The sequence below is a fragment of the Rutidosis leptorrhynchoides genome, chromosome 1 (assembly GCF_046630445.1).
Source record: "Rutidosis leptorrhynchoides isolate AG116_Rl617_1_P2 chromosome 1, CSIRO_AGI_Rlap_v1, whole genome shotgun sequence".
In the NCBI taxonomy this organism is placed as follows: Eukaryota; Viridiplantae; Streptophyta; class Magnoliopsida; order Asterales; family Asteraceae; genus Rutidosis; species Rutidosis leptorrhynchoides.
This window is the reverse complement of record NC_092333.1, coordinates 108,991,059-109,063,147: the sequence shown is the minus strand read 5'-3', so window position 1 is coordinate 109,063,147 and position 72,089 is coordinate 108,991,059. Positions and strand designations below refer to the sequence as shown.

General features: G+C 32.3%; 1 protein-coding gene across 1 annotated transcript; it reads right to left on the bottom strand.

Annotated features, from left to right (window-relative positions):
* Positions 1–28,912: 28,912 nt before the first annotated feature.
* LOC139888147 (uncharacterized mitochondrial protein AtMg00810-like) lies at positions 28,913–29,522 on the bottom strand. Its single transcript, XM_071871180.1, has 2 exons — positions 29,435–29,522; positions 28,913–29,178 (listed from the first exon to the last, which is right to left on the bottom strand). Exons 1-2 carry the CDS (start codon positions 29,520–29,522, stop codon positions 28,913–28,915), a joined length of 354 nt encoding a protein of 117 aa, XP_071727281.1.
* Positions 29,523–72,089: the final 42,567 nt, after the last annotated feature.

Sequence of the window (72,089 nt, the reverse complement as noted above, 5' to 3'; positions counted from 1 at the left end):
AAGTGTCTTCAGGAATTTCGAAGGGTTTGAACACAGATTGTAATTGTTAATATACATATAATGTTCTAACACAATTTTGAAGTCAAAGTATAGCTTGTGAAAGATGTAAGAATCTAAGAGTGATGATTTTGGTCATATCTCGAGTTGAATTCTGAGATTTCAAAATCAGAATATGTAATTAAATTTTGAATGAGTATGGTTGTTTTGATTTTTATAAAAGAATGTATATTGTTGTGAAAGTAGGGAGTATAATGGATGATTTGCTGAATCAGATTCAAAGAATGTAATATATTAATTGTGAATTTATATATCTCTCGGGTATTACCTACCTGTTAAAAAAAATTTCACAATTAATATTTTGTATAAAAGAATTTTATTACAGTCTTTATGAAAATATATATATGTATATTTTCTTCAGATGTAACATAGATTTGATGAGTTAATGTTAAATTAAACTCATTTGATTTATGGTTGAAACTAGAATTGAATAATCCCTAAAGGCTTTAAAAATTACATAACTTTTACGGAGTATTTCTTTAATGACATTGAAATTATGAATCAATACTTCGTTATTTGTTGATGTATGATGTTCGGTTCGTGGAATTCTTGTGAATTTTGGAAAGTACGAATGATGTTATTTGAAAAGTTTCGAGTACATCGATGATGAAAGTGTAAAATCAAACATATATTTGAATAATACACTTGATTTATTATGAGATGGAATTTATTGAATTAAAACAGAGATTGTAGTTAACGATGGTTAAGTTGTTAAGGAAGGATGTACATCTTAGCATATTAGTAATATGAATTTAATCGAGTAGTATCTACCCTTATTTAATTCATACATAATAGCTTAGTACGAAAGATTTATTTTTATCTCAAAATTTATATATATATATATATATATATATATATATATATATATATATATATATATATATATATATATATATATATATATATATATATATATATATATATATATATATATATATATATATATATATATAATATACATATAATTCCTTCAGAGGGAATAAGTTAATACTTCATAACTCGTTGATACAATATACGCGTTATTGATTCGTAATGATGTCCACGGTGATTCTTGAACTGACGGAGTTTGTGATGTTATAGGTGCTGCTGATTCTGTTGACACTGACGGCACTGACTGTGATGGTGATGCTACGTTACTGTTGATGTTGTTGGTAAAACAAGTCTAGCTTATAAATCACGCATCATTCTTGTCAGGGTTTCTACTCTTCCTTCTATCATTTCGATTCACTCATCTGATTTATGGTTAGGGTTAGAATAGATAATCTCTAAGACTTTAGAGATTACATAATCGCCACGGAGTGTTTCTCCAATGAAGTTATGAATCAACACTTCATCGTTTATTGTTGTTGGTATTCCTTGGTATCTACAGGGCGTATGACATTGGTGCTCGTGGGACAGATTGTAAAGTTGAGGTTTACGACGCGGTTGTGGTTGGGGGTGGTAATGGTACTGTTGGCGTTGATGATGGTAGTACTGGTTATGCTGTTGGTGCTGCTGCTGGTGTTTGTAACCTTTGCACCATATTCTCCAAAGCCACTACCCGAGCGCGAAGCTCGTTGACTTCTTCTATTACACCGGGGTGATTGTCGGTTCGGACGAGCGGATAAATAAAATCTAGAATTTGATGTAGTATATAATCGTGACGAGATACTCTGGAAATGAGAGAGAAAATGGTGTTTCGGACAGGTTCGCCGGTAAGTGCTTCAAGTTCTTCGCCAAGTGGGCAATGTAGTGGATGGAAAGGATCGCCTTCTTCTTGTCTCCAATGATTGAGGAGGCAACGAACCCATTCCCAATTCATCCAAAATAGATGATTGCTGATTGGTTGATCCATTCCAGTCACACTGCTTTCGGAGCTTGAGTAGGATTCCATATCGGAATTCGAGGGACTTGAACTAATGACGAATTCCATTTCGTTCGATTGAATAAAGGATTTTTTGATATGAAATAATTTTCCGGCTATTGGGTGGTATTCTAATTACATAGAATATCTATATATATAGCGCAAAAGATTTCGTAGATTACGGAGGAATTTACGGGATATGTCAGGCAAAGTTTACAGTAACAGATAAGCTAAGATATGAACTTTGTCTATATACTATTCATGTAATCAATGCAGTAAGGCGTGTCTAGACTAAGAATGATAAGCAGGCAATTTCCGACAAAAATGATAAGCAAAATTTTTGACAATGCAGACACGGTCGAAGTTCAGACTCACTAATGCATCCTAACGACTATCAATTAGACACACTAATGCAGACCTGGTTCGCTAAGACCACCGCTCTGATATCAACTGAATGGACCCGTTCATATACATTATAAACGATTCACAATAGTTGATTACATCGCGAGATATTTGACCTCTATATGATACATTTTAAAAACATTGCATTCGTTTTTAAAAGACAAACTTTATTCACATCTAAAGTTGACGGCATGCATACCATTTCATAATACATCCAACTATAATTGACTTAATAATAATCTTGATGAAATCAATGACTCGAATGAAACGTCTTTCGAAATATGCCATGAATGACTCCAAGTAATATCCTTAAAATGAGCTAATGCACAGCGGAAGATTTCTTTCAAACCTGAGAATAAACATGCTTTCAAGTGTCAACCAAAAGGTTGGTGAGTTCATTAGTTTATCAAATCATTCATTTCTATTATTTTAATAAACCACAAGATTTTTATTAAACATAATTCCAATAGCAGAATCCTCTCGTCTGCATAAAGGTAAAATCATTTCCAATAATATAATAGACCACAAGATTTTCATTTTTCATAAACATAATCCTCAAGCAGAATCCTCTCGTCTGCATTAAGGTAAAATCATTCATATGGTGAACACCTGGTAACCGACATTAACAAGATGCATATAGAATATCCCCAAAACCGAATCCTCTCGTCTGTATAACAGAATCCTCTCGTCTGTATAAAATTCAAAGTACTAAAGCATCCGTACCTCGGATGGGGTTTGTTAGGCCCATAGATCTATCTTTAGGATTCGCGTCAATTCGGGGTACTGTTCCCTAATTCTTAGGTTACCAAGCTAAAAAGGGGCATATTCGATTTAGATAATCCAACCATAGAATGTAGTTTTAAGTACTTATATCTATTTCATAAAACATTCATAAAAACAGCACATGTATTCTCAGTCCCAAAAATATATATAAAAAGGGATTAATGAAACTCACATTACTGTATTTTGTAGTAAAAATATATATGACGTCATTGAACAAGTGCTATGTTGGCCTTGGATTCACGAACCTATATTAATTATATATATTTATATGTTTGAACAATATCTGTCTAACAATTTAGGTCAAGTCGTAGTGTATCACAATCCTAATACTCGAGACTAAATATGCAAAAGTCAACAAAAGTCATATTGACCAAAATGTCTTCCAAAATTTATACATGATTACTATATAATTTAAATATAGTCGTTTTATTTATTTAAATATTTTTAATAGATTTTATTAAAGTAAATAATATAGTTCTTTTATTAATAAATAAAATTTTATATTAAAATTTATATAATAAAAATATACTTTTATATATCTTAAGTAATAAAATTTATAAAGTTCATTTAATATCATAAAAATAATATAATAGGTATTATTAATGTAATTATATTATACGTAGTAAAATATCTTTGTATCACATATTTATTTGTTAAAATAATTAATATTGATAATAATAATAATAAGTAAAAGTTGTATTATTTTGTAATAATTAATATTATTCAACTAATAAAAATAACAATAATTATATTTTCTAAAAATGATAAAATGATAATTTTTATTAACAATAGTACTAAAATGATAATAATAATGATGTTTCATATTAACAATGATATTTTTATTAAAAATAATAATTTTAGTAAAAATGATAGTTTTAACATTAATAATACTTTTAATAATAATAATAGTAAAATAATGAAAACGATATTTTTCCTTTAAATCAATATCTTACAATATCTTAATTTCATCATGATACTCATACTCATTATTTCCTAATCGCTTCATTTAATAGCTTTTAGTCGTCTTTTATATCGCGTTCATAATCCTATATATACTCGAGCACTAGTCAGGGATACACTAATAATATATAAAAGTTAAGTTATGAGTGCTCACGTATCAATATTGAGATTCAATATTGCAGGAAAAGTATGTAGACGCAACGGAGATGATAAACACTAGTTTGACTCACGAGCAATACTCCCGAACCATACCCATAACCTCCATAGCTATAACCCATAATTTCCTTAGCTCTATCCCGCTCGAAAAACAATTTCAAAATCACTCGGACAGCACTCCGTCGTAATATTTTATGTATACTAATAATATCTTGAAATAATACGGAGTAAATACATATATGTAAATCGATTGAGAGAGTTTAGAGAAAAATATTTTCAAGTTTCTATGAAATAATAAAACCTATTGAATTCTATTTATAATAGATTTTTGAATTATTAAAGTGAATTATTAAAGTATGAATTATTAAAGTGAATTATTAAAGTATGAATTATTAAAGTGAATTATTAAAGTATAAATAATTAAAGTGAATTATTAAAGTTAAAGTAAAGTAAAAATAAAGTAAAGGTAAAGTTTAAGTATAGTAAAAGTATAAAACTATGTACATATAATACGCGTATAAATATATATAATATTAATTTAAATCGTTATATATATTTAATAAAATAAAATATAAATATCGTTATGATTATCATACTGGTTAAGTAATGAGTTTTCAAAAGTGGATCTAGATAATTATAAAAGTTATATACGTTTTAATAATAAAGTTCTTTTTAAACTGAAAACGTTTTTGTACGTTTGAAACTAAATCAAATAAATATGATAATTTTGTTTTCTAAAACTAAATATATTTAAGAATCATTTTGTTTAAAGGTTAAAATAATAGAAATCGTCATATCATAAAACGTTTTAGAAAAGTAGAATCATATATATTCATAATAGGTTTCAAGTTTTTAAATTACAGTCTGTTGGTGAAGCATGCGATAAAGTTCAAAGGTTAAATAAACGTATGAAATCATCTTAATGAAAAATGTCGAGTTACTTAACTTGTCGTTATCCAACATCTAAGTTATTTACACTCCACGTTCTTACTTATAAATCACTTTACCATTTTTCGAATGTTGTCAAAAAGAATAGATTTCTTAAATCACAGTGGACCTCATAACATAGACCCGTAATTATAGCACAATGTATCTGATAAATCAATCATTTGATATTATCTTTTAATTCCATCGATAAACATATTGAAAAAAATACGTTCATGTAAAGTATTATACGTTTAATACTTTATTAATATTCTCAAGTTATAATATATATATATATATATATATATATATATATATATATATATACATATATATACATATTTATTTATATATAACGGTTCGTGAATCGTCGGAATTTGGTCGAGGTTATAATGAATGTATGAACACAATTTAAAATTCTTGAGATTTAACTTAACAAACTTTGCTTATCGTGTCGGAATAATATAAAGATAAAGTTTAAATTTAGTTGGAAATTTCCGGGTTGTCACACTATATACTCACTTTCACAGATTTTCACTTCGTCAGGAAATAAGACTTGGCCACGGGTCGATTCACGAACCTATAACATATATATATATATATATATATATATATATATATATATATATATATATATATATATATATATATATATAAAAGTATGATCGAAATATATTCACATCATATTTGTATTTACGTGTTGACGATTTAAGTTATTAAGTTAGTATTCCAACGTTAGCAGTCCACAATTAGTAGTCCACAATTAGTAGTACATAGTATACACGTATTGTATAAGACTCAATCATGACCCACAATACCGCTATTGTAGTTACACGTATTGTGTATATGGGTCTTTTGATTTATCTGACGTATTGTGTAACCATGACATGTTAGAATACATATATAATACAAGAAAAGTTAGTTAGGATATGGTTAGTATAGATTTTATAAAAACAATCCCGAATTCATTTTAGTCATTTTTAAACAATATTGTTTTGCTCTATCTTTTTCGTTATAAATCCATTTTGAGTGAATCAAATTGATATGGTTTCATAATGAACAGTAGTATTTAGAAATAAACTGAAAAAGTAGTGGTTTATAGTCAGAGTTACAGGTTACAAGTCATATTTGAAAAAGGTAGTCATTTCAGTCGAAAGAACGACATCTTGATGACCATTTTGAAAAACATACTTCCACTTTAAGTTTAACCATGATTTTTGGATATAGTTTCATGTTCATAAGAAATATCATTTTCTCAGAAGAACAAATTTTAAATCAAAGTTTATCATAGTTTTTAATTATCCAACCCAAAACAGCCCCCCAGTTTTACTACGACGGCGTATGTTCGGTTTTACGGTGTTCTTCGTGTTAAAAGGTTTTAAATCATTAAGTTAGCATATCATATAGATATATAACATGTGTTTAGTTTATTTTAAAAGTTAAGTTAGAAGGAATAACTTTGTTTGCGAACAAGTTTAGAATTAACTAAACTATGTTCTAGTGATTACAAGTTTAAATCTTCGAATAAGATAGTTATATATATGAATCGAATGATGTTATGAACATCATTACTACCTCAAGTATAGTAGGTAAAACTACTAGAAATGATGAGAAAATAACCTGAGCTTCAAAGGATCTTTGATGGCTTGGAAGTTCTTGAAGCAGAATCATGACACGAAAACAAGTTCAAGTAAGATCACTACTTGATTTAAGATAGTTATGTTTATAGGAATTAAACCAAATCTTGGATATTATTATTACCTTGATTAAAGATGAAAATTTACTGAGATTAGATGGAAGTTCTTGATCTTTGATGAGTTGTTGGATTGGATTAAAAAGATTGGAAGTAATCTTGCAACATCTTGATTCTAGGTTGTTTTTATGATGATTAAATCTTGTAATTGAAGCTAAATAATGGGGAAAATGATTGGAGATGATCAAGTATGAAGTTAGGAGTATTTTGAGAGAGAATTGGGAGTATAAGTATGAGAAAATGGAATGAAGAAATGGTGTGCATGCATAAAAACGTTTTTAGTTTATAAAGAAAGAAAAGATTCCTAATTTTGTTTTCTTGCTAAATAATTCATGCTAATTGACAAATGGTTGGTTCCACATGTTCCTTAATCATTTAAGGCTGCTAAGGAGCAGATTTTTATTAGTATATACCAATAGTAAATACATCTAGAAGTTGGGTATAATACGAGTGCAAATACCGAGCGAATACGAGTAGAATTGTTGATGAAAATGAATGAGAATGGAATTGTAACCATTTTTGTTAACTATGAGTGTTTTGATATATGTCTTGAACTCCTTCAAATGTGTATTAATACATCTTAATACACTATATATATACATTTTAACTGAGTCGTTAAATCATCGTTAGTCGTTACATCTAAGTGTTGTTTCGAAACCTTTAAGTTAACGACCTTGTTAAATGTAATTAATCCCATTGTTACTATATCTAATGATATGTTAAATTGTTATATTATCATGATAACATAGTGTGTTAATATATCTTAATACGATATATAAATATTAAGACGTTATTACAACGATAATCGTTACGTATATATATCGTTTCAAAATCCTTAAGTTAGTAGTCTCATTTTATGTATATAGTTCATGGTTAATATACTTAATGAGATACTTAATTATCATTTCATCATGTTAAATATATATATATATATATATATATATATATATATATATATATATATATATATATATATATATATATATATATATATATATATATATATATATATATATATATAAGTTCATATAAATATTATCATGTCATTTACAAATTATAACGTTCGTGAATCATCGGACAAATTGGGTTGTCACACGTTTACATAAAATTGGTTCCAATTAATCAAGTCTTAACAAGTATGATTTCTTAATATGTTGGAAACATTTAATCATGTAAATATTAATATCGTTCAATATATAACCATGGAAAAAATTCGGGTCATGACAGTACCTACCCGTTAAAGAAATTTCGTCCCAAAATTTGAAGTAGAACCTATCCAATGGGCGGTGTTTGTAAACAGATGTGGATTCTTCTGTTTCATATGGTCCTCTCTTTCCCAAGTGAACTCGGGACCTCTTCGATCATTCCAACGAACCCTAACTATAGGTATGTTGCTTTACTTGAGCCATTTGACTTCACGATCCATGATTTCGACGGGCTCTTCTATAAAATGCAGTTTCTCGTCGATTTAGATTTCTTCAAGAGGAACAGTGAGGTCTTCTTTTGCAAGGCATTTCCTTAGGTTCGAGACATGAAAGGTATTGTGTACTCCAGCAAGTTGTTGTGGTAGCTTAAGTCGATAAGCCACCGATCCAATACGTTCGATGATCTTGAATGGTCCTACGTATCTTGGGTTCAATTTACCCCTCTTACCAAAGCGTATCACACCTTTCCATGGTGACACCTTTAACATAACCATGTCATTAACCTGAAATTCTAACGGCTTCCTTCGAACATCAGCATAGCTCTTTTGACGACTTTGGGCGGTCTTCAATCTCTCCTTGATTTGCACAATCTTTTCAGTAGTCTCATGTATGATCTTGGGACTAGTCAGTTGTCTGTCACCTACTTCGTTCTAATAGATAGGGGATCTACACTTTCTTCCATAAAGTGCTTCGAATGGTGCAGCATTAATACTCGTATGATAACTGATGTGTTCTAGAGGGTGTGTATGAAACGGCTATCAGTTTTATATTTATTTACTACAGGAAATCACCTAAATTAAACTAAAACACAAAAGGCAAGTATACCTATCGTGTAATAATATAGCTAAGGTAAAGTCCGGGAGGTCGATCCGTGGACACTATTATCGGGTGTCTTACTAGGTCAAATTAGTTAAATAATTAGTTAAACTAGATTTAGTAATATATAGTAATTATAGGTAACTTTAGGGGAATTTACCGTTTAATGACCGGTTTGTCGATTTTATATTTTTAAGCGTAAAGATAAATGACAATAATTAAAGTGTGTAAAATAAATAAATGACGATAAATAAAATAACAATAAATAAAATTGCGATAGAATATGAAATAAAAGGATTATGCTTATTTAAACTTCTGTAATCATGATGTTTGACGTTTTGATTTTAATTTATTATTACCATGGGTTAATTGTCCTTTGTCCTGGATTATTCGATAAGTCTATCTGGTTTTTGTCCATAACAGTCCATCGGCCATAATTATAAAGTGTGAGTATCCTCGTCAAATTACCCTTATACCCGAAGTCAAATATTCCAACTGATTAAGGATTTAAACTGTGATGCAGTTATCACTTCTGTCAACAATTACACCAGTTATCACTGTATGTAATCCACCCCTGTTTTAATTAGTTTATGAATATTAATTCATCCACTTGATCAGAATGAATAATCCATTACCCAACCCAATTGATTAATTAAATGATTATAACAAATTCCATATGAACGTCACTAAATAGGACAACCATAATCATTATTAATTATTAGGTTAATTAATTTGAAGATAGGTTCGACAGACTCCAATGAGTTGTCACTCAATTAGACAATACCACCCATCTATTAATAGTCAATAGTCTAATTTCCACAAGTGTCGGTCTTTTGTCCAAACCCCAATTGTGGTACAAAATCCAATAACCCCATCTTAATATTTAGTCCAAAATCACGATTACTTCAGCTCAAATAAGCATAATAATAACTTAGTTACGATACATTAATTTAAAAAGGAAGAACATAGCTTACAGTGGTGATTAATTGCGTAGCGTTACACGGACAGAGTTTCGACTTTAAAACCCGTAAAACATTTCTTACAATAACCCAATTATTATTAATCTTAAATTAAACTTAATATTATAAATATAAATATAAATTACATAAGAAAGAAAGAAAGAAAGAGTATGAAGAGGTGAAGGTGTATCTATTGGTGCCTCCGTGAATTCCATTTTATAGGCAAAATGAATTACTGTAGCAAGGTAGAAAGTTAGCTGGAAAGGTAGCTAACGACAATTCAATTCACTGAATTGAATTATTGATTGAAATATTTTCACTTATGATCCTTTAACTATGCTTAATTAACAACTTTTTATTATTTATTATTATTATTATTATTATGAATTATTTAAATATTATATTATATTCTTGAGCATAGTTAACTTGTAATTTTAGCTCCGTTACGTCGCGCGTTGATAGTTGATTCATGTCCCGATTCCATATTTTCGAACGTCCTTGCGTACAATTTAATATCTTGTATTTTGCGTTTTGCGGCTCGTACTCTTGTAATTTTGAGACGTTTCTCATCAATAAATTGAACCACTTGAATTATATCTTGTACATTTGAGCTTTTTGGTCATTTGCGTCTTCAAATCGTCGTTTTCTTCTTTTGTCTTCGCACTTATTTATTTAAACGAATATTACATAAAAATAGAACAATTGTAACTAAAAGCTTTACATATTGGAAGGATATTGTGCCTAAATATATGTTCATTTGGAGCACTATCAATAACTGTTGTTATACGAGAATTCTGCCAATGGTAAATATTTATCCCAGCCATTTCCGAAATCGATCACACATGCTCTAAGCATGTCTTCAAGAGTCTGAATGGTCCTTTCACTTTGCCCATCAGTCTGAGGATGATATGCAGTGCTCTAGAGCTTCATGTAGTGATTACCAAAACCTTGACGTAAACCGACTGTCGCGATCGGATATAATAGAGATAGGTACTCCATGTCTAGAAACAACTTCCTTCATGTATAATCGTACCAATTTCTCCATCTTATCCATTTCCTTCATAGGTAGGAAATGTGCAGATTTGGTGAGACGATCGACAATTACCCAAATGGTGTCATAACCCCATGCAGTCTTTGCTAGCTTCTTGATGAAATCCATGGTGATACATTCCCATTTCCATTCTGAGATTTCTAGTTGTTAAAGCAGACCTGATAGTTTCTGATGTTCCGCCTTGACTTTAGAGCAAGTCAAACATTCTCCAATGTATGTTGCAATATCAGCCTTCAAATTCGGCCACCAAAAGTGTGCTTTTAGATCTTGATACATCTTTCCAGCTCCTGGATGTATCGAGTATCTTGTCTTATGTGCCTCATCCAAAACCAATTTTCTTAACCCTTTAAGCTTCGGTACCCAAATGCGTCCAGCGAAGTATCGGGTTCCGTCTTCACGTGTAACAAGCTGTTTATCTAACCCTTTAAGCATCTCATTTCTAAAGTTTTCTTCAGAAAGAGCTCCTTGTTGAGCCTCCTTAATTTGGGTAGTGAGGTTTGTACGAATCTTCATATTCATTGCTCGTACTCGAATCGGCTCTCTTTCCTTCCTGCTTAAAGCATCTGCTACTACATTTGCCTTCCCAGGATGATAGCGAATTTCACAATCATAGTCATTTATCAGCTCGACCCACCTACGTTGCCTCATGTTCAGTTGTTTTTGGTTGAAGATATGTTGAAGGCTTTTATGATCGGTATACACAGTACATTTAACCCCGTACAAGTAGTGTCTCCAAATCTTTAATGCAAACACCAATGCTCCTAATTCTAGATCATGAGTTGTATAATTTTGTTCATGAATCTTCAGTTGTCAGGATGCATATGCAATAACCTTCTTTCGTTGCATGAGGACACAACCAAAACCTTGTCGCGAAGTGTCACAATAAATTACAAAATCATCGTTTCCTTCAGGTAATGATAGAATAGGCGATGTAGTCAACTTCTTCTTCAATAATTTAAATGCAGCTTCCTGCTCAGAAGTCCATTCGTACTTCTTCTCTTTGTGTGTTAATGCTGTCAATGGTTTGGCTATCCGGGAAAAATCTTGAATAAACCTTCTGTAACATGAGATTTCACTAATCATCACAGATTCTTGGAATGAATCGTCCAGTTTAGGGGTACGCAAAGATTGCAATTTTCTCAGTAAACATAAACGTTTGAAAGGGATTCTAAGAGTATGGAGCAAGAAAAAATTCAGTGAGATTGATAAAGATATAGAGGTCTATAGAGCTGCGGCTCTGGAACTGAACTAACGGCCGAAACCGGGCTATTAAGACCAAACAAATTAGATCAGTGGAAAGAAAATAGGAAAAAATGGATCAAAAAAGAAAACGTGAAAAAGAGCATGTTGAGACAAAAATCCCAAATCCGTTGGGTCATAGACGGTGATGAAAACACAAAATTCTTCCACAGTATCATCTGCAACAATTATAACAAAAACAACATACGGGGCCTCATAATCAATGGTAGTTGGAATGAAAACCCGCACGTTATTAAAGAAGAGGCAGTTAACCACTTTCGTTCCTTGTTTGAAGAAAAAGACAACCTACAACCCTCCCTGGAAGACTTGCAGTATCCTTCCATCACTAATTTAGAAGCTGCTGCTTTAGAGTGTGTATTTACTGAAACTGAAATCTTAGATGCGGTCAATGATTGTTGAAGTTCAAAAGCGTCCGGTCCAGACGGGTAGAACTTGAGGTTTTACAAGAAATTATGGAACATTGTAAAGAGAGATCTCATCGAAGCAATTCATTGGTTTTGGGAAAAAGGGGAAATATCAAAAGGGTGCAATGCTTCGTTTGTTACTCTTATTCCTAAAAAGTCGGAGGGATTTGGTGAATTTCGTCCAATTAGCTTATTCGGGAGTTACTATAAAATTGTTTCTAAAATATTCTCAAATTGACTTAGAAAAGGCATTCCTTCACTTGTTGGACCCGAGCAAAGTGCCTTCATAAAAGGGTGTTATATTCTTGATGGAAGAACGAAACCATTGACTTCCTAAAGGCCAACAGAAAGAAAGGCGTCGTATTCAAAGTTGACTTTGATAAGGCGTTTGATAGCATTAATTGGAGTTTTTTATTAGATGTCATGAAATGTATGGGGTTCGGATGGATTTTGAGTTGTCTTTCTTCGGCCTCAATTTCCATACTTATTAATGGATCTCCAACTAGAGAATTTTCACTTGAATGAGGGGTACGTCAAGGGGATCCATTATCACCTTTTTTATTTATCTTAGCGGCCAAGGGCTTGAACATTCTTACAAAAGTGGCCATAGAAAAAGGTTTGTTTTAAGGCATTGAAGTCGGGCAAGATAAAGTTTTAGTTTCTCATTTACAATACGCGGATGATACCATTTTTTCAGTGAATGAAGTAGATCAAATGTTACTAGTCTTGGGAATTTGCCTCGGGTCTTAAAGTTAACTTTCGAAAGAGTAGTGTTTTTGGCGTTGGTGTGGATGGTAGTAAGGTTAACATTGTTGTGAATTATTTAGGTTGTCAAGTAGGCAACTTCCCGTGCACTTATCTAGGTTTACCAATCGGCTCAAAAATGAACAAGCTTAATGATTGGCGTATGATTATTGACAAATTCAACAACCATCTCTCGGGTTGGAAAATGAGAAAGTTGTCTTTTGGTGGGAGAATTGTCCTCATTAAATCGGTCCTCAATAGTCTCCATTTTACTATTTTTTGCTCTTTTGCGCTTTATCGTGTGTGTTAAAAATCCTTGAGAGTGTGAGGAGATCATTCTTTTGGGGTGGCACGGGGTCAAATAACAAAATCTCTTGGGTAAAGTGGGAAAACGTAATTAATACTTGTGGGAATGGGGGGTTAAACATTGGCTCTTTACGTGCGAAAAACCTAGCCTTATTGGGAAATGGTGGTAAAGATTTAAAATTGAAACATCTTCCCATTGGGTTAAGGTAATTCGAAGCATATATGGTAACTATGGTGGTTTTATGTTGGGAGACGAGTTTACTCATCAATCAACATTAGGCACTTGGCGGAACATTGTCATGAGAGGTACAACTTTAGAAGAAATTCAAGTACCATTAATTAACTCTTTCGTGAAGATTATTGGGGATGGTGGATTAATTTTATTCTGGAATGAACAAAGGCGGGACGAGGGCAAACTAAGTGATTTATTTCCAAGAATTTTTAGGTTAGATTTCAACAAGGATGCTACTTTCAAAGATCGTGTTTCAAAAAATGACTCGGGACTGAATTTTACATGGGAGTGGTTAAAAACCGAAAAAAGTTTCCCACATTGGGAGACAAAATAGAAGACTGCGGCCAATGATCAATTGTGCGGAACGATGGGTGAGCTGCAACAATTGAAATCGATGCTGAAAACAGTCTCCTTGAGCTGCAACAATTGAAATCGATGCTGAAAACGGTCTCCTTTGTTAGCAGATCAGTCGACAATAGGCGATGGAATCTAAATCCTTCAGGCGAGTTCGAAGTCAAAATTCTAATGTCTGCAATCGAAGAAAGGCTACTTGGTAATGGTATTTTGCACATCCCCACTATTATAAATAATCTTGTCCCTAAAAAAGTTGAAATTTTATGTGGAGGGCTTCAAAAAACGGTTGCCGGTTCGGGTTGAACTCGATAAAAGGTGTGACGACCCGGAAATTTCTGACCAAATTTAAACTTAATCTTTGTATGATTAATGTTTTCGACACGATAAGCAAAGTCTGTAAAACTGAATCTCAAAATTTTTGAACTACTTTCATATATTCAAATACCCTTCAGTTGTTCTCGACGATTCGCGAACAATTATATGTAAATAGATACATATATATACTATTACTTGAAAGCGTAACAAGGTATTAATTATATGATACTGTGCATTAAACTTATTGGTTTAAATATCTATTTGAATATTTATGATAGGTTGGAATATTAATTGCATGAATAACTTGCGACGTGTATTTAAAACGTGTTTATCGAATATATATTAACTTGGTTATAAAACGTTTGATAATACTATTATTATTGTAAATAACGAAAAGATGATTTATAGAAGTAAATGACCAAAACCCTCAAATGTATAAGTTATATTTCAAGTGATATAGTTTATGGATAATTTAAGTCTATATTTTGACAAAGGTACGAGTCACGAAACGTAAAGTACTAGTTTTCTAAGCGTACGAAAATGTGTTCGAGAAACCAGAACCGGGACATAAGTCAGATGTCAACGTACAAGTTATTGGAACTAAATTTACAAGTCATCTATGTACGTAAATATAATATAATATATATTTAATTATATAGATTAAATATATAAATATTTAATAAATATATAAAACTGTCGGTAGCATAAAACAAAACATGATGAGCTGGTACCTGCTGCCCATGCGATCGCATGGGAGAAGCACTAGGGAGCCATGCGATCGCATGGTGACCCTGGCCAGAAACTATCTATAAAAGCTCGATCGTTCTTCTCGAATCATTCACATATTTCATCTATCTCTCTCTTACTTACATATATATATTTATATTATTATTATTATTATTATTATTAATTATTAGGAGTATTAGTATTACTATTATTAGTATTTTTATACATAAAATACTACAACGAGGTTCTGCTCGCATGCTTACAAAACGGGTTTTTAAACGAATTAGAGCTAAGGAAACTATGGGCTATAGCTATGATGGTTTTGGGTATTGCTTGGGGGTTATGACCATGAGTCAAAGGTCAAACCTAGTGTTTATCATCTCCGTTGCGTCTACGTACTTTCCTGCAATATTGAATCACAATATTGATACGTGAGCATTCATATCTTATATTTTATATATTAATAGTGTATACATGTCTAGTGCTCGAATATATATATTTATGCATGCTTGTATGCTTTAATTTTGTCGTTAGATAGTTTATGATGAATCATGAATTTGATACATATGCTACTGATAAAAAGTATATGATATGCATGTTTTTGGAAAGCTGGCGAAAAATTATTAACTTTTCATTTAGAAATCGTGTGATTTCGATGAAAGGATTAAAAGATATGGTCAACTGAATTAAGTTTGACGATAATTGAAATTGTAAATTTAAACAACTTGTCTATGAGATTGATAAATTGGATTTTTAGATATTACTAGCCGAGTAAATGAATCCTTATATAAAGCACGTCTCGTTGAACAATTGTCAAAATTGACTTTTTGAAATGACTTTTGATAACTTTTGTATGTCGATCTCGAGCATTAGGATTGTGATACACTATGACTTGACCTAGCTTGTTAGACATTTATTGACCAACATATGTTCTCTAGGTTGAGATCTACGGTTATTTGGTATTCCGAGTTTCGGTCACATTTCGGTGAATGACCTTATGTACTGCTAAGGTGAGTTTTATTTGCTCCCTTTTTAATTGCTTTTGCAATATATATTTTTGGGATGAGAATACATGCACTTTATTTTAAACGCAATGGATACAAGTACATACTAAATTCTACACCGAGTTTGAACCGAAAATCCCTTAGCTTTGGTAACTAGCAACTGCCGGTTATAAGAACTGGTGGGCGCGAGTAGTTATATATGGATCCATAGGGCTTGACATCCCCGTCTATTCCAGGTATAGAAACCCTAGCCTGAACTATAAAACAGACGTATGCTATTTGAGTTTAGTACACGTTAGATTGCATGTATTGTACATGTTGGTTGCATGTATGTTAAAACAGGGGTACTTATTATAACGTTAAAGTTTAGTTACCAGGGTGCTCAATCTTGTAGAATATTTTGATAAACGTTTCTGGATGAAACAACTGAAATCTTGTGATCCACCTTTATATACAGATTATGCGATACATTAAAACTATGAACTCACCAACCTTTGTGTTGACACTTGTAAGCATGTTTATTCTCAGGTTCCTAGAAGTCTTCTACTGTTTGCTTATATGTTATACAAGCTATGTGCATGGAGTCATACATGCTTTATTCGAGAAAACGTTGCATTCACAAAACCATCACCATGTATCTTATTTTGACTGCATTGTCAACGGAAGTTTTATTGTAAACCATTATTTACGATGATTTTCTATATGTAGAAATCAATAGATGTCGAAAACCTTGGATTTAAATATTCATTTATGGTATACCTTTTCAAAAGAATGCAATGGTTATAAAACGTATCATATAGAGGTCAAATACCTCGCAATGAAATCGATGAATGACGTATTCGTCCATATGGATTTGGAGCGATCGTTACAGTTGGTATCAGAGCATTGGTCTTAGCGAACCAGGTCTTGCATTAGTGTGTCGAACTGATAGTTGTTAGGATACATTAGTAAGTCTGGACTTCGACCGTGTCTGCATGTCAAAAGTTTTTCTTATCATTTCTTGTCGGAAATTACCTGCTTATCATTCTTAGTCTAGAGACGTTTTACTGCATTGACTGCATAAATATTGTATAGACAAAATTTATATCTTAGCATATCTGTTACTGTAAACTTTGCCTGTCAGCTTTCAAAAGTTCCTCCGTAATTTGCGGATCCCTTGTACTATATATAGGTATTCTATGTAATTAGAATATCATCCGATATCCAAAAATCATTTCATATCTAAAATCCTTTATCTAACCGTGTATCATGAATTCCGCATCTAGTTCGAATTCCTCAGATTCCGACAGCTATTCCGATATGGAATTCTACATAAGCTCCGAAAGCAGCATAACCGGAATGGATCAACCAATTAGCCATCATCTATTCTGGATGAATTGGGGATGGGTTCGTAATCTACTTAATCATTGGAGACAAGAAGAAGGTGATCCCTTCCATCCACCACATTCCCCTCTTGGCGAAGAACCCGAAGCACTTATCGGCGAACCAGTCCGAAACACCATTTTCACCCTCATTTCCAGAATAGCTCGCAACGATTACATAATATCTACTATTCTGAATCTTATTCATCCCCTTATCCGAACCGCCAATCATCCCGGTGTAATTGAAGAAGTCAACGAGCTTCGCGCTCGAGTAGTGACTTTGGAAAACATGATGCGCAACTTGCAGGCATCACAGGCACCACCAGCATCAGCGGCAACAGTACCACCAACAACAACACCAACGGTACCATTACCACCACCAACAATAGCATCCACATCACACGCCTTAACATCACGATCTGTACCTCAAACATCAACATCATATGCACCATAGGTACCAAGGAGTACCAGCAACAACAAACGATGAAGTATGGATTCATAACTTCATCGGAGAAATATTCTACGGCGATTATGTAATCTCCAAAATCTTAGAGATTATTTATCCCAGTTCTAACCGTAAATCAGATAGAGTAGAGATGGTAGAGGAGAGAATAGAAACCCTGACAGGAATGGTGCGTGATTTACAAGCTAGACTTGTTATACAAGCACCACCAGTAGTTACCGTCAACATCACCAGCAACATCTGCAGCACCACGAGCTCCATAACCACCGGCGATATCGAAACCACAATCACCAAAGGGAATATTGTAATAATGAGTTATGAAATAATAACTCATTCTTTTCGAAGAATTTATATGTATATATAAATTTTGAAACCATAATATATCTTTCCGTACTAAGCTATTACGTGTGAATATTTAACTGGTAGGTACTACTCGGTTAATTCATACTACTAAAATGCTATGATGTACATCCTTCGTTAACAACTTAACCATCGTTAACTACAATCTCTGTTTCAACTCAATGAATTCCATTTCCTAATAAACTAAGTGTATTATTCAATTACATAATTGATTTTACATTTTCATTTTCAATGTACTCAAAACTTTCCAGAAAACATCATCTGTGTCTTGTAAGGTTCAAAAAAATTCCACGAGCACCAACATCCTTCACCGAGAAATATCAATAAGAATAAATAATGAAGTATCGATTTAATTAGTGAAATACTCCGCGAAGATTATGTAATCTCTAAAGTTTTAGAGATTATTCATTTCTAATTCAAGCCAAAAATCAAATGAGCTTAATATGATATTAACTCATTAAATCTGTATTACATCTGAAGAAATATACATACATATATTTTCATAAAGACTGTAATGAAAATTCTTTTGTACAAAATATTACTTGTGAAATCTTTAACGGGTAGGTAATACTCGTGAAATATATAAGTTCACAATTAATATGTTACACTGTACATTCTTCAAATTTGATTCAAAAACTATTAACAATGCTCACAACGATATACAATCGTTTTCATACAAATTCAATTACATATTCTGATATTGACGGATCAGAATCCAAGTCATAACTCTGAACTGGTGACATCATTCTTAGATCTCTACATCTTTCAAAGCTATACTTTGACTTCAAAACTCTGCAAGATCCTTTAGCATTGTTATTACCGAAAATAATCTTGCAATCCCTTTTTAAAGTATCTAGTTTTACCACACTTTCAACCAGTCAACTTCGACTTTTCAGATTAGCCTTATTATAACCTTGACATATACGTTCTTGTTACCGGGGAACCTTTTATGTTCCACCACATTAACAGTAAACGTGCCAGCAATTTCATTAATCTTTGACTTAAGTCTCTCCGAAAAATCACTATACTTATTCATTGAAACCCTATCATGTACTCATCCACATCTTGTAACAATAATTGCCATACCAACTACCGGGAATTAGCAATCAGTATTTCAAATTTCGCAGCAATTCTACGCCAACAGTTATATATATATATATATATATATACATATAATATCTATCTTCTAGACTTACATACTTCGAATGTGAAGTTTCTGAAAAACACCCCAAACTGCGAAACTAGTTCTCCGAATTTTGGAAAATGTTGATAAAGCAGCAAAAACTGTAAACGACTTTAATAGTCGAAAGTTTGATAATAAAGAGTAGTGTGTTGAAAAAGCTCAGAAAATAAGAAAATTTAGAACTGGAAAACAGATTGAGCAAATCATGAAGAAAGCTGTGGACAAATCACAAAGACTAAACCTCCCTTCAAAGAATCCAAATGATTCAGTGTCTGCTGAAGTCATTAACGAATACCTTGCTCCTGACTCTAAACCTTTACGAACAAATCTTCTTCATCATCCTTCGATATTAGAAATTCTAAGATATCATCATATCTTTCATTATAAATATCTTTGATATTTCTGAAGATATTTTTATAACTATTATTATCCGAATTTTTTTTTCCGCGCTATCTGTGTTACATCATAAAAGAAACTGTTTTAGTTTCTAAACTTCTGAAACCGTCGAGTTTAAATTATGAATGTATTATGGAGAAGTGTTGGGAACTGAAGCATGAGTTAGTATAATATAATGACACTTGATCAATGTGATTATATTACAGTAAATCATGCTGAGTTTCTAATGGAACGTGATAAAGGTTCACAGATCATACCCTCATCATGAACCATATTGCATAACTCTTTCATTCTATTTGACCTCTAAACATAACAAGAAATTATTTTTCTTGATGATTCGGTCTTTTCCGTAATTTTCTGGTAATTTAACAAGTCAGATCATGCCATTACCATTTCTTTCTTAGAACATTAGTTATGTTCATCCGAAACTTCATACCTACGAATTCAGGACTGTAGTGACCCGAACTTTTCCATGTTTATATATATTAATTGAGATTGATATTTACATGACTAAATGTTTCCAATGTGTTAAGCAATCAAACTTGTTAAGACTTGATTAAATGAAATAAGTTTCATATAGACAATTGATCACCCAAGTTGACCGGCGATTCACGAACGTTACAAATTTGTAAAAACTACATGTTGTGGTATATATAGACATATATATATATATATATATATATATATATGGTTGAAATGAGATTATGATGAGTAAGTATCTCAGTAAGTATATTAACAATGTGTGATATACATAAGAAATGAGATTACTAAGTTAAGAAACTCGAAATGATATATATAACGATTATCGTTATGATAACGTCTACTAAATACATATGTATCATATTAAGATATTGATACACTATATTAAACATGATAAAATGATATTTAAATATATCATTAAGTGTGTTAACAATGAACTACATATGTAAAAACAAGACTACTAACTCAAGAATTACGAAACGAGACTTATATGTAACGATTATCGTTGTAACGATATTTTAATGTATATATCATATTAAGAGATATTCATACATCATAATATCATGATAACATAATAATTTAACATCTCATTTAATATAATAAACATTGGGTTAACAACATTAATTGAGATCGTTAACTTAAAGGTTTCAAAACAACACTTACATGCAACGACTAACGAAGACTTAACGACTCCATTAGAATGTATATACATGTTGTGTCTTGATATGTATTCTTACACTTTTGAAAGACTTCAAGACACATATCAAAGTACTTCTACTTAACAAAAATTCTTACAATTACATCCTCGTTCAGTTTCATCAACAATTCTACTCGTATGCACCCGTATTCGTACTCGTACAATACACAGCTTTTAGATGTATGTACTATTGGTATATACACTACAATGATCATCTCTTAGCAGCCCATGTGAGTCACCTAACACATGTGGGAACCATCATTTGGCAACTAGCATGAAATATCTCATAAAATTACAAAAATATTAGTAATCATTCATGACTTATTTACATGAAAACAAAATTACATATCCTTTATATCTAATCCATATACCAACGACCAAAAACACCTACAAACACTTTCATTCTTCAATTTTCTTCATCTAATTGTTCTCTCTCAAGTTCCATCTTCAAGTTCTAAGTGTTCTTCATAAATTTCATAAGTATAGTTTCATAAAAATCAAGAATACTTCCAAGTTTGCAAGTCTACTTCCAAGCTTTCTAATCCATTCCAAGTAATCATCTAAGATCAAGTAACCTTTGTTATTTATAGTAGGTTATCTTTCTAATTCAAGGTAATATTCATATTCAAACTTTTATTCAATTTCTACAACTATAACAATCTTATTTCAAGTGAAAATCTTACTTGAACTGTTTTCGTGTCATGATTCTGCTTCAAGAACTTTCAAGCCATCCAAGGATCCTTTGAAGCTAGATCTATTTTTCTCATTTCCAGTAGTTTTATCCAGAAAACTTGAGGTAGTAATGATGTTCATAACATCATTCGGTTCATACATATAAAGCTATCTTATTCGAAGGTTTAAACTTGTAATCACTAGAACATAGTTTAGTTAATTCTAAACTTGTTCGCAAACAAAATTTAATCCTTCTAACTTGACTTTTAAAATCAACTAAACACATGTTCTATATCTATATGATATGCTAACTTAAAGATTTAAAACCTGGAAACACGATGAACACCATAAAATCGGATATACGCCGTCGTAGTGAAACCGGGGGCTGTTTTGGTTTGGATAATTAAAAACTATGATAAACTTTGATTTAAAAGTTGTTCTTCTAGGAAAATAATTTTTCATATGAGCATGAAACTATATCCAAAAATCTTGGTTAAACTCAAAGTGAAAGTATGTTTTTCAAAATGGTCATCAAGATGTCGTTCTTTCGACGGAAATGACTACCTCTTTAGTAATTGACATGTAACTTAAATTTCATACTATAAACCTATACTTTTTATGTTTGGATTCTTAAATTAGAGTTCAATATGAAACCATAGCAATTTGATTCACTTAAAACGGATTTAAAATGAAGAAGTTATGGGTAAAACAAGATTGAATATTTTTGATCTTTTTAGCTACGGGAAATGTTTAACAAATCTATACAAGTCATATACTAGCTAACTTATATTGTATTATACATGTATTCTAATATATTATGTAATCTTGGGATACCATAGACACGTATGCAAATGTTTTGACATATCATATTGACCCATGTATATATATTATTTGGAACAACCATAGACACTCTATATGCAGTAATGTTGGAGTTAGCTATACAGGGTTGAGGTTGATTCCAAAAATATATATACTTTGAGTTGTGATCTATCCTGAGACGTGTATACACTGGGTCATGGATTGATTCAAGATAATATATATCGATTTATTTCTGTACATCTAACTGTGGACAACTAGTTGTAGGTTATTAACGAGGACAGCTGACTTAATACACTCAAATCTTTAAAACATAATAAAAATGGTTGTAATTATATGTTGATCATACTTTGATATATATGTACATATTTGTATAGGTTCGTGAATCAATCCGTGGCCAAGTCTTATTTCCGAGGAAGGAAATATCTGTGAAAGTGAGTTATAGTCCCACTTTTAAAATCTAATATTTTTGGGATGACAATACATGCAGGTTTTATAAATGATTTACAAAATAGACACAAGTACGTGAAACTACATTCTATGGTTGAATTATCAAAATCGAATATGCCCTTTTTTATTAAGTCTGGTAATCTAAGAATTAGGGAACAGACACCCTAATTGACGCGAATCCTAAAGATAGATCTATTGGGCCTAACAAACTCCATCCAAAGTACCGGATGCTTTAGTACTTCGAAATTTATATCATATCCGAAGGGTGTCCCGGAATGATGGGGATATTCTCATATATGCATCTTGTTAATGTTGGTTACCAGGTGTTCACCATATGAATGATTTTTTATCTCTATGTATGGGATGCGTATTGAAAAATGAAATCTTGTGGTCTATTGTTACGATTTGATATATATAGGTTAAACCTATAACTCACCAACATTTTTGTTGACGTTTAAAGCATGTTTATTCTCAGGTGAATACTAAGAGCTTCCGCTGTTGCATACTAAAATAAGGACAAGATTTGGAGTCCATGTTTGTATGATATTGTGTAAAAACTGCATTCAAGAAACATATGTCGATGTAATATATTTCTATTGTAAACCATTATGTAATGGTCATGTGTAAACAGTATATTTCAGATTATCATTATTTGATAATCTACGTAATGCTTTTGAAACCTTTATTGATAAAATAAAGGTTATGGTTGTTTTAAAAATGAATGCAGTCTTTGAAAAACGTCTCATATAGAGGTCAAAACCTCGCAACGAAATCAATTAATATGGAACGTTTATAATCAATATGAACGGGACATTTCATGGACCATTATCCGCTTGACTTAAGATCGGGAAGAGAAAACAATAACACAAAGCTTCGAAATATAAATAGGAGTATAAATCATAGCAAATAGAAGAGATCATTAACCGTAGATGTCAATAATTATGGAAAGACAAATGCAAGGAAGGATTATGAAAACCACTACCCCAAGAGCGAAGTAGAAGTAAACAGATTCCTCCGGTGGGAGTTGGAATAGAAGGATGATTGTAGTGATAGTCAGAATGAGTTCAAGGATCAGAACTGGATGAAGTATTTTCACAATCTTTTGGAAGTATGAAATGAGAAAGAAGATATAGGAGTGGTGAAAATAATGAAACGGAAGTGGTCAATTTATAGCAAAATATCGGACACAGCAGTCGAGGCAAATTACGCATTTAAGCAAAGAAAATCCTAATTTCCGCAATTTACAAAGAATCAAATCTTATTGAGATTATGAAATTTTCTATTCCTTAGATTCCGAAAATCAATCGTTAATACGTCAAAGGTTAATACGAATCTCTATTCCTTCATTTCACTCTTTTACGATAACTTCTCTCATACGCTTCGAGTAATTGGATTGTTTTATCCATATTATTCAATGGTGAGAAAACTCTATTTATCGACTCATATACGTCATGAAAACATTTTTATTGTTAGCCATGACGACCTCACTCAAATTTCGGGACGAAATTTCTTTAACGGGTAGGTACTGTGACGACCCGGAAATTTCAGACCAAATTTAAACTTAATCTTTGTATGATTAACATTTCCAACACGATAAGCAAAGTCTGTAAAACTGAATCTCAAAATTTTTGAACTACTTTCATATATTCAAATACCCTTCGGTTGTTCTCGACGATTCGCGAACAATTATATGTAAATAGATACATATATACTATAACTTGAAAGCGTAACAAGGTATTAATTATATGATACTGTGCATTAAACTTATTAGTTTAAATATCTATTTGAATATTTATGATAGGTTGGAATATTAATTGCATGAATAACTTGCGACGTGTATTTAAAACGTGTTTATCGAATATATATTAAATTGGTTATAAAACGTTTGATAATACTATTATTATTGTAAATAACGAGAAGATGATTTATAGAAGTAAATGACCAAAACACTCAAATGTATAAGTTATATTTCGAGTGATATAGTTTATGGATAATTTAAGTCTATATTCTGAGTCGCGAAACGTAAAGTACTAGTTTTCTAACCGTACAAAAATGCGTTCGAGAAACCGGAACCGGGACATAAGTCGGGTGTCAACGTACAAGTTTTTGGAACTAAATTTACAAGTCATCTATGTACGTAAATATAATATAATATATATTTAATTATATAGATTAAATATATAAATATTTAATAAATATATAAAACTCTCGGCAGCGTAAAACAAAACATGATGAGCTGGTACCTGCTGCCCATGTGATCGCATGGGAGAAGAACTAGGGAGCCATGCGATTGCATGGTGACCCTGGCCAGAAACTATCTATAAAAGCTCGATCGTTCTGCTCGAATCATTCACATATTTCATCTATCTCTCTCGTACTTACATATATATATATATATATATTATTAATTATTAGGAGTATTAGTATTACTATTATTAGTATTTTTATACATAAAATACTACGATGAGGTTTTGCTCGCATGCTTACAAAATGGGTTTTTAAACGAATTAGAGCTAAGGAAACTATGGGATATAGCTATCAAGGTTTTGGGTATTGCTTGAGGGTTATGACCATGAGTCAAAGGTCAAACCTAGTGTTTATTATCTCCGTTGCGTCTACGTACTTTCCTGCAATATTGAATCACAATATTGATACGTGAGCATTCATATCTTATCTTTTATATATTAATAGTGTATACATGTCTAGTGCTCGAGTATATATGTTTATGCATGTTTGTATGCTTTAATTTTGTCATTAGATAGTTTATGATGAATCATGAATTTGATACATATGCTACTGATAAAAAGTATATGATATGCATGTTTTTGGAAAGCTGGCGAAAAATTATTAACTTTTCATTTTGAAATTGCGTGATTTCGATGAACGGATTAAAAGATATGGTCAACTGAATTATGTTTGACGATAATTGAAATTGTAAATTTAAACAACTTGTCTATGAGATTGATAAATTGGATTTTTAGATATTACCAGCCGAGTAAATGAATCCTTATATAAAGCACGTCTCGTTGAACAATTGTCAAAATTGACTTTTTGAAATGACTTTTGATAACTTTTGTATGTCGATCTCGAGCATTAGGATTGTGATACACTATGACTTGACCTAGCTTGTTAGACATTTATTGACCAACATATGTTCTCTAGGTTGAGATCTACGGTTATTTGGTATTCCGAGTTTCGGTCACATTTCGGTGAATGACCTTATGTGCTGCTAAGGTGAGTTTTATTTGCTCCCTTTTTAATTGCTTTTGCGATATATATTTTTGGGCTGAGAATACATGCACTTTATTTTAAACGTAATGGATACAAGTACATACTAAATTCTACACCGAGTTTGAACCGAAAATCCCTTAGCTTTGGTAACTAGTAACTGTCGGTTATAAGAACTGGTGGGCGCGAGTAGTTATATATGGATCCATAGGGCTTGACATCCCCGTCTGTTCCAGGTATAGAAACCCTAGCCTGAACTATAAAACAGACGTATGCTATTTGAGTTTAGTACACGTTGGATTGCGTGTATTGTACATGTTGGTTGCATGTATGTTAAAACAGGGGTACTTATTATAACGTTAAAGTTTAGTTACCAGGGTGCTCAATCTTGTAGAATATTTTGATAAACATTTCTGGATGAAACAACTGAAATCTTGTGATCCACCTTTATATACAGATTATGCGATACATTAAAACTATGAACTCACCAACCTTTGTGTTGACACTTGTAAGCATGTTTATTCTCAGGTTCCTAGAAGTCTTCCGTTGTTTGCTTATATGTTATACAAGCTATGTGCATGGAGTCATACATGCTTTATTCGATAAAACGTTGCATTCACAAAACCATCACCATGTATCTTATTCTGACTGCATTGTCAACGGAAGTATTATTGTAAACCATTATTTACGGTGATTGTCTATATGTAGAAATCATCAGATGTCGAAAACCTTGGATTTAAATATTCATTTATGGTATACCTTTTCAAAAGAATGCAATGTTTATAAAACGTATCATATAGAGGTCAAATATCTCGCAATGAAATTGATGAATGACGTATTCGTCCATATAGATTTGGAGCTATCGTTACAAAAGGGTATCGATCTAGATAGTATTCGTTGCCCCTTATGCGACGACGATTAAGAATCGGTTGACCATATGCTCATCTTTTGTAAGCATGCCCTTGAAATATGGGAAATATTGTTTAGATGGTGGGGCTTAGGTAATTTCTCAAGTTATAGAGTATCCGAAATTGTAAATGAATATAGCAACGTTTCATCAATAAGTCGTGGTAGTAAAGTGTGGCAAGCCACAAAATGGGTTTGCGCGTATCTCATATGGAAGAATAGGAACAACAAAATAAACTAAGGAAAAATTTGGAACGGATCAGTCGCGTTAAATGAGATCCAAGTTATGTCATTCGGGTGGATCTCTAATAGATCGAAAGGAAAGAAGTTAGATTGGCTCACATGGTTATCTAATCCGGGATGCTATTTAAATAGTTCATGATCTTGTACATAGTTAGTGTGTAGGATTTGAGTTGCTTACCTTGCAACTAGTCGCGAGTCTTTGTAATTGTAATTGTATTGGTTTGTTCAAGACATAATGTCTTAGAACTACTTGTTGTAATCTTTTGTGGTGATATAAAATTTGGTTTGCCTTTCAAAAAAAAAAATCATATCGTACATTAGTCATTTAAGTTTATCACGCGAGCATCCGTGCGTGCACACTCTCACACTCGTATATAACATTAATAGAATAGTCATAGGAATGTATAATGAGCAAGTGGAATTTCAGCTCACAAGTTGCAGCGAGAAGTATTTGAGATATATTTAACAGTAAACAGAATTCAACTTAATTTCATTGATTAAAACAGAATTCGTTACAAGAATGATCAATTACAGGCTATTTATACAACATTGCCTGATCTAACTAATAAATAACAAACTTTGACTATTTGCAGAGTTGAATAACATTGACCCTATACATTCACTTATAATCAGCTATATACAGTGACTGGAATAAGATGGCTTCTGCATTTGTTGGCTTGAGCGGAGATTATTAAGCTGATTGAGTTGATCTTAGTTATATCTTTATTACTCCCCCTGCAAGTTGGCAATGTGTATGGATTACATATGCCAAACTTGTCAATGCAATGGTGAAATGGTTATTTGCTTAATGATTTTGTGAGCACATCTGCAACTTGAGGGGGAGAAGTGATGGTTAGTGTTTGTATCTAACCTGCCTTGATTATATCCCTTACAAAATGACAGTCAATCTCAATGTGTTTGGTCCTAGCATGTTGAACCGGGTTGGATGCTAAAGCAATTATAGATTCAGTATCACACAGTATAGGTATTGGAAGTGGTACTTTGATTTGGAAATCATTAATTAAGCTTTGTAGCCATGTGATCTCACACGTACAATCTGCAGTACCCTGTATTCAGCTTTTATAAAAGATCTTGAGACTACACTTTGTTTCTTAGATTTCTAAGAGATAAGACATGAACCTAAGAACACACAGTAGCCAGTGATAAACCTCCTTGTGATAGTACAGTTACCCCAATCACTATCACAATACGCTTTTAGTAGAAGATTGGTGTTATGGAAAGTGAAGACCCTGAGCTGGACATAATTTGATGTATCTTAGGACTTTGAAGAGTCCCTGTAAGTGTCCAGTTCTTGGTTATTGACTGAATTGACTTAGTATTTATGTTACAAAGGAGATATCCGGTCTAGTAATTGTGATGTATATAAGCTTGCTTACTAATGTTTAGTACATTGTTGGATCATCTAGGATTTGTCCTGCTTCATCTATCAGTTTAGTGTTGGGATCAATAGGAACATCTGATGGCTTTTCATCTAGAATACTTTCTATGTGTAACAACTCAAGGGCATATTTCCTTTGTGTTATTGTGAAACCATCTTTTTTTCTGAGAAATTTTATGCCTAAGTAATAGTTTACTTGATCCAAATCCTTAATACTGAATTTGTCATGTAGTTGACTCTTCACATTTGCCATTAGGGTGGTGTTATTTCCTGTTAACAATAAGTCATCAACATAGATGACTAAAGCTATAAAGTTGTTGTCTTTCTTGTATGTTAGAAAGAGATGTGTCTTCATAACTCTGTTTAAAACTGATATCCAAAATAAAGGCAGTGAGTTATGTAAACCATTATCTATTTGCTTGTTTTAACCCATAGAGGGACTTGGTGAGCTTGCAAACTGAGTTAGGTGGCATTTGTTTGTTGTATCATTTTGGAATAGACATATAAACTTCTTCATGAAGATCGCCATGTAGGAATTCATTGTTCACATCCAGTTGTTCAACTGGCCAATTGTGATGAATTGCTATAGCTAATAAAGTTCTGACATTGACCATTTTAGCCACATGAGCAAAAGTTTCCTTATAGTATTTGCCTTCTTTCTGTGTGTATCTTTTTGCTACCAACCTTGCTTTGTACCTTTACAGTTCATCTGCCTTAAGTTTAATTTTATAAACCCACTTGCATCCCACAATGTTTTTGTTTGGTGGTAGGGTTGTGATAACCCATGTGTTGTTAGCTTAAAGTGCTTGCAGCACCTTGTTCATTGCCTCTATCCATTTATCATTTTTGGATGCTTGATTGTATGTGTGTGGTTCCACCAGAGTTTGATTGATATAATTAGGTATCTAGTGGTGGATGAAGTAATGTTGTGATAATTGATGTATTTAGAGTGATGAAATTTGGAAATGGAGTTTATGTTGGGATTGGGAACAGAATGATGATAATCTTTGAATTTGTTAAGAATGACAGAGATTCTGCTTGATGGTCTTCTGGTGGAAGTGACGGGAACTTGAGATATTTCTGTGGTGGTAGTATTTAAGCTAGATGGAGCTGTGTCTGAGTGAGTGAGATTGGGTTGATTTAAGTTTGTTGAATTTTATTGAACTGTATCGGATGGATCGGGATTGGATTGGGTTATGTTGTGTTTGATGGTGTTTGTTGATCATTGATACGAGAGGTTGTGGGTGAGGAGGTGGTGTCAGCTGGAGTAGATAAGGGAGTGGAATAATTGATTTCAATGTGAATGGAGGATGAGGGTGAAGGTGTCAAATTGGGTAGTGGGTTAGTGGGTGAAAGTGAGCTTGATTTGAATGGGTAAACTATTTCACTAAAGGTTACATGTCTGCTAGTGAATACTTTCTGTGTTTACAGGTCATATAGTAGGTAACCCTTTTGTGTGGTGGGATATCCTAGAAGAACGGATTGAATAGATCTTGAAGCAAATTTGTCACTTGAGTTGATATGAGCATTTGCTAGGCAACCAATGATCCTTAGATGACTGAGATTTGAGGGTTTTGATAGATCATTATATATGGACTGAGTTTATGTATTGGTTTTGATGGTAATCTATTTATGATGTATGTAGCAGCTAAGATACAATGACCCCAAAAATGAATAAGGATACGAGTGGAAGCGAATAAATCTTGTCATTTGAAGTAGTGGCTTTTGTTTTCTTTCTATTCTTGAATTTTGTTGAGGGGTATAAGGACATGTTATTTGGCGAATAATGCCATGTGATTGAAAGAATTCATTGAGTAATTTAGAAATTCAGATCCATTATTTGGCCTAATTGTTTTGATTATTTTATTGAAATGATTTTGAATGTAAGACTGGAAGGATTTAATTTGTGATGTAGCATGGTGTTTGGATGGTAGAAAATAGGTCCAGATAGCCCTGGAGTGTCATCCACTATGGTTAAAAAGTACTTGCAATCATTAATGGTTTTATGTCTGTATGGTCCCCACATGTCCATGTGAACAAGAGAGAAAAGAACATTTACATAAGAAGCACTATCATCAAATGGTAATTTTTGATGTTTAGCTAATTGACATACAACACAATCACAAGAATTATGGGTACACTTTATTACATATGAAAGGAAATCAATTTGTCTTAAAACAAGAAAGGAAGAATGGCCAAGTCTGTAGTGCCACAGAAGAGCTTCATTGGTGGCTTGACATTGAGTAGAGATGAGTTAATTTGTGAGGTAAGAGGTGTTGGTTTGGTCTTGTTAGATAAGATATAGGCCATTAAAGAGGGTACCATGTGCAATCCACTTTTGTTGAGCCTGAAAATAGTATGATAGAGGTATGAATAGAACAAATAATTCAAGATGTTTAACTATTTTGCTAACAGACAAGAGGTTGTAAGAGAAATTTGGAACGTAAAGCATATCATGAAGTGTGATAATAGAGTTGATTTTGACTGATCCATATTTGGTGACTGTTGTGTTATGACCATTAGGTAGAGTTACATGGATAGGTGTGGTGTAGGAGTGTACATTGTGTGACGACCCGCAAATTTCCGACCAAATTTAAACTTAATCTTTATATAATCCCGACACGATAAGCAAAGACCATAATGTTGAGTCTCGAAAATTTTTTGAACTATCTTCATGAAACCATTTGACCTCTGACTATTCCCGACGATTCACGAACAAATGTTTGTAAATAAATATGTGAATAAATATATAAAGGTAAATATAAAAAATAAGTATATATATTAATTTGAATTAAAAATATGAAGTAATATACAGAATAATTAAATTGCTATTAAAATATATATATATATATATATATATATATATATATATATATATATATATATATATATATATATATATGGTTTCTATATTCTAATTAATAATATATGTATACTACAATATATATAAAATATATAGGTATTAAATAATCAATATGTATTATTATACATATTAGATGATATTAAATATTACATACTTAATAATATGTAATATAAATATATTAAATTTACTTACAAGATAAAATATAATTACAACACAACAACAATAACAACAATAACAACAAAACTCAATACCACATAAGTGGTGTATGGGGGAGGTGAGATGTAGACAATCCTTCCCCTATCCGAGAATAAAGACAAGTCATTTTTTCACCCAGAGTGAAACACTCTCAAAAGTAGAGAAAGTCATAAAAATATAATTGTCATATTAATATTATTAGTACTTTCATAAAAATAAAGATTTATATTAATATCAGTATTAATAGTAATATTCATATTAGTATATAGATATGAAATTTGATACATTTTAATTGTTATAATTATTACTAATATTAGTGTTACTAATAATAATATAATTATTATTATACTTAGTGGTAAATTACAATTGTTGTCATTTTTAGTTATTATTATTATTAATATTATCATATTATTATCAATATTCTTTAAAATTATTATTTTTACCTTTACCAATATTATTATTATTATTATTATTATTATCATTATTAACTTTATTATTAATGATTATCAATATAGATTATATTAATATCAGTATTATTATTTTTAGTACTATTAATAAGATTAAAAGTATTATTATTAATATAATTATATTTATTAATAATTAATATTTATAAAATCATATACGAATCCAAATCTGTTTCAGGTCACGATCAAGCTCTATTTCATTTTTGTTTTTTGTCTATAATCTGGTTACATATGGAATTTAATCACCATTACAAACAAGAATTAGTTAGCCATCGATCTCACCTTTTATTTTTTTTTTTATTTTGTTTTCTGTTTAAAAATTATTGTCGACCAAATTGCTATATAAAACTATCAATTCCAGTTGTAAAGGATGTCATTTAATCGTACATTACCAACTATCACTCACAAAAAAAACCTTTCACAGCCCTTAATAAATCGAATTAATCAGAAAAAGTGATGAACAACAGGTACTGCCCTGTTCTTGGGTTGATTTTTCAAAAAGCTCGATTTCTTAATAAATTTTAAAATCTATTAAAACAGTTTTGTTAGGAATTACATATTGAAACTATCTGCAAAGTTTTATCTTTCAATTCTTCTTAATGAATTCTAATTTTGGAGTCAAAGATAATTAAAAAAAAGTCAACTAAAGTGTTCATCACAAAATCCGTAATTTCTTTTAATGTTTTTGGTTAAATTAATGACTCCTAAAGTTTCTAGGAGTAATTTAGGACATATTTCATTAAGGATTCATAGTCTAAAACAATCTTAAATTTAGAATTTGATTTAGAGTTCATAGTTTTTCATGATCGTGATGAACATTAGATTAAATTCAAATCGAATTTCAAAATCTAATATTGTAGTTAGATTAGTAATCCTATAGTCAAACTATCTGCAATATTTCAATATCCAATTCTTCATATCAAGTTAAAATTTTAGAGTCAAACTTTTATTTCAAAAGTCAAATAAATTGTTCTTGGCAAAAATTCGAACTTATTTTGATGTTTTAAATAAATTTGATGATTGGGAAAGTTTCCAGGAAGAATTTACAACTTATTTCATTTAGAAGCCGTGACCTAAAACATCCCAGAAATTGAATTTGATATTTGAGTTTATTTTCGAGTTTTCTTACTGTTTTAAATTTTTTTCTGATTATTAGTACCTGTTAGTTAAAATAAATGATTACCAAAAGTTAAGGGTTGTTTTATAATCCTAAAACTAGTTTAAGTAACTCGTTGATGGCAAGGTTTGATCGCTGGTCAAATTGAAACAATGAAGGAGATGATAGAAAACAGAAATAAGTTAAATACAAATGGGTTGTGAAATATAACAGAAAAACTGTTACGGATGGATGGTTAAGGGATGTTGCGAGGGTGCGAGAGGTCTCGGGTTCAAGTTTCGTCTGGGGCAATTCTTTTTAGAAAAGATTCAAAAAGGGTATACACTTTTAATTTAATTTCTATATTTATTATTATTATTAATATTATTATTATTATTATTATTATTATAATATAATTGTTATTGTTATTGCTATCATTAGTTATTATTGATATAATTGTTATTATTACTAATATTATTATCATTACTTAGTATTATTGTTATTATTATTACTAATATTAATATAGGTATTATTATTATTATAATTATGATTATTATTATTATTATTATTATTATTATTATCATTATTATGAATATAATACGAATTATCATTATAAATATTATTATTAGTATCATTTTATAAATTTTAAGTATTATTATATAAATATATTTAATATATATATAACATAACAAAATTAATATTTAGCTAAAATATATATTAAAAAAATGAATACATGGAACATATATATTATTAACATAAGAATGATATAATTAATGAATTATATATATATATATATATATATATATATATATATATATATATATATATATATATATATATATATATATATATATATATATATATATATATATATATATATATATATATATATATATATATATATATATATATATATATTTGTTCAATTACAATTATGTGTGTTGACATATACACAAATGATATAAGTTCGTGAATCCGAGGCCAACCCTGCATTGTTCAGTTCCGTCGTATGCATATTTTTACTACAAAATATTGTATCGTGAGTTTCATTTGCTCCCTTTTTAAATGCTTTTGCAATATATATTTTTGGGACTGAGAATACATGCGCTGCTTTTATAACTGTTTTACGAAAAAGACACAAGTAATCGAAACTACATTCTATGGCTGAATCATTATACCGGATATCACCATTTTAGCTTGGTAGCCTAAGAATTGGGGAACAGACCCCCTAATTGACGCGAATCCTAAAGATAGATCTATCGGGCCTAACAAACCCCATCCAGGTTATGGATGCTTTAGTACTTCAATTTTATATACAGATGAGTGTACCTGTATATTTGGGGATATTCAAGATGCATTTGTTAATGTCGGTTACCAGGTGTTCACCATATGAATGAATTTTAATTCGCAGGTTATGCGTACTATTTTATTACACAGGTTATGTGTAATATAAAAATGAAATCTTGTGATCTATTAAAATTATGGAAATAAATGATTATGATAAACTAATGAACTCACCAACCTTTTAGTTGACACTTGATAGCATGTTTATTCTCAGGTATTAAAGAAATCTTTCGCTGTGGATTTGCTCATTTTAGAGATATTACTTGGAGTCATTCATGGCATATTTTAAAAGACGTTGCATTCGAGTCGTTGAGTTCATCAAGAATATTATTAGGTCATTTATAGTTGGATATATTATGAAATGGTATGCATGCCGTCAAATTTCGACGTGATGAAAGTTTGTCTTTTAAAAGCGAATGCAATGTTTGTAAAATGTATCATTTAGAGGTCAAATACCTCGCAATGAAATCAACTATCGTGAATCATTTATAATCGGTATGAACGGGTCCTTTCATTTGGTATCAGAGCGGTGGTCTTAGCGAACCAGGTCTTTCATTAGTGTGTCTAACTGATAGTTGCTAAGATGCATTAGTGAGTCTGGACTTCGACCGTGTCTGCATGTCAAAAGTTTTGCTTATCATTTTTTGTCAAAAATTACCTGCTTACATTCTTAGCCTAGACACGTCTTACTGCATTCATTGCATAGATAGTGTATAGATAAATTCGCATCCTTGCGCATCTGTTACTATAAACTTTGTCTGACAGCTTCCGAAGATTCCTCCGTGACTTAGGGGATTTTGGTAATTGCATATACATATGTAAGTTATGTATTGAAGCATACCAAACTAAATCCTATAATCTATTTTCATCGAAAACCCTTTATCTAACCGTATAAGACGGAATTTGCAACTAGTTCAAATTCCTCGAATTCCGACAGCTATTCCGATATGGATTTCCACTCGAACTCCGAAAGCAGTGTAACCGGAATGGATCAACCAATTAGCCATCATCAATTCTGGATGAATTGGGGATGGGTTCGTAGTCGAATTAATCAATGGAGACGAGAAGAAGGCGATCCTTTCCACCAATTGAATTCACCTCTTGGTGAAAAACCTGAAGCACTTACCGGTGAACCTGTCCAAAACACCATATTCACCCTCATTTCCTGAATATCTCACCACGATTATATATTATCTTAAATTCTGAATCTTATTCATCCGCTCGTCCGAACCGACAATCATCCCGAAGTAAAAAAAGAAGTCAACGAACTTCGTGCTCGAGTAATAGCTTTGGAGAATATGGTGCAAAACTTACCAGCTTCAGCAACATCACCGACATCAACAGCACCACCAGCAACAGCACCCGTACCATCAACAACACACGCCTCAACATCACAATCTGTACCGCGAGCATAATCATCGTTCTACGAATCGTTCTACATCAATTATCTTCGTTCTACATCAATTATCTTCGTTCTACATGACGATTATATAATTTCTAATGTTTTAGAGATTATGTGTTCTAGTTCTAATGATAAATCAAATGAGATTAATATCATATTGACTCATTAAATCCATGATTACATCTGAAGAAAATATATATGTATATGTGTTTTCATAAAGATTGTAACTAAAAATTCTCTGGTGCAAACTGTTAACGGTGAAAATATTTTAATGGGTAGGTAATACCCGAGAAATATTTAGATTTCACATTAATAAGTTACACTGTACACTCTTCGAATCTGATTCAACAGCCATTTACTATCCTACTTACATCCACAAATATACGAATCCGTTCACCGCAGAATAACCATTTTCATTCAATTTCATATTTGGATTTTGACCTATCAGAATCCAACAAGTGGCATAATGAAGAAAACATTGGACAAAAAATAAAAATTTGTTAGAAACAAACAAATTAACTATGAGAAATTTTGTTAAGAATCCACGCTAACAAAATCCTAACTAACTGTTCCTAGCTAACTGTTAATTCCTTGTTACATTTTATTTATCGCAATTTATTTATCGCAATTTTATTTATCGTCATTTAATTTCTGTTATTTATTTTACGCACTTTATTTATCGTCATTTAAATACTGTTATTTACGCATTTTAAATATCGGGACACGTATACAAGGTTTTGACATATCATATCGAAGCATCTATATATATTATTTAGAATAACCATAGACACTCTATATGCGGTAATGTTCGAGTTAGTGATAATGCTAAAAACGAACACATATTTCATAGCATTATCCTTCAAGAAAGACAAGCTTTTAGTTGCAATTGTTATATTTACAAGTGATATTCGTTTAAATAATAAAAGGTGAAGACAAAAGACAGATTCGACGATTTGAAGACGCAAATGACCAAAAAGCTAAAAAGTACAAAGTACAATCCAAGTGGTTTAAATTTATTGCTGAGAAACGTCTAAAAGTTACAAGAGTACGAGCCGCAAAATGCAAAGTACAAGATATTAAATAGTACGAAAGGACGTTCGAAAATCCGAAACCGGGACATGAACCAACTATCAACGCGCGACGCAACGGGCCTAAAATTACAAGTCAACGATGCACAAGAATATAATATAATATATGTATATAATTATATAAAATTATATATATTATATTATATAATATTTAAATATGAGCAGCCCACGTTTTGGAATCATATGTGACCAGTATAAGGCGGCCATGCGATCGCATGGCCAGGAAGGCCAAAATCCATGCGATCGCATGGTGTACTGTAGCAGCCCAAGTCCTATAAATTGGAACATTTTCTGCCGAGTAATACACACCATATCATATATCTTACTCTTTCTCTCTCTCAATATATTTATATTTATAATTTTAATTTTAATTTTAAGTTAATAATAATAAGGTTATCTTGGCGAATGTTTTAAGTTTGTAAGTCGAAATTATGTCCATGTAACACTACGTGATTAATAATCATTGTAAGTTATGTTCAACCTTTTTAAATTAATGTCTCGCATCTAAGTTATTATTATGCTTATTTAAATTGAAGTAATCGTGATGTTGGGCTAAATATTAAAGACGGGGTTATTGGGCTTTGTACCATAATTGGGGTTTGGACAAAAGATCGACACTTGTGGAAATTAGACTATGGGCTATTAATGGGCTTTATATTAACTAAAGGATACCTCGTTAATTTAATATAAAGGTTACAATTTGACGTATCTATATATAACCACATACACTTAATCGGGTACGGTGGGCGGGATATTTATAAATACGAATTATTGTTCATTTGACCGGACACGGAGATGGATTAATAGTCAATGGACTCATTAAAATAGGGGTGGATTACATTCAAGGGTAATTGGTGTAATTGTTAACAAAGTATTAAAACCTTGGATTACACGCGGTCGATAACCTGGTGTAATCATTAAACAAAGTATTAAGACCTTGTTACAGTTCGAATCCCCAATTAGTTGGAATATTTGACTTCGGGTATAAGGTTAATTTAACGAAGACTCTCGCACTTTATAATTATGACCGATGGACTATTATGGACAAAACCAGATGGACATATCGAATAATCCAGGACAAAGGACAATTAACCCATGGTAATAAATTAAAATCAACACGTCAAACATCATGATTACGTAAGTTTAAATAAGCATAATTCCTTTATTTTATATCTCATCGTACTTTTAATTATCGCAATTTTATTTATCGTCATTTTATTTATCGCACTTTTATTTATCGTCATTTACTTTACGCTTTAAATTAAGTTGTAATTATATTTAATATTTTACATTAGGTTTTAATTGTGACTTAAGACATAAAATCGACAAACCGGTCACTAAACGGTAAAAACCCCCCTTTTATAATAATAATAATATTACTTATATATATATTGATACAAATATAGTTTAAAACAAATATAGCGTTAAACTCAGCTAGCTCCATGCGGAACGAACTGGACTTACTAAAAACTACACTACTTTACGATTAGGTACACTGCCTATAGTGTTGTAGCAAGGTTTAGGTATATCCACTCTATAAATAAATAAATAACTTGTATAAAATTGTATCGTATTTAATAGTATTTCGCAATAAAAATATAACTTTTTCGTATACACCTCGTATACACCTCGCTAATGAATATGAACTAATAACAGAAGAACTTCAAATGTTAAAAGAGGAAGACAGATATTGATACAAATCATCGATAGAAGAACCAACGATATTAGAGTTAAAGCCACTTCCAAACCCTTTGGAATACGCTTATTTACATGGTGAATCTGAATTACCTGTAATAATATCGTCTTCTCTTACGGAAAATGAAAATTCTCAACTCATTTCTATGCTAAAAGCTCATAAACCAGCTATTGCATGGAAGATTCATGTCATTAAAGGAATAAGTCCTTCGTATTGCACACACAAAATCCTTATGGAAGAAGGTCATAAATGTAGCAACCCCGACAAATCGTCAAATGACGGCGTCAGCTACCTACGGTCCCATTACATGGTTATAAGTATTTATAACAAAGTTTGACTGAAAATATGTCGCATTCATTTCATAAAAGGATGTTTCAACGTTTACAAAGTAATTCCCAAGACAAGTACACAACAAAGTTATAGTTCATATGAAAACACGTGCGACATAGTTTAAAGAAGCCAAAAAGATGCTCCACGTATGCAATTATACTCGACATCCAAAGCAAGTATCAAAAAGTATGAGCGGAAGCATGTATCACCTAAGTTCAAGGACCTGAGAAAAACATAGAGAATCTGTCAACGAAAACGTTGGTGAAATCATAGGTTTAAGTAAGTAAGTGAGCAAAAGTAAGTAAGTCGAACCACAAGGTTTGCAAAGTTGAAATAATAGTAAATCATTCTAAAAGTTAATATTCACGAGCACCCAATTATCAAAGCTTAACATTCCATCCATTGTATACCCCATCCATAGTGCTAGAACAAACACTGATTCTCGAAAATATATTTCATCCGTAAACGGTAGCGAACCGTCAAAGATGAGGGTTGTCAACCCATATGGCCATATAACATAAGTTCTCGCTTACACCCGTCAAGTGTAACTAATGATAATCGAATTGAGGCTTTTTGTTCTAAACTCGTATGTAGAATGTTTGTTTTCCCGTTCTTGTGTTCACTTAGTTCAAAAGAATCGTTTATGTTTTCTCATCCCAAATATAAGTTCAAAAAGAGTAAAAGTGGGACTATGATCTCACCTTTGATTGCAAGAGTGAAATAGTACTTCAACAAGTAAACGTGCAAAGAACAATGCTAGTCTCGACCTAAACAATTAGGTTGTATCAATAACGATAGTCACGAAGGGTCAAAGATGTTCAATTAGTCCTATGGCTCAATACGACTCGATTAATATAGCATGTGAAGCAAATTGTCAAGTTTCATGCAAGATACAAGTATAAAAGCATGTTAGGAAGATTGCATAATTAATTGGTTAAGTTTGACAAAAAGTCAAACTTGGTCGGGTCAAAGTCAACGAAAAAGTCAACATGTTCGGGTCGGGTCCCGGACAAATTTTCCATGCTAATTATTCATATACAAGTATATTAAAACAAGTTTCATGTGAATCGGAGGTCGGTAGCTAGTCAAACATTTCACGTTAAAAGGGACATGGAGGTCAGAATCTGTCCAGGCCATTTGGCGCGCCGCGCGGGGTAGGGTGCGCGCCGCGCGACCTGTAGTTCAGCTATTTTTCTGTCTTTCAAACTATGCACGAGCCAAAACCAATTCTAACACAACTCTTGACCCGCAAACACTTATAACGCCTATCATACATTGTTGGAAAGGTATTTTGACGAGGAATGCAACTAAACACATATCATCAATCAAACTTCCACTTATAACAACCAAAAACCACAATTAATGTTCCCCATTCAATGCATACAAGTCATAAATGCAATTTAATGATTTGGCAACCAAATTACACGAACGATATGCCGTAGCGAAGGTAATTAAGCATACAACACAACCTAACACTTACAATCAACATTTTCAAGCATTTAAAGCATCAAAAATCCATTCCTAGTTCATGAAACCCTAACCAAAAGTCACCAAATTTCATAATCAAGTTTAAGAGGTTTCTTTGATAAATCTTTACATCCAAATGAAGCTAGTAACACTAGGAACAAGATTAAAACATGAACTCTTAACATCAAACAACATATAACCACTTAAAATTCAAGATTAAGCATGTGAACTTTCAATGTGAACTAGTTACATTAAAATAGCAAGAACAAGCATACAAAACACATAATCAAACTAGACTTGAGCCATAGACACTAATTAACAACCTTTTAATTCAAAAATCTCAAGAACACATAAAATTAGTGGTTTTAGAAAGTTACCCAAATTTGATGAGGTCGGTATGGAATCGAAGAGGAGATCACGAGGAGTTCAAATATGTAATTTGTTTGGCAAGATGACCGCTAGCTCGATTTTGGATGATGAATCTTTGTATGGAAGTTGAGAGAAAAGTTGAAGTAGTAAGAGTGAAAGAGATGAGATTGAATGGATGAGGATGAGGGTTGACTCTTTGACCTAGTCAAAAGTTTCAACCCTTGGCAAGTTTGGTCCCTTAACTTTAAGACGGGTGTGGGAATTACCTAAACAAGATAATTCAAACACGTATCAACGAGACGTGTTATAAACATATAACGGAACATAAATAGTTAAACGGAAAAGTTGACGGAAAAAGGCGGGATGTTACAATAAAACATATGTGCAACGCCAACGAAGACTAAATCCTAATATGCAAGATGTTGTTAAGAAATAAATTATTAAACTGCTAGATGCAGGTTTAATTTATCCAATCTCTAATAGTCTATGGGTAAGCCCAGTTCAATGCGTGCCTAAGAAGGGTGGCATGACTGTCATCACAAATAAAAAAGATAAGCTTATTCCTACTAGGACTGTAACAGGATGGGTTGTTTGTATTGATTATAGAAAATTAAATGACACCACCAGAAAAGATCACTTACCCTTAACTTTCATTGATCAAATGTTGGAAAGATTAGCCGAAAATAGTTACTATTGTTTTCTTGACGGTTTCTACGGATACTTTCAAATTCCAATCGCACTCGAGGACCAAGAGAAACCCACATTCACGTGCCCTTATGGTACTTTTGCTTACAAACGCATGCCATTCGGACTTTGCAACGCCCTGCATCCTTTCAAAGGTGCATGATGGCGATTTTTCACGACATGATAGAAGAATGGATGGAAGTTTTCATGGATGACTTTTTAGTCTTCAGTGATACTTTTGAATCATGTCTAGTTAATCTTGAATGAATGCTTATTAGATGCGAGCAATCAAATCTAGTTCTTAATTGGGAGAAATGTCATTTCATGGTTAGAGAAGGCATCGTTCTTCGTCATAAAATTTCAAAGGAAGGAATTGAAGTGGATAGAGCTAAAGTAGATGTAATTGCTAAACTTCCACATCCTACCAATGTTAGAGGAGTTAGGAGTTTTCTAGGGCATGCCAGTTTTTACCGACATTTCATAAAAGATTTTTCTAAAATTGCCACTCCTATGAATAAACTCCTAGAAAAGGATGCTCCATTCATCTTTTCGGATGAATGCATCAAATCTTTTAATATTCTTAAAGAAAAACTCACTAATGCGCCGATCATGATAACTCCAAATTGGAATCTACCATTTGAACTCATGTGCGATGCAAGTGATTTTGCAATGGGAGCCGTTTTAGGACAAAGGATTGAAAAACAATTTCAACCTATCTATTACGCTAGTAAGACGTTACAAGGAGCACAAACGAATTACACAACTACTGAAAAAGAACTTCTTGCTATTGTCTTTGTTTTGACAAATTTCATTCATATCTCGTTCTAGTAAAAACGGTGGTCTATACCGACCATTCTGCTCTTAGATACCTATTTTCAAAACAAGATGCTAAACCACATTTAATCCGTTGGATCTTACTCTTACAAGAATTAGATATTGAAATCCGAGACAAAAAGGGAGCAAAAAATCTCGCCGTTGATCATCTTTCTCGTCTTGAAAATCCTGAATTAGAAGTTCTAAATGAATCAGCCATACAAGACAACTTTCCTGATGAATATCTATTGAAGATCGATTATAATAAAATTCCATGGTTTGCAGACTATGTAATCTATTTAGTATGTGGATTCCTTGAAAAAGGGTTGTCATACCAAAAACGAAAGAAATTCTTTAGTGATATAAAACACTATTTTTGGGAAGATCCACATTTATTTAAAAGTTGTCCCAATGGAATAATACGCCGATGCGTATTCGGAGATGAAGCTAGTCAAATCTTAAACCATTGTCACACAGGACCAACAGGAGGGCATTATGGGCTTCAACTCACAGCAAGAAAAGTCTATGACGCTGGATTTTATTGGCCTACAATTTTCAAAGATGCACACCTTCTTTGTAAATCCTGTGATGCATGTCAAAGGGCCGGAAAAATAAGTCAACGTGAAGAAATGCCACAAAATGTCATTCAAGTATGTGAAGTATTTGACGTTTGGGGTATTGACTTTATGGGTCCATTTCCAAAATCTCATAATAATCTCTACATTCTCGTTGCCATTGATTATGTATCTAAATGGGTGGAAGCACAAGCTCTCCCAACTAACGATGCACGAGTTGTAGTCAACTTCTTAAAACGTCTTTTTGCTAGGTTCGGAACATCGAAAGCTTTAATAAGTGATCGGGGTACTCATTTTTGTAATAATCAACTTGAGAAAGTTCTCAAAAGATATGGAGTAACTCATAAAATCTCAACCGCTTATCATCCACAAACAAGTGGACAAGTTGAAAATACCAACCGAGCATTAAAACGTATTCTAAAAAAAACCGTAGGATCAAATTCGAAGGAATGGTCCATGAAATTGGAGGATGAACTCTGGGCTTTTAGAACAGCCTACAAAACTCCAATTGGCACCACACCTTTTAAACTCGTTTACGGAAAAGCATGTCACCTTCAAGTAGAAATTGAGCACAAAGCATTTTGGGCTTTGAAGACATGTTATCTTGATTTACATGAAGCTGGACGTTTACGATTAAGTCAACTAAACAAATTAGACGAATTAAGACATGAAGCATATGAAAATTCGTTAATCTATAAAGAAAGAACGAAGAAATGAGGTGATAAAAGAATCAGAAGTTCAAAAGAATTTAAAGAAGGAGACAGAGTTCTTCTTTTCAATTCACGATTCAAGCTATTTCCTGGAAAATTGAAATCAAGATGGTCTGGACCATTCATAGTCAAAAGAGTTTTCCTATATAGAACAATAGAGTTGATAAATTCAAATGGGATTGAATTTAAAGTTAATGGTCACAGAGTTAAACATTACACACATGGTCCAATGGAAGTTGACAATGAAGTCAATCATAATTTCACCACCCAAGAAAACCCTCAGAATGAAAACATAAATATGTCATCAACAATATATGAAAAACCAAAATTGGAAGACGGGGAAGCTTCAAATTGGAGTGATGAAGAAGAATTCCTATACAAACCTCCCATTCCAAGAAACGAAGAAAAATGTGAACAAGAAGTTCAAGTAGAAGTGAAAGAACCAAGAAAAGATCACCCGGAAAAGGTTAACAAACCAACTCTACTTACTAAAGTAGGAGACCCAGGTGAATTTATCATTTCTTACTTACTATGTATAATGGACTCGCAGATTTAGGAGCAAGTGCAAACGTTATACCTCTTTCCTTATACAAAAGATTTGGTGTGGGTAAATTAAGACCAACCAGAATAGGTGTTCAATTATTTGATCAAACCATTAAACACCCGGTTGGAATAGCTGATGTTATGCGAGGTGTATATAAAATAGCTTTTAAATTTTAGAAAGAAATACTATTAAATACGATACAATTTTATACAAGATATTTATTTATTTATAGAATGGATATACTTAAACCTTGCTACAACACTTATAGGCAGTGTACCTAATCGTACAGTAGTGTAGTTTTTAGTAAGTCCGGTTCGTTCCACAGGGAAAATCTTTAAACAAAGCTTAACGCTATATTAGTTTACTTTTATAAAAATACAAATATATATATAAGTAATATTATTATTATAAAGGGGGGTTTTTACCGTTTAATGACCGGTTTGACGATTTTAAAACTTTAGTCGCAGTTAAAACCAAATGTAAAATAATAAATAAATACAAGACTTAATTTAAAGCGTAAAGTAAATAACGATAATGAAATTGCGAATAATAAAAGTGCGATAAAATAAACTTGCGATAATTAAAAAGTACGATAATTAAAAGTGCAATTAAATACAATAACAATAAAAATGCGATAATTAGAAGTGCAATTAAATATAAAATAAAGGAAATTAAATATGAAATAAAAGAATTATGCTTATTTAAACTTCCGTAACCATGATGTTTGACGTGTTGATTTTAGTTTTATGCCCATGGGTTAATTGTCCTTTGTCCTGGATTATTTAATATGTCCGTCTGGTTTTTGTCCATAACAGTCCATCAGTCATAAATATAAAGTGCGAGTGTCCTCGTCAAATTATCCTTATACCCGAAGTTAAATATTCCAACTAATTGGGGACTTAAACTGTAACAAGGTTTTATTACTTTGTTATCAATTATGCTAAGTGTCCTTGTACATAATTTCACCCCTGTTTTAATAATTCTAGTGGCTATTAATCCATTCCCGTGTCCGGTTAAATGAACGATTATTTGTACATATAAATACCCCGCCCATCGTGTCCGATCGAGTGTATATGGTAATTTATAGGGACGCCCAATTGTAAATCTTTTTATTAACATGAACAAACTATCATTTAGTTAAACAAATATAAAGCCCATTAATAGCCCATAGTCTAATTTCCACAAGTGTCGTTCTTTTGTCCAAACCCCAATTATGGTACAAAGCCCAATTACCCAATTTTAGTAATTAGCCCAACATCATGATTACTTCGGATTAAATAAGCATAATAATAACTTAGCTGCGAGACATTAATGTAAAAAGGTTGAACATAACTTACAATGATTAAAAATAGTGTAGCGTTACACGGACAGAATTTCGACTTACACCCTTACAATATTCGCTAACATACCCTTATTATTAGAATTATAATTAAAATTAAAATATAAATATAAATATATTTACGTATACATATATAGAGAGAGATTGAGTTTTTTTTATGATCAAAATGATCAGAATTAGTTTGGCTTTATAGGGAATTAAGTTCAGGGGTACTCCGCGACTCGCTGCAATTTTTGCCTTCAAACTCCGCGAGTCGCGGAGTTTGAAAATACAGCTCACCCTCCTTTGGCTTCTTTCTTGCCGACGATTTATAAATATATTATAATATATATATTAATTTTAAGAATTAATTATATATTATATTATATTTATGTACATAGTTGACTCGTAATTTTTAGTCCATTGCGTCGAGCGTTGAGAGTTGACTCATGTCCCGGTTCCGGATTTTCGAACGTCCTTGCGTACAATTTTATATTTTGTACTTTGCGTTTTGAATCTTGTACTCTTGTAATTTTGAGACGTTTCTTATCAATAATTGGAACCTCTTTGATTGTATTTTGTACTTTTGAGCTTTTTGGACCTTTGCGTCTTCAATTCATCGAATCTGTCTTTTGTCTTCACCTTTTATTATTTAAACGAATATCACTTGTAAATAGAACAATTGCAACTAAAAGCTTGTCTTTCTTGAGGAATAATGCTATGAAATATATGTTCGTTTTTAGCATTATCAAATATTCCCACACTTGAGCGTTGCTTGTCCTCAAGCAATATAGTCTTGAAATACTAGAATCACTTCTTTATTCTTCACACTTTGTACATCAGTGATTTCTTTACGGCGGTATAAACAATGGTAGTAACGATATGGTTTACAGTCCCACATGACTATAAAATTTAGATCCCTTAAGGAAATTGGATCTTTATGAAAACATTTGATCTTTTGAAAATTAAATCTAGCTTTTACCCTAGATAAGTTTTCCGGAATAACCCTTCACCGGTGTTTGCAAATTATTTTTGTGGGTTTGGTGGGTTTCAGATTTGAAAATTTTAGTTCAAAACTTGCGGTTTTGTGTCACCCACTTGCTAACCTTGTATTAGGAAAGCAACACGTCCAGTATACTTGCTCCGTATATTACCTTTTGGTAAACTACCGTCCGGTTGTAAAGGAAAGCGTTGAACAAGCAACTGTTAAGGCAATGTCCCCTGACATGATTTTAATTATGGTCTATAACGTGTCGGACGCAATTACTATCCTTTGTAGGAGCAATAGTAAAGCTCACCCTTTTAATTTGTCGGTCTGGCACAAGGTCCTGTCTTTGACCATGCTATGCAACCACCGTTCTTACGGTTGACATCCGATTTGGTTCAGGTGACCTAATGAATTCCAGGTGAATTCCTAGGATTTTACGTTCAATGGTAATGAACGCATTGAAAATGGTTTTTCAGAAAACAAATCGGTTTGTAATTTTGATCAAAATATTTTCTCGTTCAAGCTCGAGTTTAGATATCATTGAATTTCATGAGTTTGAATTCTCAATCTTTAAGGTCAATCTCAAGAATTGAGTAATATCAGTCTTAAAAGCCGATTTTTGATCTTTTAAGGAGATTATCCTTTCTGGGGATTTGATTTATTAGTCTTATCCAGTTAATTTGCATGGTGCCCCCATTTTACGAGATAAATCCTTCTCATGGTTAGGATAAATCTGACAACTTGGCGACCCTGTTTAATGCTGAGGTCCGTGGATTTCCTGCTGATTTTAGTGATGACTTTTCTAGATTTTTCGTCAACCTACAGCTGGTCTGGACGACAACTTCTTGACCTAAATCAAGAAGCGTGTGTCTTTTTCGGAAGACTTTACTTCCTTTTAATGATGGAATTGATTCATCGTGTAGATCCATCTTTTCTTTCAAAAGTATTACAATAAATCGGGTAAAACAGTTAATTTAGTCCAAAACAAAAGCACCTGCAATAAACTTTACAGAAACATGTGATAGATGGTTTTTAATTGAATAACTTGGTACATTCTCCCCACACTTGGCTTTTTTCATGCGTCTTTTTATATCTTAATAAATAAATTCAAGCATTTTAGTTGTTTCTCAATTTATGTCATTTCCGAGGTAACAATAATTTCGGCATTAACACCTAGTTTTATCGTTCATAAATATGTATAAACATGATTTTTAATTCATTTAGTTGAAAATTTTGAAATTTTTTACTAGAATTGGGTAGTTAGTATATAAGACTAGGGCTGTTCTTTATTATCAGAGAGCACTAGATTCTAATACAACTACTACTTTACTAGTATTTCTAATGGTAACCAAGTGTATAAAGTAAAAATTTTAAAATCCGAAAGAATTTAACCCCTTCCCACACTTAAGATCTTGCAATGCCCTCATTTGCAAGAAATCAGTAACAATTTAAATTATTGAGGGTGATTTGTGTGAAAATGATTAAATTTTACCAAAGTTTCCAAACATATTTGTGTTTGCTTGCTGAATGATAAATGGTGCATATCATTTGTTCATTCTGTCTTGTTGTTATTTCACATATATTTTGCATCTTGTCGTCAAAATTAGTTGCTTTTGCTGAACTTAATGTCAGTCTTTGAAAATGCGTTGTTTTACCCTGTTGTGTACATAAGATAAACTGCAAACATATATACATATGTTTGAAGTTTGGTATATTACCCCACATTCAAAAATTATTAAAATCTAAGAATAAAAGTTAGAAAATTATAAAAACTATTACAATATTAACATAAGTATTAAACGTATCAACATTACAAATTGCAAAATAAATAAAACTAAGTAGACTAGGAATGATACTGATACCAGTAGGGGTTCCATGCATAACCATAGGTGCTATAAAATGCTTCGGCTGGGTTATACGTAGGATACGGTGGTTGAATCTCTATAGACCAGGGAGGGAATATGGACGATGGAGTAGGAATATAGTTTCTACCTATATGTTGGCAATAAGCTATGATTTGGTTTTGATGAACTTGCCAATCTTCAAATGCTCTATGTCTAGCATTTTCATACTCTTGTGAAGCTATAAACCTTTGCATTTCTGCCATTTCATTTCCCCCTTCTACATTACCTTGCTGTTGGTTTCTCTCAACCTGTGGATGTCTACCATGGTATTGTACTGCGGCGTTATTTCCCCTCTTCAAAACTTTCGCACCATGGTATACATTTAAACCTATTGTATCGCGGGGTTCTGGTTCTTCGACTAATAATCCCCCCCGACTTATATCCACACCGAGATATTCAGCAATCAAAGTAATAAATATACCACCTCCTATTATGCTATGTGGTCTCATCCCCCTAACCATAGCTGATAAATAATAACCCACACAATAAGGTATACTTACAGTGCTTTGTGGGTCTCGAATACACATATGGTAAAACAAATCCTGTTCATTTACCTTTTCCTTATTCTTACCTCTTTGTGTAATCGAATTAGCTAAAAACCTATGAATTACTCTTAACTCTGCTCTATCTATATCCAAATAAGAGTAATTTCCCCCTTAGAATCGGTGATGGCTTGTCATTTGACTCCATACACCATGTGTATCAAAATTTTCATCTATCTTTCTACCATTTAGTATCAACCCTCTACAATCGGCAGATGCTAACTCCTCAGGCGTATATATACGTAAAGCCTGAGCCATGTCTAGTAAAGACATGTGGCGCATCGAACCTCCTAACAAAAATCTAATAAAAGATCGATCGGTTAAACTAGCTACCCGATCATTTAATTCTATACTACACAACAATTCTTCACACCATACTTTATATACAGGTCTACGCATAGTGAATAAACGTACCCAGTCGTTAAAAGTAGAATTACCATACCTCTGTGCAAGTAATTTCCTAATTGGCCCGGCCAATTCTACAGCTTCTAATGGTCCCCATTCTATGACCCTAGGTACCTCAACAACTTTAGAATGAAGAGTATGCAAACCCCTTTGGTATTTTGGATAATTTATCCAAAGTCTGTCAAATCTCAGGTTCGGGTGCAAATCTTTCAAGTGCATATCAGAAAATGTTATGACTGGATGAGGTATATCTTGTTTTTAGTAGTTATCCACCTTCTGTTGTTCCGCATTCTCAGAAGGAGCATTGCGAGTTTGGGATGAAGATTCACCCCTTTCAGTCTGCAAAACACATCAAACACAATTTTTGTGCATCTAAATATGCATTAGTGTCAGCAAAATCATCAATCAAAATAATTACAATGACATGATCAATTTATATCAAACTTAAGCTCATTTTCATATTTTCATCAAATCTACACTTTTTCAAATAAGCATATACGAAAATGTTCGCCAAGTTCATAAGCATTCAACTCAAATAACATATCAAAATAATCATTACTAGCAATTAAACAAGTTTCAAATGGCATTATCTCTCAAAAATCAAGTTCATGAATTTTAGACTTGAAAAAGTCCACTTTAATTCTCAAAATCATGTTTAGGCTCAAAGTTTGGATCATTTAACTACCTAAATATGTTACACTACTTAATTTAGCAATAATTCATGACAAAAATCGGCCATAACCTGTTTATATCAAAAAGCCCCAAATTCGCTCAAGAACACAAACCCTAGATTACTCAAAATTTGAAGTTTAAGGCTTCTAATCATGTTAAATAGCATCAATCTAGGTTATACAAGCATAATACATAAGCAATTGAAGCATAATTACACTAAAAAGCATCAAAATCGAATTGGGTATAAAATTGCTCAAGAACACTAATTTTCGGATTAAATGGTGTTTAGGTGTAGAAATTTACCGTTTTTCTTGAGTAATTCCTTGATAGCATCCTTCTTAACATGATTTTAGTAAAATATTTGATGATTAACGGTTAAAAATTGTGATTTTGGGGGTGTTTTCTCGGGTTTTTTCGGGTTTATTTTCGCTGTATGTTTGAGTTGTGGTGTGGACTGATCAGTTCAGCTCGATTTTATTTTTTTTCTGTATTTTGGTCCTCCCGCGAGTCGCGGGGTTTGGTAGCCTCAAACACCGCGAGTCGCGGTGTTTGTTTTTTTTTTTTATATATAAAATCTTAACTTAATAAACAAATATAAAATAAATTTAAAATTTTGTTTTCCTTTGTTGTTTAGGACGAGGTTGTTTCGGATTGATGTCCTAGTCCGTCCTTCGACAAAATTTTAAAATTTGTCTTTTTCAAGCGATTGTTTTTAAAGCTTAGATTTTTGGGTTTTTTAATGTTTTTGGCATACTTTAATTCAATAAGATTAAAAATAATGATAATAAAAGTTCTCGTCACTCCCTCGGTTAAAGCAATTTCGGTTCAGAGACCTAGTCTTCAACTTACGACGAATTTTAAAAATCATATTTTTAACTTAGCGAAATAAAGTAAATTTTTGTTTTTAAATTCACACAACTTAAATTTAAAATGCATAAAATTCAAAATTAATATTAAAAATTCATACCAAACTTAAATTTAAAAATTCATAAAAATAAAATTCACACCAAACTTAATTTAAATTTTTATATTATAAATTCACACCAAACTTATATTAATTTTTCGAATATTTACAATTTTAAATATATTGATTTTACAAAGTGTACAATATTAATTTAAAATTTATATATTAATTTTAAAAACATGGTAAAAATAAAATTAAAAATCTTTTTGGCTTTTTATCCCACTTTAATCAATCAAATATTATCAAAAATATACGCCCCTCTTTTCGGTAAAGTAATTTCGGTTCCAAGACCTAATTTAACTCATGACGAATTTTTGAAATATTTTGTGTTGATTGATTAAAGATATTTATACCTTAAGAATAAACGTTAAATTTTGCAGTGATGTAATAAATTTTTGAATGATATCAATAATTTCGGTCGCCAAACCTAATTTTATTCAATACCAATTTAATACTTTATAGCGAACAAATTAGCGTTTATTATCAAAAGGTTAAAAATAAAAATAAATAAAAAATAAAAACTGTACAGACTTTACCTGTGAGATAGTATTCTTAGTTATATGATCTATCCCATTCATAAGATAGTCAGTTTAATTGGTTTTCCATAGCTACATAGGCGTAACCTCGAGCATTCAGTGTCTTTTCTTCTAAACATATGAACGGTCCGTCTCTGCATAAAGTAACAAATTCGGTATTTGAATAGGTTTGATTATTTGAACATTTACCTCCATGTGACCATTTTCCGCATTTGTGACATCGTTCTAGGTGTCGTGCTCTTCTTTTCGCTGCGGATTTTGATTTTTCTTTACCAAATTGTAACTTATTATCTTCGCATCTGGATTCTTTTCTTACTCCGTCCAATCTTTCTCTGATTACTGATACTATTTCACTCGGAAGTATGTCATTATTACGTTTAGTGATCAAAGAGTGTAGCATTAGACCATGGTTTAGTTCACAGGCAGTCTTCATTTCCTAAAAAAAATAAAAATTCAGAATGGGGGGGAGAAGACTAGTTCTTTAGGGTATGCTAGGGAAAGACCATTCGGGTTCCATTTTCGAGAACTACACGAAACAGACAATCTAACTCTAACAGAAATACATATTATCCTTTAAAGACTTGATTCTCCCCACACTTAGTTAGCTGTTGTATCGAAATTGTGATTAACTTCATTGTCGAATTCCATCGGACTATCTATGTGTGTTTAACTCTGTGACCATTAACTTTAAATTCAATCCCATTTGAATTTATCAATTCTACTGTCCCGTATGGAAAAACTCTTTTAACTATGAATGGTCCAGACCATCTTGATTTCAATTTTCCAGGAAATAGCTTGAATCGTGAATTGAAAAGAAGAACTCTGTCTCCTTCTTTAAATTCTTTTAAACTTCTGATTCTTTTATCATGCCATTTCTTCGTTCTTTCTTTATAGATTAACGAATTTTCGTATGCTTCATGTCTTAATTCTTCTAATTCGTTTAGTTGACTTAATCGTAGACGTCCGGCTTCATGTAAATCAAGATTACATGTCTTCAAAGCCCAAAATGCTTTGTGTTCAATTTCTACTGGAAGATGACATGCTTTTCCATAAACAAGTCTAAAAGGTGTGGTTCCAATTGGAGTTTTGTAGGCTGTTCTAAAAGCCCAGAGTGCATCCTCCAATTTAATGGACCATTCCTTCGGATTTGATCCTACGGTTTTCTCTAGAATACGTTTTAAAGCTCGGTTGGTATTTTCAACTTGTCCACTTGTTTGTGGATGATATGCGGTGGAGATTTTATGAGTTACTCCATATCTTTTAAGAACTTTCTCAAGTTGATTATTACAAAAATGAGTACCCCGATCACTTATTAAAGCTTTCGGTGTTCCAAACCTTGCAAAAAGACATTTTAAAAAGTTGACTACAACTCGTGCATCGTTAGTTGGGAGAGCTTGTGCTTCCGCCCATTTAGATACATAATCAATGGCTACGAGAATATAGAGATTATTATGAGATTTTGGAAATGGACCCATAAAGTCAATACCCCAAATGTCAAATACTTCACATACTTGTATGACATTTTGTGGCATTTCATCACGTTAACTTATTTTTCCGGCCCTTTGACATGCATCACAGGATTTGCAAAGAAGGTGTGCATCTTTGTAAATTGTGGGCCAATAGAATCCAGCTTCATAAACTTTTCTTGCTGTTAGTTGAGGCCCATAATGCCCTCCTGTTGGTCCTGTGTGATAATGGTTTAAAATTTTACTAGCTTCATCTCCGAATACACATCGGCGTATTATTCCATCTGGACAACTTTTAAACAGATGTGGATCTTCCCAGAAATAGTGTTTTATATCACTGAAGAATTTCTTTCATTTTTGGTACGATAATCCTTTTTCAAGGAATCCACAAACTAAGTAGTTTGCATAGTCTGCAAACCATGGAATTTCATTATATTCTATCTTCAATAGATATTCATCAGAAAGTTGTCTTGTATGGCCGATTCATTTAGAACTTCTAATTCGGGATTTTCTAGACGAGAAAGATTATCAGCGGCGAGATTTTCTGCTCCTCTTTTATCTCGGATTTCAATATCGAACTCTTGTAAGAGTATGATCCAACGGATTAATCTTAGTTTAGCATCTTGTTTCGAAAATAGGTATCTAAGAGCAGAATGGTCGGTGTAGACCACCGTTTTTGCTAGAACGAGATATGATCGAAATTTGTCAAAAGCAAAGACAATAGCAAGGAGTTCTTTTTCAGTAGTTGCATAGTTCGTTTGTGCTCCTTGTAACGTCTTACTAGCATAATATATAGGTTGAAATCGTTTTTCAATCCTTTGTCCTAAAACGGCTCCCATTGCAAAATCACATGCATCGCACATTAGTTCAAATGGTAGATTCCAATTTGGTGTTATCATGATCGGCGCATTAGTTAGTTTCTCTTTAAGAATATTAAAAGATTTGATACACTCATCTGAAAAGATGAATGGAGCATCTTTTTCTAGGAGTTTATTCATAGGAGTGGCAATTTTAGAAAAATCTTTTATGAAACGTCGGTAAAATCCGGCATGCCCTAGAAAACTCCTAACTCCTCTAACATTGGTGGGATGTGGAAGTTTAGCAATTACATCTACTTTAGCTCTATCCACTTCAATTCCTTCTTTTGAAATTTTATGTCCAAGAACAATGCCTTCTTTAACCATGAAATGGCATTTCTCCCAATTAAGTACTAGATTTGACTGTTCGCATCTAATAAACATTCGTTCCAGATTAGCTAGACATGATTCAAATGTATCACCGAAGACTGAAAAGTCATCCATGAAAACTTCCATGCATTCTTCTATCATGTCGTGAAAAATCGCCATCATACACCTTTGAAAGGTTGCAGGGGCGTTGCAAAGTCCAAATGGCATGCGTTTGTAAGCAAAAGTACCATAAGGGCACGTGAATGTGGTTTTCTCTTGATCTTCGGGTGCTATTGGAATTTGAAAATATCCGGAAAATCCATCTAGAAAACAATAGTAACTATTTCCGGCTAATCTTTCCAACATTTGATCAATGAAAGGTAAGGGAAAGTGATCTTTTCTGGTGGCGTCATTTAATTTTCTATAATCAATACACACACGCCATCCTGTTACAGTCCTAGTAGGAATAAGCTCATTTTTCTCATTTGTAATGACAGTCATGCCACCCTTCTTAGGTACGCATTGAACTGGGCTTACCCATGGACTATCAGAAATTAGATAAATTAGACCTGCGTCTAGCAGTTTAATAATTTCTTTTTTAACTACATCTTGCATATTCGTATTTAGTCTTCGTTGGCGTTGCACATACGTTTTATGACCTTCTTCCATAAGGATTTTATGTGTGCAATACGAAGGACTTATTCCTTTAATATCATGAATCTTCCATGCAATGGCTGGTTTATGAGCTTTCAACACAGAAATGAGTTGTGATTTCTCATTTTCAGTAAGAGAAGACGATATTATTACAGGTAATTCAAATTCACCATGTAAATAAGCGTATTCCAAATGGTTTGGAAGTGGCTTTAACTCTAATTTCGGAGGTTCTTCTATCGATGATTTATATCGATATCTGTCTTCTTCTTTTAGCATTTGAATTTCTTCTGTTGTTGGTTCATATCCATTATCTATTAGTGTAGCTAACATTTCAGCTTCATTAATTGGTTCATTACCTTCTCCTAAAGAACATTCTCTTGTTCCTTGTAATTCTGGAAATTCTTCTAATAATTCTGCATGTGAATCTATAGTTTGAATATAATAACATGTATCATCTGCAGATTGTGGTTGTTGCATTGCTCTATCAACTGAAAAGGTAACACTCTCGTCCTCTATACTTAGGGTCAATTTCTTACCGAACACGTCTATCATTGCTTTAGCCGTGTTTAAGAATGGTCTTCCTAATATGAGAGGAACTTGAGAATCTTCTTCCATGTCCAGAACAACAAAATCTACAGGAAATACTAAAGTACCAACTTTAACTAGCATGTTCTCCATTATCCCTCTAGGATATTTTATTGATCGATCAGCTAGTTGTATACTTATTCTAGTTGGTTTCAATTCTCCAAGGTCTAGTTTAGCGTATAGTGAATACGGCATTAAATTTATACTAGCACCTAAGTCTGCCAATGCTTCTATTGAACTAAGACTACCCAGAAAACATGGAATTGTGAAACTTCCTGGATCAGATAGTTTTTCTGGTATCTTATTCAACAGTACTGCTGAACAATTAGCATTCATAGTAACGGCCGAGAGTTCTTCCATTTTCTTTCTATTCGTGATCAGATCTTTCAAGAATTTAGCATATCTAGGCATTCCTGAAATCACATCAATGAAAGGAAGATTTACATTTATCTGTTTAAACATATCCAAGAATTTGGATTGCTCGGCTTCAAGTTTCTCTTTCTTCATTTTACTCGGGTAAGGAAGTGGTGGTTGGTATGGTTTAACATAAGGTTTAGCCTTAACTGTGTTATCTTCATTAACCTTTTCAACTACCGGTTCTTTTTCCTTATCTTGTTCAGGTTGTGGTTCTTGTGGAGTAGGAATAGCTTCATCAGAAGTTACAAGTATTTCAGGTGGTTTAAGTGTTGTACCACTTCTTGTGGTAATGGCTTTAGCTGTTTCATTCCGGGGGTTAGCATTTGTATCACTAGGTAGACTTCCCGGTTTTCTTTCACCTATTAACCTTGCTAGGTTACTTACTTCTTGTTCCAGATTTTGAATAGAAGCTTGTTGATTTCTAAATGCTTGAGCATTTTGTTCATTAGTTTGTTTCTGAGATGTGAAAAACTACGTTTGAGTTTCAACTAGCTTCGTCATCATATCTTCTAAATTCGGCTTTTTATCATCGGTTTGTTGTGGTAGTTTGTTTTGAAAATTAGGTCTTTGCTGGTTGTAAGTATTATTGGATACTTGTTGATTGCTAGGACCTTGTTGGTTGTTGTATGGAATATTTCGGTTATAATTCTGGTTTTGATTGTAAATCGGTCTTGGCGGTTGATAATTATTCTGATAATTATTTCCAGGCCTTTGGTTTATGTATGAAATATTCTCTCTTTGTTCCATTGTTAATTCAATACTGAGACAATCTTTTGTCAAATGTGGTCCTCCACACTGCTCACAACTAATTCGTATTGAGTGAATATCTTTAGTCATCTTTTCCATTCGTCTCTCGACAACATCTATCTTTGCGGAAATGAAATCTAAGTCATGGCTAGAATCGGCTCTAGCTGCTTTAGATGATCTAACGATATCTTTTTCTTGGTGTCACTCATGTAAGTGGGAAGCAGTGTTATCAATAATTTTGTACGCATCAGTTTCTGTTTTCTTCATAATAGAACCACCAGCTGCTATATCTATGTCTTTTCTTGTAGTGATGTCGCATCCTTGGTAGAATATTTGTACTATTTGATAGGTATCTAAACCATGTTGCGGACATCCTCTCAATAACTTTCCAAATCTTGTCCAAACCTCATATAGAGTTTCATTTGGCTTCTGTGTGAATGTAACAATTTCTCCTTGAAGTCTTACGGCTTTAGATGCAGGAAAGAATTGTTTAAGAAATTTTTCAACTAAAACATCCCATGTATCGATCGCCCCTTAAGGTAACGATTCCAACCAATCTTTGGCTTCTCCCTTTAAAGTCCAGGGAAATAACATGAGATATATCTGTTCATCCTCTACTTCTCGGATTTTAAATAGTGTGCAGATCCTATTACAGGTACGTAAATGTTCATTTGGATCTTCCTTCGGCGCACCACTAAATTGGCATTGATTAGTCACCATGTGTAGAATTTGTCCTTTGATTTCATAATCTGGCGCATTAATGTCTGGATGAGTAATTGCGTGACCTTGGCCAGTGCGTTTAGCTCTCATTCGGTCTTCCATACTTAAAGGTTCCAGATTCTCCATAATTGAATTTGTTGAATCGGAATCACTAGAGGATTCTGATTTAATGGTTCGTTCCTCAACAATCTCTGTTTGAATGATTGGTGGTTCCGGAGGAAAATTTAATGGTTCAGGATCTATGAATCGTCCCTGAATATTCTCCGGATTCTCAATTGTGAGGTCGGGTTCAAAAAATGGATTATCGGAAATTTGAACTGGAGTACTTGGTCGACAGGATGACGATTCTAAAGAAAAATCAACGGCAGTAATATTTGCTAAATGTCTTGATCTAGTTACAGGTGGTGAATGTACAAAAGGTGGTGAACGTCTTGCTCGGTGCATTCACTGAATATCCTATTAGTTTTTATAAGGAAAGAAAAATTATAATAAGTTATCCAATCAATAGACTTTTCTGATTTTGCCGACGTTTCGAATAGCCAAAAGATGCAGCAGAGGGGCAGGATTCGTTTGGTCTCAATATAATTGAGGACTGTTTGGCTCCAATAACCCGGTCCACATACAAATCCAACTATTACTACGAACCAGAAAATTTTGATGTCTATCAATTTAACCACTTAAAATAAATTTTTGTAATTTTAAGAAATTTAGATAAGAAGTAGAATAAAAATCTATGTCCTAAAACTAGAATAGCGAGAAATAAGAAAGAAAAAGAGTTCGTCGAAAAAGGTCGAAAAAGAAAAATGGTTGGAAAAATAAAAGGTGACAGAAAAATAAAAGAAACTTATAACACTTAAAAACACTTGACTAACCTAACCTTATTACTACAACTAACTTAAAATTATAATCGCAAATTGAGATTACTAATTGGAATGATAATTGATACATAGGTAAAAGTCGTCTAAAAATATTAAAGCTTACAGGAAAAACTAAATCCCAAATGGAAATAACTTAAAAAGAAACTAAAACTTAAAAAGGCGTCGCAAAATTCTAAAGTACCTAAATCTTAGTCTAAAGAAAAAGCACTTAAGGAATTCTACGGCAAAGCCTAAAAATCTAGAAGTAAAAATAACTATGGCAAAAACTAAGTTTAAAACTAAATATGAGCTAAAAATACAAATATTACGCTAAAACGATTAAAAAGGAACAAAATATAAAAATAAACTAAAAGTTGTAAAAAGTACAATTTTTATAAAAATATTATTTTTATATTATTTATTCTATAAAACTATTAATTTATATATATAATAAAACTAATTAAAATTTAAAATACAATTTAATTTAAAAACTTAAACTAATTATATTAATAATTAAGTAATTAGGGTTTATTAATAATAATAATTAATAATTACCCGTAATAAATGCTGATTAGGGTTTCTGTCGGTGTCAGGGTGGCTCCGCGAGTTGCGGTATTCCAAGCAGCAAACTCCGCGAGTCGCGGGGTTCCAATTTTCAACTCAGGTACAGTTTAAAATTTGACGCGTTTTTTTTTTATGTAGCGTTGCGCTTCCGGCTTTTAAGCTAGATTGTTCCCCGACAGCGGTGCCAAAAATAACTTGATGTTATGCGAGGTGTATATAAAATAGCTTTTAAATTTTAGAAGAAAATACTATTAAATACGATACAATTTTACACAAGATATTTACTCCCTCTGTCCCATCTAAAGTGTCCACCTTACTATTTTGGGACGTCCCATTTGAAGTGTCCACTTTGTTTTTTGACCAATCAGAAGAGGTTATTCTGGAGAGAGAAAGCTTATGATTGGTGGAGAATGAAGTTAGTGGGATTTCCTAAAACTGTGTGCAAAAAGTAAGTGGACACTTGTAGTGGGACGGAGGGAGTATTTATTTAGAGAATGGATATACTTAAACCTTGCTACAACACTTATAGGCAGTGTACCTAATCGTACAGTAGTGTAGTTTTTAGTAAGTCCGGTTCGTTCCACAGGGAAAATCTTTAAACAAAGCTTAACGCTATATTAGTTTACTTTTATAAAAATACAAATATATATAAGTAATATTATTATTATAAGGGGGGGTTTTTACAGTTTAATGACCGGTTTGTCGATTTTAAAACTTTAGTCGCAGTTAAAACCAAATGTAAAATAATAAATAAATACAAGACTTAATTTAAAGCGTAAAGTAAATAACGATAATGAAATTGCGAATAATAAAAGTGCGATAAAATAAACTTGCGATAATTAAAAAGTACGATAATTAAAAGTGCAATTAAATACAATAACAATAAAAATGCGATAATTAGAAGTGCAATTAAATATAAAATAAAGGAAATTCAATATGAAATAAAAGAATTATGCTTATTTAAACTTCCGTAACCATGATGTTTGACGTGTTGATTTTAGTTTTATGCCCATGGGTTAATTGTCCTTTGTCCTGGATTATTTAATATGTCCGTCTGGTTTTTGTCCATAACAGTCCATCAGTCATAAATATAAAGTGCGAGTGTCCTCGTCAAATTATCCTTATACCCGAAGTTAAATATTCCAACTAATTGTGGACTTAAACTGTAACAAGGTTTTATTACTTTGTTATCAATTATGCCAAGTGTCCTTATACATAATTTCACCCCTGTTTTAATAATTCTAGTGGCTATTAATCCATTCCCGTGTCCGGTTAAATGAACGATTATTTGTACATATAAATACCCCGCCCATCGTGTCCGATCGAGTGTATATGGTAATTTATAGGGACGCCCAATTGTAAATCTTTATATTAACATTAACAAACTATCATTTAGTTAAACAAATATAAAGCCCATTAATAGCTCATAGTCTAATTTCCACAAGTGTCGTTCTTTTGTCCAAACCCCAATTATGGTACAAAGCCCAATTACCCAATTTTAGTAATTAGCCCAACATCATGATTACTTCGGATTAAATAAGCATAATAATAACTTAGCTACGAGACATTAATGTAAAAAGGTTGAACATAACTTACAATGATTAAAAATAGCGTAGCGTTACACGGACAGAATTTCGACTTACACCCTTACAATATTCGCTAACATACCCTTATTATTAGAATTATAATTAAAATTAAAATTAAAATATAAATATAAATATATTTACGTATACATATATAGAGAGAGATTGAATTTTTTTTATGATCAAAATGATCAGAATTCGTTTGGCTTTATAGGGAATTGAGTTCAGGGGTACTCCGCGAATCGCGGCAATTTTTTCCTTCAAACTCCGCGAGTCGCGGAGTTTGAAAATACAGCTCACCCTCCTTTGGCTTCTTTCTTGCCGAAGATTTATAAATATATTATAATATATATATATATATATATATATATATATATATATATATATATATATATATATTAATTTTAAGAATTAATTATATATTATATTATATTTATGTACATAGTTGACTCGTAATTTTTAGTCCATTGCATCGAGCGTTGAGAGTTGACTCATGTCCCGGTTCCGGATTTTCGAACGTCCTTGCGTACAATTTTATATTTTGTACTTTGCGTTTTGAATCTTGTACTCTTGTAATTTCGAGACGTTTCTTATCAATAATTGGAACCTCTTTGATTGTATTTTGTACTTTTGAGCTTTTTGGACCTTTGCGTCTTCAATTCATCGAATCTGTCTTTTGTCTTCACCTTTTATTATTTAAATGAATATCACTTGTAAATAGAACAATTGCAACTAAAAGCTTGTCTTTCTTGAGGAATAATGCTATGAAATATATGTTCATTTTTAGCATTATCAATAGCCAATAATTTACTTGTTAAAGTGGGAAGTTTGACATTTGTTGCAAACTTCATAGTTATTAATATAGAGGAAGACCTTGATATTCCTCTAATTTTAGGTCGCCCATTTTTAGCAACCACTGAGGCATTCTTTGATGTAAGAGAAGGTAGAATGACACTTAGGCATGGTGATAAATCGGTCACCTTTGTGAACCGAAAGTTTAGTTCTCCACCAACCAAAACTATTGAACCAATAAAAACGCCTAAGTGTGGGGAAGATGAAGCAACACCCAATGATGACCTGATAACCCTGTTGTTGATACGAAATTAGATGAACCCGTTTTTAACAGTGCAACGAAGAAACTTTGTAAACGGATTCAAGATGCTAGGATTAAGGGGAACTTTAAGTTTTGCAATCGATTAGTATCCAATTTGTCGCCTAAAGAAAAGGTGATGTTAATTGAATTTGTGAATGTTACAGAGGAAATCAACAAATGGCTTGAAGCAAAAGTCAGAGATATGCAAGTTGTTGATGTTCCAATTGAAGTTAATAATGAAGTTAATCACGATTTCGATACCTCAGCTAGCTAAATGTGGGGAGATTCAAATGTTTTAAAGGATAATATGAATTTCTATCTAGAGTTAGATTTTTCTGTTTTCATGTAGTTCTCGAAAATGGAATCCAAATGGTCTTTCCCTAGCAGACCCTAAAGAACTAGTCTTCTCCCCCATTCTGAATTTTTATTTTTTTTAGGTTTCACGAGATGAAGAATTCCTTTGATTTGAACCATGGTCTACTACTACACGCTTTGATTACTAAACATAATAATGACACACTCCCGAGTGAAGTGGTATCATTCATAAGAGGCAAAATGGATGAAGTGAGGAAAGAACTCAGGAAAGATCATCATAAGATACATTTTGGTAAAGAAAAATCAAAATCCGCAACAAAAAGAAGAGCACGACACCTTGAAAGATGTCATAAATGCGAAAAATGGTCACACGAAGGTAAATGTTCGAACGATCAAACATATTCAAATACCGAATTTATTACTCTATGCAGAGAAGGACCGTTCATATGTTTAGAAGAAAAGTTATTGAAGAATCGAGGTTACGCTTATGTAGCTATGGAAAACCAAATCACTCGACTCTCCTATGAGTCGGCTAAAGCAGGTCTCTGAGAATTCTATCTCACAGGTAAATAAGTACAGTTTTTATTTTATTTTTATTGCTTTTAACCTTTTGATAATAAACGCTGAATCGTTCGCTATAAAGTATTAAATTGATATTCAATAAAATTAGGTATGCGAAACCAAAATTATTGATATCATACAAAAATTTAATTCATCACTGCGAAATTTACCGTTTATTGATAAGGTATAAATATCTTTAATCAATCAATTCAAAATATTTCAAAAATTCGTCAGGAGTAAAACTAGGTAAAATAGCAGAAATTACTTTACCCAAAAGAGGGACGTATATTTTTGGTAATATTTGATTGATTAAAGTGGGATAAAAGACCAAAAAGATTTTAATTTTATTTTTACCATGTTTTCAAAATTAATATTGTAAATTTTTAAAATCAATATATTTAAGTTTGTAAATATTATTGAAAAAAAAACTAATATTTTTAATATAAGTTTGTAAAATTAATATATATAAATATTAATAATATTTATATGAAATCTTATGCATTTTAAATTTAAGTTTGGTGTGAATTTAAAAACAAAAATTTACTATATTTCATTAAGTTAAAAAATTGATTTCTAAAATTCGTCGTAATTTGAAGACTAGGTCGATGAACCGAAATTTCTTTACCCGAGGGCGGGACGAGAAAAATTGCTATCATTATTTTTAATCTTATTGATTTAAAGTTTGCCAAAAACATTAAAAAATCCAAAAATCTTTGCTTTTAAAACAATCGCTTTAAAAATGACAAATTTTAAAATTTTGTCGAGGGACGAACTAGGTAAACTTACCGAAACGACCTCAGTCTAAAAGGAAACAAAATTTTAAAATAAATTAATTAATTGTTTTATTAGTTGAAAGTTTTTATTTATTTAAAACAAAAAAAAAAAAAAAAAAAAAAAAAAACTATACCCCATGCGATCGGCGATCGCATGGGGTTTACACTATAAACTCATGCGGTCGCATGGGTTAGAAAAGCTGGACAGAATAAAAAACCCCGGTCGACTGCATCTGTCTCCACTTATACACACACAAATACGCAAATACTCTCAAATCCCTCTCAAAAATCTTCAATTTTTCATCAAATCACTCGAAATTTCGTGCTACAAATCACTCTAAACATGCCTTTTCTTAGAATTGGAAGGAAGAAGGTATCAAAATTCACTTCTAAACTCTTTAATTCATATTATTAGTGTTCTTGAGCTAAAGTTTACCTAATTTAATTTTGATAATTTCTAGTGTAATTAGAGTTAAATTGTTAGTATATTATGATTTTATAACCTAGATTGATGCTATTTGTCATGATTTGAAGCCTTAAACTTCAAAAATTTTAGAAATCTAGGGTTTGTGTTCTTGAGCAATTTGGGGCTTTTTTATATAAACAGGTTATGGCCGATTTTTATTATGGATTATTGCTAAATTAAGTAGTGTAACATGTTTAGGTAGCTAAATGATCAAAACTTTGATCCTAAACATGATTTTTGAGCATCAAAGTGGAATTTTTAAGTCTAAAATTCATGAACTTGATTATTTTGATATAAATGCCATTTGAAACTTGTTTAATTGCTAGTAATGATTATTTTGACATGTTATTTGAGTTGAATGCTTATGAACTTTGTATGCATTTTCATATGTGCTTATTTAAAAAATTGTAGAATTGATAAAAATATGAAAATGAGTATAAGTTTAATATGGATTAAACATGTTATTGTAATTGTTCTAATTTGTTATTTTGCTAACACTAATGCATATTTCAATGCACAAATTTTGTGTTTAATGTGTTTTGCAGAGAAATATAGATACGGACGGTGCATCATCGTCTAGACGACCTAAACAAGAACCTGATCCGGAACCACAGCCAGAGATACAATATCACGAACCGGAGCAACAACAGCAACAACAACAACAACAACAACAACAACAACAACAACAACAACAACAACAACAACATTATGATCAACATGTGCCATACTATGAGCCGGAGTCACAATTTTTTACCGCCTACGTAGTATTTCCCGTTCACCATGTAATAGAACACCCAAGAATTCATGAACAGGAGTTACACCCCAATCTAAGGTTTGATATAAGTTGGAGAGATTACCCGACGTACCAAAGTAACAAATTTATGCTTTAGACCAAAAATGTAGAAGTACCAAGGGTAATAGATTGGGAGCCTTTGGAAAGGGTCCACCTGGCTAACCCAGTTAGGCAGCATCTAATCCAAAGGTATGGCAGCTCTTCTTTTACTGATTGGGAATGTTTATTTACCACTCGTAGGCCTGTATATAAGGAGTGGTGTGTTGAGCTAATGAGTACTATAGCCTTAAATAAGGATGTAGATAGGTTAGACGATAAGAGTTTTCTTAGGTTTTTACTTGGATGTAGGATGTACAGGATGTCTATGATAGACATGGCTAGAGCTTTACAGATTTACACCCCCACTGAATTATTATCACCAGATTGTACAGCTTTAATTTATCACGGTGAAAGGGTAGATAGAGATTTTGACGCTAACGCCATATGGAGGCGTATGTCAAATTTTAATGTTTTTACATGGGGAGGAAGACACTCCTATTTAAATATTAATAGAGCCGAGCTCCGTATAATACATAGATTTTTAGCTAACTCAATTACACAAAGAGGTAAAAACAAGGAGAAAATGACTCTAGATGATTTATTTTACCTTAAGTGCATTCGAGACACTAGAGGCTTTGTTAATATTCCCTACTGTGTTAGGTTTTATTTGTCCAAAGTTGTGGAAGGAATACAGGACGGGGGAATAATAGGAGGAGGTATTTTTGTTACTCTCATTGGAGAGTACTTAGGTGTAGATAGGGAACACGGGGGTCCAATGATGGTAGTTGAGGAACAAACCGATCCTATAGGTTTGCAGGTTTATCAGGGTGCAAAGGTACTAAAACGGAGGCATAATATGCCAATACCATATCAGGACACCCATCCACAGGTAGAGAGGGGTTCGGATGAGGAGATGGAGGAAGCAGATGACATCAGGGATGTCATTAGGGATAGTTTCATTGAAGTTTTCCAGCGTGTAGATGAGGTGGAAATGAAAAACGAGGCTAGGCATCGTCAGTATGCAGTGGCAAGCCGCGAATGAGTATGAGCGATCCAGGCAACGCCAACACGATAGCTGGCAAGTTCATCAGCACCAAATCATGAGCCAGCTATCATATCAGGTACCACATAACTACATCCCGACTCGACCTACTTACTATCCACCACATCAGCCCGACATGCGACCACCCTTTGACCTGTAGGACCCCAACCAAGCCTAGCAGAACACCTATCACCAACCATGGAACCCGAGCGATGATATGAACTGGAATCCCTATCCAAATCAATAGTGTTTCATTGGTGATTTCTTATCCTTTATTATTTTTATCTATTTATGTTAAACATTTAACATTTTGATACTTTAATGTAATGTTTAATATTTTTATTATTTTGTACTAATATTTCATTTTTGTAATTTGAAAGTGGGATATTAAGTTCCATTTCAAATTACCATGCATGTTTATATTTGTATTGTATGTATTTTATGTACACAATAGGGTAAAACAGCGCATTTTCAAATACTGACATTAAGTTCAGCAAAAGCAACTAATTTTGACGACAAGATGCAAAATAAATGTGAAATAACAACTGCAGGAATGAACAAATGATGTGCACCATTTATCATTCAACACAAACAACAATATGTTTGGAAACTTTGGTAAAATTTAATCATTTTTCTACGCTAATCACCCTCAATAATTTAAATTGCTACTGATTTCTTGAAAATGAGGATATTGCAAGATCTTAAGTGTGGGAAGGGATTAAATTCTTTCGGTTTTAAATTTTTTTTTTTTTTTGACTTATACACTTGGTTTAATAGCCACCTTTAAACTTTACTAGTAACGCAGTAGTTGTATTAGAATCTAGTGCTCCCTGATAATAAAGAACAGCCCTAGTCTTATATACTGACTACCCACTTCTAGTAAAATTTTTAAAAATTTTCAAATAAATGAATTCAAAATCATGTTTATACATATTTATGAACAATAAAACTAGGTGTTAACACCGAAATTATTGTTACCTCGGAAAGGACATAAATTGAGAAACAACTCAAAACACTTGAATTCATTTAAAATGGAATAGAGGAGAATAAAAAGGCAAAGAAAGAAAAATAAAAGCCAAGTGTGGGAAAAATTTACCAAGTTATTTAGAACATATATCACATATTTTTGTACAAATAATTGAAGGTACTTTTGTTTTGGACGATTTTATCAGTTTTACCTGATTTCTTATAATATATTTGAAAGAAATGTGCCACTTAATTTATAAGGAAGTAAAGTCTTCCGAGAAAAAGACACGCGCTTCTTGATTTAGAGTCTACGAAAAACCTTGAAAAGTTTTCTCGAAAATCAGCTGAAAATCCACGGACCTCAGCATCAAACAGGGTCGCCAAGTGGTCAGACTTATCCTAACCATGAGAGAATCTGTCTCGTACAATGGGGGGCACCGTGCAAATTAGCTTATAAGACTAATGAATCAGATCCCCAGAAAGGATAATCTCCTTAAAGATTAAAAATCAGCTTTTAAGTCTGATATTACTCAATTTTTGAGATTGTCCTTAAAGATTGAGAATTACAAACTCATGGAATTCGATGATATCTAAACTCGAGCTTGAACGAGAAAATATTTTGATCAAATTACAAACCGATTTGTTTTCTGAAAACCCTATTTTCAATACGTTCATTACCATTGAATGTAAAATTATAGGAATTCACCTGGAATTCATTAGGTCACTTGAACCAAATCGGGTGTCAACTGTAAGAACGGTGGTTGCATAGCATGGTCGAAGACAGGACCTTGTGCCAGACCGAAAAACTATAGGGTGATCTTTACTATTGCTCCTACAAAGGATAGTAATTGCATCCGACACGATATAGACCATAATCAAAAGCATGTCATTAGACATTGCCTTAACAGTTGCTTGTTCAACGCTTTCCTTTACAACCGGACGGTAGTTTACCAGACGGTAGTTTACCGAAAGGTAATATACGGAGCAAGTATACTGGACGTGTTGCTTTTCTAATACAAGGTTAGCAAGTGGGTGACACAAAACTATAAGTTTTGAGCTAAAATTTTAAAATCTGAAACCCACGAAACCCACGAAAACAATTTGCAAACACCGATGAAGGGTTATTCCGGAAAACTTATCTAGGTTAAAATCTAGCATGTATTTTCAAAAGATCAAATGTTTTCATAAAGATCCAATTTCCTAAAGGATCTAAATTTTTATAGTCATGTGGGACTGTAAACCACATCGTTACTATCATTGTTCATACCGCCATATTAAAATCACTTATGTATAAAGTGTGAAGAATAAAGAAGTGATTCTAGTAAAGCTATATTCAAGTTCTATATTGCTTGGGGACAAGCAACGCTCAAGTGTGGGAATATTTGATAATGCTAAAAACGAACACATATTTCATAGCATTATCCTTCAATAAAGACAAGCTTTTAGTTGCAATTGTTCTATTTACAAGTGATATTCATTTAAATAATAAAAGGTGAAGACAAAAGACAAATTCGACGATTTGAAGACGCAAACGACCAAAAAGCTAAAAAGTACAAAGTACAATCCAAGTGGTTCAAATTATTGCTGAGATACGTCTAAAAGTTACAAGAGTACGAGCCGCAAAATGCAAAGTATAAGATATTAAATAGTACGAAAGTTCGAAAATCCGAAACCGGGACATGAACCAACTATCAACGCGCGACGCAACGGGCCTAAAATTACAAGTCAATGATACACAAGAATACAATATAATATATATGATTATATAAAATTATATATATTATATTATATAATATTTAAATACGAGCAGCCCACGTTTTGGAATCATATGTGACCAGTATAAGGCGGCCATGCGATCGTATGGCCAGGAAGGCCAAAATCCATGCGATCGCATGGTGTACTGTAGCAGCCCAAGTCCTATAAATTGGAACGTTTTCTGCCGAGTAATACACACCATATCATATATCTTACTCTCTCTCTCTCTCTCAATATATTTATATATATAATTTTAATTTTAATTTTAATTTTAAGTTAATAATAATAAGGTTATAGTGGCGAATGTTTTAAGTTTGTAAGTCGAAATTATGTCCGTGTAACACTACGCGATTAATAATCATTGTAAGTTATGTTCAACCTTTTTAAATTAATGTCTCGTAGCTAAGTTATTATTATGCTTATTTAAATTGAAGTAATCATGATGTTGGGCTAAATATCAAAGACGGGGTTATTGGGCTTTGTACCATAATTGGGGTTTGGACAAAAGATCGACACTTGTGGAAATTAGACTATGGGCTATTAATGGGCTTTATATTAACTAAACGATACCTCGTTAATTTAATATAAAGGTTACAATTTGACGTATCGATATATAACCACATACGCTTAATCGGGTACGGTGGGCGGGATATTTATAAATACGAATTATTGTTCATTTGACCGGACACGGAGATGGATTAATAGTCAATGGACTCATTAAAACAGGGGTGGATTACATTCAAGGGTAATTGGTGTAATTGTTAACAAAGTATTAAAACCTTGGATTACACGTAGTCGATAACCTGGTGTAATCATTAAACAAAGTATTAAGACCTTGTTACAGTTCGAATCCCCAATTAGTTGGAATATTTGACTTCGGGTATAAGGTTAATTTGACGAAGACTCTCGCACTATATAATTATGACCGATGGACTATTATGGACAAAACCAGATAGACATATCGAATAATCCAGGATAAAGGATAATTAACCCATGGTAATAAATTAAAATCAACAAGTAAAACATCATGATTACGGAAGTTTAAATAAGCATAATTCCTTTATTTTATATCTCATTGTACTTTTAATTATCGCAATTTTATTTATCGTCATTTTATTTATCGCACTTTTATTTATCGCACTTTTATTTATCGTCATTTACTTTACGCTTTAAATTAAGTTGCATTTATATTTAATATTTTACATTAGGTTTTAATTGTGACTTAAGACATAAAATCGACAAATCGGTCACTAAACGGTAAAAAACCCCCCCCCTTTTATAATAATAATAATATTACTTATATATATATTGATACAAATATAGTTTAAAATAAATATAGCGTTAAACTCAGCTAGCTCCCTGCGGAACGAACCGGACTTACTAAAAACTACACTGCTTTACAATTAGGTACACTGCCTATAGTGTTGTAGCAAGGTTTAGGTATATCCACTCTATAAATAAATAAATAACTTGTGTAAAATTGTATCGTATTTAATAGTATTTCGCAATAAAAATATAACTATTTCGTATACACCTCGCATAACATCAGTTAGCTATACAGGGTTGAGGTTGATTCTAAAATAATATATATACTTTGAGTTGTGATCAAGTCTGAGACATGTATACAATGGGTCACGATACGTATTAATTAATTCGAATATTATATATATGAATTATTGAATTACTAACTGTGGACTACTAACCGTAGACTACCAACATTGGACAATTAAAATGAATTAAAATATTGATTATAACATATGAAACTAAACATTTCTTCAAGTTTTCCACTTGAATTCATCTTAAACCTCATTTGTATCTGGACGATTACAATCTGCGTTCAAACCTTTCATGATTCTTGAAAACACCACAATAGAGAGGATGAACCAACCGCACTTCATCTACGGAAGGAATGAATTATGCATATAGTTATGCACCTGAAAAACTCTCGGAAACTGAGTAAACGTTTAACACATAGCTGTGCTAATTCCTTTAGCGTTATTATTACCGAAAATAACTTTGCAACTCCTATTCGAGATAGCCAGTTTTGTCACAGCTCCAGCAAGTCAACTTCAAATTTTCGTTCGAAACAACCTTATTATAACCTTGATATATATGTGTGCTCTTTTATCGTTACCGGGGAACCGTTTATATTCCACCACATTAGCAGTAAACTTACCAACAACTGTGTTGATCTTTGATTTTCAGAAAAATCATTATATTCGTTACAACCTTATCATATACTCATCCACATCTTGTAACGAGAATTGCCATACCAATTACCGAGAATCAGCAATTAGTATTTTGAATCTCGCAGCGTTTCTACATCAACAGTTATATGTATACATATAATATTTATCTCTTAGAATTATGATCTCCCATTCTGAAATTTTGAAAAACACTCTAGTCTACGAATCAGTTCTTTGAATTTTGAGAAAGCAGATGAAACAGCGAAAACTGTTGATGACTTTAACAGTCAAAAGTATGATGATAAAGAATGGAGTGTTGGAAACGCTCAATAGAAAATTTAGTACCGAAAAGCGAATTATGCGAAACTATGAAGGAGGCTATGAACAAATCACAAAGACTAACTCTGCCTTCAATGAATCCAAATAATTCAGTATTTGCTGAAGTCATTAACGAATACCTTGCTTCTGATTCTAAACCTCTACGAACAAATCTTATTCATCATTCATCGATATTAGAAATTCTAAGATATCATCGTATCTTTCATTATAAATATTCTTGATATTTCTGAAGATATTTTCATAACTATTCTTATCTGAAATCATTTATCTCTTCACGATATCAGAAAGGAAACTAATTTAGTTTCTAAATTCTGAAAAATTCGAATTTAAAATTTGAATGTTTAGAAGTAGTGTTGGGAACTGAAGCATGAGTTAGTATAATATAATGACACTTGATCAACGTGATTATATTACAGTAAGTGATGGTGAGTTTCTAATGGAACGTGATGATTCACAGACCCTACCGTCATCATGTGTCATGTTACACGACTCTTACATTCTACTAAATCTCTAAACAAAATCAGGAATATATTTTCTTGATAATTCTATCATTTCCAGTGACTTCTGATAATTTGACAAATGTTTCAGAAATATGAATTGAAGTATAAAAGATGAGAGTTGTGGAAATAATGGAGAGGAAGAAGTTCATTTATAGGGAAATGTCCGACAAAACAATCAAAATAGATTATTGCATTTAACCAAAGAAGATCCTAATTTTTCTTAATTACCGAAAAACCAAATCTTATTACGCAGATTTCCTCTAAATCCCTTGAATTTCAGAAATCAACCGTGACTACATCACCAGTTAAGACGAACCTGCATTTACTCATTTCACTTTTTTGTGATAACTTCACTCGTACTCTTCACATAAACAAATTTTTTATCCATATTACTCATTGATGATAAAACTCTAATTTCTAGCTCGGATGCGTCATGAAAACATATTTATTGTCAGCCATGACCATTCCACTCAAATTTTGGGACGAAATTTCTTTAACGGGTAGGTACTGTGACGACCCGCAAATTTTTGACCAAATTTAAACTTAAACTTTATATGATCCCGACACGATAAGCAAAGACCGTAATGTTGAGTCTCGAAAATTTTTTGAACTGTCTTCATGAAAC

Bases quoted from the DNA above. Each gene is read 5' to 3' on its own strand.
- LOC139888147 (XM_071871180.1), bottom strand. From the start codon at position 29,522: ATGGTCAATGTCAGAACTTTATTAGCTATAGCAATTCATCACAATTGG. The intron at 29,179-29,434 runs GCGATCTTCATG...TATTGTTAACAG, and splicing joins GAACAATGAATTCCTACATG to GAAATAACACCACCCTAATG.